Source organism: Bufo gargarizans, chromosome 3 (assembly GCF_014858855.1).
Source record: "Bufo gargarizans isolate SCDJY-AF-19 chromosome 3, ASM1485885v1, whole genome shotgun sequence".
NCBI classification, from domain to species: domain Eukaryota; kingdom Metazoa; phylum Chordata; class Amphibia; order Anura; family Bufonidae; genus Bufo; species Bufo gargarizans.
The window spans coordinates 414,059,720-414,131,808 of record NC_058082.1 but is presented as its reverse complement, the minus strand read 5'-3'; the positions used below and the strand labels follow the sequence as shown (position 1 = coordinate 414,131,808).

Below are 72,089 nucleotides of genomic sequence, written 5' to 3'. Positions count from 1 at the left end.
ACTATTTTCTAAGGTATGCTCCCTTGTTTACAAAGTATTTTCTGCTGGCCACACAGATCCTGTCCATAAAATGGCTGCTGATGGAGGGTCATGTGACCAGGCAAATCACTGTCGCTCCATTTAAATACACTGCCCCTGCCTTCTGCACTTACTGTTGGGAGTTTAGTGCAGGTGCAGTGTGTTTGAATGGAGCAAACATCACATGGAGGTGATTTGCTGGATCACATGACCCTCCCAACAGCCATTTTGTGGACAGCACAAAGACCTGGCAAACAAGGGGGCATCACTTATGAAATATAGAAAACGGTGCAGAATTGCAACAAAGACTATATTAGTAAGTGTCATATAATCATCTTACAAACACATTTGTCAACAGTAACCAGAAAGTGTCCAACCCCTTTAAGTCAGCTGTGTCACAAGGTTTGATTTCTGCATGAGAGGAGACATGCTACTTAGTACAGACACAGCCTGTTAGATCTAATAAACAAAAATGTGACCGCACTCCAAAGTCAGTGAAATGTATTCTCCCATGTGTCCAAGTGAACGGAGCTGAGCCGTGCTCAGGCCAGTGAAATAGTCGTGATGTCACTGACCTGCTGGAAACTGAAGGCCGGCTGCCTTCTCAAACAGCTCATTGGCCGGGGTCCCCGGGTGTTAGACCCCTGCTGATCAGATGATGATCTATCCTAGTGATGGCCAACCTGAGGCTCTCCAGCTGTTGCAAAACTACAACGCCCAGACCGCCAACATCCATCAGCTTACTCATGGTGGGAGTTGTAGTTTTACAACAGCTGGAGAGTTGCAGGTTGGCCTTGCCTGATCTATCCACTGTCTCAGCCCCAGTGGCCTTCAGCCTATGAGGCTAAACGGCAGGGCACGAGAGCCAATAGTTGCCGTCAACGCCGGTGCTCCCAGCAGACCAGTTCCAGATGACCAATAGCCCAGTGTTTGGGGACTTCTGCACTATGTGACTCAGATCCTGGTGACCCCACTCTAACTGTACGTAGTCTACACTTTATGGTTGAATTGCTGTGGTTCCCAAATGCTTCCACTTGACAATAATATGGGATAAATATAGCTATATTTAAATACTACATGCAATGATGCCCATAATGGTTTTTTTTCATGTATTTTTATTTTGGGGAAAGTGGGGCGATTTGAACTTTTACACTTTTTTTTTTTAACCACTTGGAGACCTCTGCCGTATAGTAGGTATATGTACAGCAGAAGTCACCACTTTAAAGTTAGCCAAGGCTGATCACATACATCAGATGCGGTACGGACGCAGGAGCTGCACGCTCCCACGCCTGTGATAACGTCCCTCGGCTGAGATTTGGGAACCTGTTATACGATAGTATTAGCTGAGAGCCTCAAGAAAGCTCCGATAGCTAATACCGGAATATACCAATACAGGCCAGCAGGTGGCAGCACTATGTGTATGTATGTGTATATATATATAGTAATAGAGAGATTTCCATTGCTCTATACAAATTGCAATCAGATTATTGCATGTTGGAGTCCACTTGACCAAAAAAAGTGAAAAAAAGAAGTTAAAAAAAATATAGAACTCAAAAAATTCAAATCACCCGTTTCCTCAAAATAAAAATGCATAATTAATTTTTATTTTTTTTAATCAACATTATGGGCATTGCCACATGCGAAAAACCCATACTATTAAAAGAAAAAGCATCCCATACAGTGAATAGTGTAATGGAAAAAAAAATATATTGCCAATTTGCTTTTTTTTTCATCACTTTACCTCCCAAAAAAATGAATAAACCACATTGTGAATGCTGTAAAAACAAAACCCATAAAGCTGTTTTTTTTTTTTTACCCCCAATTCGACCCCTTTTGGAATTTTTTCCAGCCTCCCACTACATTCTATGCAATATTAAATGGTGCCATTAGAAAGTACAATTTGTTCTGCAAAAAAACACGTCTTCATATAAGAATGGAAAAATAAAAAAGGGTATGGCTCAGGCTCCTTTCACACCTGCGTTCAGGTGTCCGCTCGTGAGCTCCGTTTGAAGGGGCTCACAAGCGGCCCTGAACGCAGCCGTCTGGCCCTAATGCATTCTGAGTGGAGGCGGATCCACTGAGAATGCATCCGCCTGCCAGAGCTCAGCCTCCGCTCCGCTCAGTGAGCGGACACCTGAACGCTGCACGCCTGGCCGTGCGGAGGCGAGCGGATCCGTTCCGACTTATAATGGAAGTCAATGGGGACGGATCCGTTTGAAGATGACACCATATGGCTCAATCTTCAAGCGGATCCGTCCCCCATTGACTTTCAATGTAAAGTCTGAACGGATCCGCTCAGGCTACTTTCACACTTAATATGAGCGGATCCGTTCAGAACGGATCCGATCGAACGCTAGTGTGAAAGTAGCCTCAGTGAAGGCAGGGAGCGAAAAATTAAAACGCAAGAATGGAAAAAAAGCTACGTCAGAAAGGTCTCAGGTCCCTAGTCATACAAGAGACAGACAGATTACATGTTTGTTAAAAGTCCATATCCTGCAGTGGGCACTGTAGAAACATAGGGGGTCATCTATTTAGACCGGCGGTTTAATAAAGCACTAACCATTGCGCTGCAACCTGTGCCTGAAATACGCCTAATTAATATAGGCATAGTTCAGGTTAATAAATTGCCCCCATATTTTGGGACAGTATTGCACCAACAGGCTGGAATAGTGTGACGCATAGCGGTATATAACGGATGCATCTGGATGTGGTACGCATGGTTAAAGGGGTTGGTCACCTTAATGGTACTTTAAGTTATCTTACGGCTTTCATCGTGTGAATTACCTTTCTTCCTGATTTGTAGCTTATTTGCTCCCACTGTCAGATGTAAACAATGGTGCTTTTCGCAGCCCGAACATATGACGTAATACATAGGATGCCTAGCTTCACCCACCCATCCATTTGACAGTGCGTGCTCCCGTCCTTCAAGTTACTGTTCAGCTCGCGAGAAGTGTCCTGCACGTACGCTGTGTCATAATCTCCTATTTCTACTTGCCTCATCACTTGGTCTGCACAGGAAGCATCCTGCTCATGGCCAATGTACTCCTGTCCTGCTTCTTTATATGCAGCTTTCGAGGCACACTCCCTAGAAAGCGTTAGGAGTCTACGGAAATAATAAATGCAGGACAAACGGGCATCTTTAGGTGCGTTTTTTTGTACACCAACGTATTTTTTCTTCACTCCGCATGTCAATATTTTGTGCGGATCTTACTTTTTCTATGCAAAGGTTGGATCTGCAGTGAATCCTCAAGTAATACATAAGGATTTTGTTGCATATTTGGTGCAGAAAGCAGGGAAACTACATGGAAATCTGTACGGAATTTCAGTTTGTAAATATGCACCCCCTGTGCAAGTGCCTATAGGGCAGTGATAGGCAAACTGCGGCCTACCAGCTGTTGCAAAACTACAACTCCCACCATGCCCTGCTGTAGGCTGCAAGCTGTAGGCAGTCTTTGCATGCTGGGAGTTGTAGTTCTGCAACAGCTGGAGAGCCGCAGTTTGCCTATCACTGCTATAGGGTGATCTGCAACAACAAGACTTCCCCCATGTTATCCTATGGGTCTGATAATTGTCCATCCCTGCATTGTCTTCTGCTGCAAAATTTACATTCCACAGCGTAAATAACGTGTTGTGGATTTTCTGTATGAGAATCTCTCCATTCAATTCAATGGCAAACTGATTCTGCATTGAAAAATGCTGCATAAAAATTCACACGCACGTGAAAAAAATGAAAAATAACACTCACCATCTCCTAGCAACCATCAATGAAAAATGAATTGCATCTGGATGCCTTCCGTGTTTTTTTTTTTTTTTTTTTTTGCAAAGGCACAATATAAACAGTGATGGCTAACCTCTGGCGCTCCAGCTGTGGTGAAACTACGACTCCCAGCATGCTCCATTCATTTTGATGGAGTTCTGAGAACAGCCAAGCAAGTGTGCATCTTGGGAGTCGTAGTTTTATCACAGCTGGAGTGCCGGAGGTTAGCCGTCACAGATGGAGAACATGCTGCAAATGTTCCTGAATGCAGAGCTGATCGGTGATAAACGTGGCTCATGTGCACAGACCCATTGAAATGAATGGGCCAGGATTCAGTGTGGATGCTGTCTGTTCACAACACACATCGCATCCGCACGGAAAACTCGCTTATGTGAAAGAGGTTGCCCATACCTAATGTGGTCTGTCAGCGGCATCGGCATCACCCTAATTATTAGGCCATATCTGTACGTTCCCAGCTTTACCCGTACATGCTTGTTTCACGGGCCTGGCAAATACAGGTGCAGCTCGGCAATCAGCAGTGATCTGCATGTGGATTAGGACCAAATCATGTATGGGCAACCTTCTGGCCAAAGTGGAGTGACAGGCTAGAGCTGGTTCAGAGCTTTTGCCTAGTTTCTAGCAGTTATGATATGCCATCAATGTCCAATAGAATGAGGCTCCCTTAGTGAACGAGGGTGCACCTCACAAGCATGGCCACCCTCCATTCACTTCCATGGGAGTGCCGAAAGTAGCTGACCTCCGGCTCGGCTATTTCTCAGGGATCTCTCTGCAATCTCACCATACTCTCCTCTCACAACTCTCCATAACAGTTCCTCGCGTCCCTACTTCTTGTCACCAGCAAAACTTCATCCCCTCCTTTCTAGCCCTTTCTGCAATGTGTGATACAGGCTGTCTGAGCATACTCGGCATACTCAGTCAAATATAGTAATAGATTCACTGCACAGATAGACGCATGACTGAAAACTAACCTCAGTTACATATCAAACATAGTAAACAGTGGAATACATGTTATACAAATAATAGGAGAGGCTGAAATATATATATATATATATATATATATATAACAATAATATGTAGTATACTACAGACATGTCTATCCTTTTTACACTTCCCCCCGTTTGTCCATTACAGTCCTCTACAATGTTACAATCATATTGGGAGTCCTAGTAGAGTGCATCTAACACGTTGCACAGGATTCTTGTTTGCCTTTAATGGGAAAGTAACAGGCCCAGTTACGTTTTCCGCTTTTGGACCTGTGGGGTTTCACTCTGGTAGATAGGGTAAGCGGACGCAGTACAGAGGCAAAAGACAAGTTCTTAACTCAAACTTCAGTGTTTATTGACGCTTGCCGCAGTTGCACAAAACAACACGTCACTTTGCAGTCTTTGGTGTTAATTCACACACAATGGAAAGTTCATATTGCACAAGTCACCTTGCTGGCAGTTCTGCCTCCAGTAGTCCACAGCAGGCTTTAGGGGGCCTGTTCCCCCTACACATGGGTTTCAGCCCTCCAGTCCGGCACAAAACCTCAGATCCCAACAAAGAGACTCAGCTGCTCAGCCCAGCTGCCTATTTAAGGACAGCCAGGTGCTTCCAAAACCCGGACCGGCACTTAAATGCCAGTCAGGTATTTGACCTCACCTGGCTGGAAACCAGCCCAGCCGCACATGTTGGGAGGAAAATACCTGCCTTCCCAGACAAAACCCCTCGCTGTGTCACATACCCCACTTCTTTGTTCAACCCTGAGGGGGTGAACACACGCCAGACAATGTACCCGGGACAGGGCATCCGCGTTTCCCTGTAACCGGCCTGCCCTGTGTTCCACCGAAAACAAAGTTTTGTAAGGACAGAAACCATCGGGTGACCCAGGCATTTCTGTAACGCTCCAACGGGTGTGGACCCGCTGTGCCACTTAGCGGTTTGGCTTTGGGCCAAACTTGGGAGTGGAATCTAAGTGTTCCCCTGGTCTTTATCCCGCTCCAGGATGCGGAAGCTGGTCTTAGCTACAGGGGAGACACCAGGTCGCTACCGCAAGAATGGTGCCGGCTAAGTGGCAGCTTGCCGAGCAGGCCAGAACGCCCCAGTGCAAGTACAGGGGATACAGACAGGTGAAGCAAGCTGTCGCTGGATGGGAGAAGCGCAGCAGCAGAGTCAGATGAAGCAGAGCTGAGTTGGTGATTAAGCAGAGCAGGAGCTGTTAGAACAGCAGAGCTGAATAGCTCAGGTGCAGCAGGTGTAACAAGCTGAACAGCAGACAGTGGCATGGTTGACAATCCGAATCAAACACTTTAGAGCAGCGAGGTACAGGAGGATCAGGCAGAGACGAGGTCAGGATACAGGCTAAGGTCAGAAGCAGGATAACAACACAGGAACAACGAGCTGGAACCTTCGCTGTAGAAAACTACAATATTGCTCAGGCATCACAGGAAGGGGGAAGCACCCTTATAAAGGTGGTGCCTGGCCGGGATTGGAGAGAAGGCGTAATCAGGGGCGTGCACAAACCCTTAAAGAAACAGGACACGTGTGGCTCCTACAAGGTGCAACTGAAGCTGTCGCCGCCTGCGACAGTGCAGGAAAGTGGGTCCGGAGCCTGCAGAGGAGAGGAGGAGCCTTGTGTGCAGTTCGACTGAGATACATAGCAGGATGCACTGCACGCTGGCATCTGCCAACTGCCATTGTTACAATTTCTGTCCTTGGCCTGCCTCATCCATTTGAGAAGGGAATGGTCAGTCACCAGGCGGAACTTTCTCCCCAACCAATAATAGTGGAGAGACTCGAGTGCCCATTTGATGAAGGAACCAGCATCTCCCTGAGGCCTAGAAAACAACATACACAAGTGAACAACAAAATGCAAAACAAAATGCACTTAGCTTAAAGAAGAATGGAGGAGCAGGAGATCCAAAGGAACAACACTCCAGCTCAACTGACTCCAGCAGGAAATATCAACCGCATGGTAAGCAGTGTGAGTCAGAACTAAATAGAGCCTCAGTAATGACCACAAGCTGCACATGACAAGAGAAAACAGAGAGACTGTCAGATACCCTCACGTGACGCCAGTCTCTCAGATCTTCAGGGACGTGACACATGCCTCCTTACAAGGCCATAACTTTTGTATATATTGAGCCACTACACAGTTCTTGAAATCTTTATTGTTGGCACATTCCTCTCAGACACTGGAGCTGCCCTTGGCTTGGCAGTAGTTGCTCTCACAGTATAAGTGCTCTGTGTTCTTGTACCCACCATGTTCTGGACAGTGGTAAATATAGCAGATCCACCTTTCATATTCTTTGAGCTGTCTTGCAAATTAGATCCCAGACATTTCCCAACAAATAATACTGGCCAAGTTTACACATGTTAAAAAGGGTGTGTGGCTAAACATGGGGTGTTATTTGATCAAATTAAAAGTTTTGCTTTTTTTTTCTGTAAAAATCAAATATTTCACTGTTGGGGACACCCTGTGTATTTAAGTTATTTAGCCTCTGTTTTTTAAGTGTTTCTGCTGGGATTTGACAACTATCTACATTAAAGGCAAGACCCTTGACCACTGAGCTATATAGCTCAATGTTGTAGCTCTGCAGCTATATTATGGCTAAACACCTCAGTGGTAGTTTCCCATGTATTGTGTATTCATATATAGCAGAAGTATCATTTTGTTCTTAGCCGCTTTCCTGTAGCCATGTTGTCTCTACCCCTGGTCTCAGTCTTCTCATCTCTCTAGAAGCTGCTCTCCTTGATTACTCTCATCTCAGGGAACTCTTCACATTCTTTCCAGACTCTCCCCTCATAACTCTCCATAATAGTCTCTCATATCACATTCCGAGGTTAGTGAAGCGACTTGGTCTGGTCTCTCCTGGTCTAAACTGGCAAGCAGCAACTCCCTGGGATTGGTGGACAGCATTTCGGGAGGAGTATATATTTAGATCCGTGCTTCAGGGCAGCATAAGTCCAGTTGATGAGAAGATCCGGAGCAACTCCCGCCCCTCCTTCCCTTATTGTCATGGTATAACTAGCGGCATGGTTGCCTACTTAAGGTGGGCTGACTAGGTCTGTTAAGATTATTCATTGTATGGTATTAGTAGGCTTGAGTTAGGTAAAACTAAGTCCATGGTTTTATTCTGGTAAAGTTTGTAATTACTTATTAAATTTTATTTAATGTTTATTTATTGGTAACCCATAATAAATTGCTTTAGTTATCCAATCTATCTTGTGTTGGTGTGTTTATTTCAGTTATGTTTGTGTTTGGTATCTGTGATATCAGGCCCCAAAGGTAGGCAAGTTCATACACCGGATACCTAGAATCCTATGTCACCCTATAAGACCCTGGAACTAATGTCAGGACTGGGTCTACCAGTTCCTCCAAAGGGAAGGATAAACAGGAATCTCCCTCAGGCCTAATGAAAAACAACAGGGAAAGGCAACACACACATATATATAAACAAAATACAAATGGGAAAGGAAACACTTACCTTCAATGAAGCTTTGGTAGCACCAGGAACTCAGCCGAGAACCAAACACAAGCTAACCAAAAGTCCAATAGAAGCTATAAATTGCATAGCATAGTGGGAGAAACAACAATAAATAGATAAGGTTAAATGACCATAATAGCCACACCTGGGGAAAGAAGGTGAGGAAAGCACCAGAAACAACACAGACATCATTTGATCCAAAAGAAAAACATGTCAGATCAAACCACATGGTGCCAGTCTCACAGATCTCCTGCCACCTGTCGCGGGAACGTCCGTATGTCTCCGTACGTCCGTGACACAACCTCAGTTACATATGAAACATAGTAAACAGTGGAATCCAGATTATGCAAATATTAGGATAGGCAGCAATATATACTACAGCAAATGAGAAAATCTCCAGACACTGGTAAAAATGACTTTGGATCTTTAACTCTTTCACTTGAAAAAAATAATCCACAGCACATGTAAGTATCTGACACGTTTCAGATGTTAGAACTCCCTTAGTCATAGTACTAACATTTGAAACGCGTCAGGTGATACATGTGCATGAAGGCTGGAGATTTTCTTATTTGCTGTGCTTCGGTGTCCTAGCGCCTGCCTTGCTCTGGGTCTCTGTGAGGAGCTTGCTGTAACATGTCTTGGTAATATATACCACAGACATGTTTAACCCTTATAAGCTAGGGGTGACTCTAAGTGTAGGTGTAGTTTACCCCGTCTCATCCATATACTGGGTACATTACAAGGCATGAACATATAAAATAGCATTAAATCTTTGCTGCAATTGGACGTAGCTGTACATCCAAATTGCATGTTACTTGCAGCTATGTCCGAACTCCTAATCGGGGCTGTGTGACACTATAAAGTGTCACAGCCCAGGAGTCTCCGCTAACCAATCGTAGCATAGACAGTGTTAAAATGCCGGTTACAGGCTCTGATCTCCAGAGCCTGAAATCAAGTATGGCCCTCAATGTCCACTGTGCCCTTGATGCCATGCCCCTGTAGCCTGCCCTACACGCCCCCTGCAGCCTGCCCCACATGCCCCACTGCAGCCTTCTAAAGTATTGTATGTGATGGTGGCGGCTCAGAAACTGAGCCGCCACCATCAGCAGCAAGTGTCTGAAATGACTGAGATCCTGGTTGTTTAAGCCTTTAGATGGCACTGTGAGTAGCCACCCACGGCATCCATGGGGTTAACAGAGGGAGGTGGCTCCCTCTCTCCCCCATCGGGCCACTGTGCTGTGATGGCAGTGACCCAATGGTTACATCTTTTACCGCAAAAAAAAGCTTCCTCATAGCTCAGTCAACAAAAAAATGTATGGCCCTTAAATAGATTACAGCAAATTCCATGTTAGCAAATCTAGGAATGGCTCCTTCCTTTCTGAATACAGCAGTTTGCGACCACATATGGGGTGTTGCCATACTCGGGAAAAAAAAAATCATAAAAAGTTGTGGGGTACATTTTCTCCTGTTACCCCTTGTGAAAATGAAACATTTGGTGCAAAATCAACATTTTATTGTAAAAAATTTTTTTTTTTTGTTTTCACGACCAAGTGTTTCTAAATTCTTTAAAATGCTTGCAGAGTCATATCGCTCACTGCACTCTTCAATAAATTCCTTGAGGGGTATATTTTCCAAAATGGAGTCACTTTTTGGGAGTTTCCAATATTGAGGTATCTCAGGGTCTCTTCAAATGCAACATTTTGCCCAAATGTCCAAAAATTATTCCAGCAAAACCTGGCCTCCAAATACAGTATTGTGCACCTTCCCTTCTGCACCCTGCCTTGTGCCCATACAGCAGTTTAGGACAACATATGGGGTGTTTCTGTAGACTGCAGAATCAGGGTAATCAATATTGAGGTTCGCTTTTCTGTTAACTCTTGCTGTGCTGCAGAAAAAAAGGATTAAAATAGAAAATCTGCACAACAAAATTACATTTTTAAACTTCACCTCCATTTTTCTTTAATTCCTGTGGAAGACCTAAAGGGTTAACAAAGTTTCAAAAATCTGTTTTAAATAATTTGAGGGGTGAAGTTTCAAAAATGACTTCATAACTGAATCGGTCCTTTTTTGTTTTTGAATTCTTTTTTCAATATGTAAAAAAATTGCTTAAAAAATTCTAAGCTTCTAACATCCTAAAAAAAATATATATTATATTTACAAAATGATGCCAACATAAAGTAGACATATGGTGAATGTAAAGTAATAACTATTTTATGAGGTATCACTCTCCATCTTGAAAGTAGAGAAAATTCAAATATCTAAAATGGCAATTTTTAATAAAATATTCTGTCAATTTTGATTTTTTTTTATAAATAAAGGTGAAATATATCAACTCAAATGTTTTGCTTACATCAAGTACAATGTGTCATGAAAAAAAACATTTCAGAATGGCTTAGATAAGTAAAAGCATTCCATAGTGACGCGTCAGATTTGAAAAATAGTCCCAAATTGTCGGCAAAGGGTTAAATAACATTGTATAATATATACCAAGAGAAGTTTGCAAGTACCCTGTTCTGGAGTGCTGCACACAAGCACACATATTTCTGAAACTTTCTGTCACACGACAATTTTGGAGCTGTAATTTAGCAGTAAAAACACTGCCAAGTAGCCAAGTCCCAGGCGACTTTCATTGTGGTCTATGATGACAAAGTAATTCTCCTCAATCAACCACAAATCTAACAAGTGGTCACGTCGCAATCCTATTGGAGATCATTAAATGTGAGGTCACGATACCATATCACAACACCTGTCACGGTGTAGCCCCATATTTTACTTTTAAAATATGCCTTGTTATGGCATAGTGGAGTTATGTCTACATTGTTGTGTACATTTGCATACCAGGATATGGAAAATATGTCCATATCTTATCAGCTTTTTCTGAACCTTCTAGGCTACCTTAACACTGGCGTTTCTGGGTCCGCCTGTGAGATCCGTTTCAAGGATCTCACAAGCGGCCCAAAACGGATCAGTTTAGCCCCAATGCATTCTGAATGGATAAGGATCCGTTCAGAATACATCAGTTTGGCTCCGTCCCGCCTCCATTCCGCTCTGGAGGCGGACACCAAAATGCTTCTTGCAGCGTTTTGGTGTCCGCCTGGCCGTGCGGAGGCAAACGGATCCGTCCTGACTTACAATGTAAGTCAATAGGAACGTATCCGTTTTCACTGGCACAATATGGTGCAATTGTAAACGGATCCGTCCCCCATTGACTTTCAATGTAAGTCAAGACGGATCCGTTTGACTTACACTTAGATTTATTTTTTACAGAGTTCTGAACGGATAACAGCGTTTGCCTTATAGGTGCGGATCCGTCTGTGCAGATACGCAGGTGTGAAAGTAGCCTAACAAGTACTGCTACAAACAGATAAGAATTCAGCAATTGTGGACTGAAGAGCTTGTAACCAGAAAGTCTTCCTGTCAGTCACCTTATGTAACATTCAGTCCAAACAGGGCATGCAAATGATCGGTTACTACAAACAGACTCTTTGTTGGCTATTAGCCTAATCCTGATTTGTGCAGAATGATTTCATGAAGAAACATTAAGGAGTTTATTTCCTGTCCACACAAGCAAACGAAAGTTCAGCTTTGTATATGCCATGGAACATGAGACATCCTCTGGAAGGAGCCCTCTGTCTCTCTCATTCTCTGGCAGCGGTTTTCTGGCTATGTATCAGATTGGAGCAGTCAAAGCCCTCCTTGACCGGGCCCCAGAAATATTGAAGTCCGCACCACAGGTGTATGGAGCGTCAGCGGGGTCTCTTGTTGCAGCTGCTGTGGTCTTCAATGTGGATCTAGGTAAGAACTGCATGCCATTTATTACTTTACACTATTGACACTTTGATAAATGTTACATAACACAAGGTTATTGGACTTCATTCTGAAAAATTAACCCTATTCTTCTAGCTGTTGATATACTTGTTCATGTGAAGGGCACAGAGAACATGCTGTATGTACATGGCTTTATATGTAAGGCTTGTTTTTTGAGGGACAAGATGTACTTTCTAATGGTATCATTTAATATAACATAAAATGTAATGGGAAGTTGGAAAAAAAATCCAAATGGGGTAGAATAAAAAAAAAAAAAACGATTCTGCCATAGTTTTACGGTTTTGTTTTTACAGGACTCCTTCTGCGGTAAAAATGACGTGTTACCTTCATTTTATGGGTCAATGTGATTCCAGGGATACTCTATATATATACCCTGACTTGAGAAAGGTTCTGTGAGAGAACCGAAACGTTGTCAATATTTGATATGTGTGAATAAAGAGCACATTTTATTCTTTAAGGAGTGCTGCGGATCTTCTTCATTTTATATATATATATATATATATATATATATATAGTTGTTCTTATTTTAATACTTAAAAAATAATAATAAAAAGATCTTTGCATCGCCAAATTGTAACCCCTATAACTTTTTTTTATAGTTAAGTCTATCAGGCTAATTGCAGGCCTCCTTAGGAACTACTGCTGTAGTAGCCTTGGATTCTTTAGATGAACTGAGACTACTACAAGAAATGAATGGCTCCACCAATCGTCATGCAGGGAACCCTTTCAGGTCCAGAAGTACAGCACTCCAGGGGAAAGCTGCCTCAGATCAGCCATCAGAGGGGTTAGATGTCAGGGATTTGCATTATAGTTGATCAGATATTAGCCCGGGGTCCCTGCTGTGTGAAAGCCTCTGGAGCAGACGTCATCTTTAACCTGTTACGGACACAGGGCGTACAGGTACGCCCTGATGTCCTGGTACTTAAGGACACATGACATACCTGTATGCCCTGTGTATTTCCGATCACCGCCGCTCAGTGGGCGGTGATTGGAACCCAGTGCCTGCTCAAATGATTGAGCAGGCACCTTGGCTAAATGCGAGGGGGGGTCCTGTCAATTTAGACCTGCGGTTTGCGGCTTTTCACTGTTGCGGCGGCGGCTGGCGGCGGTGCCATCGGGTCCCCATGCGGCTGTAGGGGGTATCCGATCGCATGGAAGGCAGCGCAATGCCTTCCATAGGCATCGGCGCTGCCTTCCGGTGACGAGCCTGTGAGATCCAGCCCCCAGGATCTCACATGTCGAAAGCTGTATGAGTGATACACACAGTATTACTCATACAGCCAATGCATTCCAATACAGAAGTATTTGAATGCATTATAAAAGGGATTAGACCCCCAAAAGTTGAAGTCCAAAAGTGGGACAAAAAATTAAGTTAAAAAAGTTGAAAAATAAAGTTTTCCCCCCCAAAAAATTAAAGTTTCAAGTAAAAATAAACAAAAACTTAATTTTCCCCAAATAAAATAAAATAAAAAATAGGGGAAAAATAGGGGAAAAAAAGGTTGACATATTAGGTATTGCCACGTCCGTATCGACCGGCACTATAAACATATCACATGACCTAACCCCTCAGATGAACACCGTAAAAAAAAAAAAAATACTGTGCTAAATAAACAATTTTTTTGTCAACTTACATCACAACAGTAAGAGATTAGAAAGGCGTATGCCCACCATAATAGTACCAATCTAACCGTCACCTCATCCCGCAAAAAATAAGACCCTAACTAAAACAATCGCCCAAAAAATAACAAAACTATGGCTCAGAATATGGAGACTCTAAAACATCATTTTTTGTGTTTTAAAAAAGCTTATTGTGTAAAACTTAAGTAAATTTAAAAAAAGTATACATATTAGGTATCGCCGCATCCGTATCGACTGGCTCTATAAAAATATCACATGATCTAACCCCTTAGGTGAACACCGTAAAAATAAAAAATAAACGCTGTAAAAAATGCCTTTTTTGTCACCTTACATCACAAAAAAGTGTAATAGCAAGCGATCAAATAGTCATACGCATCCCAAAATAGTGCCAATCAAACCGCCATCTCATCCCGCAAAAATCATACCCTACCAAAGATAATCGCCCAAAAACTGAAAAAACAATGGCTCTCAGACTATGGAGACACTAAAACATGATTTTTTTGGTTTCAAAAATGAAATTATTGTGTAAAACTTACATAAATAAAAAAAAGTATACATATTAGGTATCGCCGCGTCTGTATCGAATGGCTCTATAAAAATATCACATGACCTAACCCCTCAGGTGAACACTGTAAAAAAAGTTAAAAAAAATAAAAAAAAGGTGTATAAAAAGCCTTTTTTTGGCATCTTACACTAGAGACACTATGAAGACACTAAAAAAATCATGTTTTAGTGTCTCCATAGTCTAAGAGCCATAGTTTTTTCAGTTTTTGGGCGATTATCTTAGGTAGTGTCTCATTTTTTGCGGGATGAGATGACGGTTTGATTGGCACTATTTTGGGGTGCATATGACTTTTGATCGCTTGCTATTACACTTTTGTGATGTAAGATGCCAAAAAAAGGCTTTTTTTACACTTTTTTTTTTTTTTTTTACAGTGTTCACCTGAGGGGTTAGGTCATGTGATATTTTTATAGAGCCATTCGATACGGAAGCGGTGATACCTAATATGTATACTTTTTTTATTTATGTATCGTCGCATCCGTATCGAATGGCTCTATAAAAATATCACATGACCTAACCCCTCAGATGAACACTGTAAAAAAAAGTGTAAAAAAAGCCTTTTTTGGCATCTTACATCACAAAAAGTGTAATAGCAAGCGATCAAAAGTCATATGCACCCCAAAATAGTTCCAATCAAACCGTCATCTCTTCCCGCAAAAAATTAGACACTACCTAAGATAATCGCCCAAAAACTGAAAAAAACTATGGCTCTCAGACTATGGAAACACTAAAACATGATTTTTTTTGTTTAAAAAATGAAATCATTGTGTAAAACTTACATACATAAAAAAATTGTATACATATTAGGTATCGCCGCATCCGTGACAACCTGCTCTATAAAAATACCACATGATCTAACCTGTCAGATGAATGTTGTAAATAACAAAAAAAACTGTGCCAAAACAGCTATTTCTTGTTACCTTGCCTCACAAAAAGTGTAATATAGAGCAACCAAAAATCATATGTACCCTAAACTAGTACCAACAAAACTTCCACCCTATCCCGTAGTTTCTAAAATTGTATCACTTTTTGGGAGTTTCTACTCTACAGGTTCATCAGGGGGGCTTCAAATGGGACATGGTGTCAAAAAACCAGTCCAGCAAAATCTGCCTTCCAAAAACCGTATGGCATTCCTTTCCTTCTGCACCCTGCAGTTTACGACCACATATGGGGTGTTTCTGTAAACTACAGAATCAGGGCCATAAATATTGAGTTTTGTTTGGCTGTTACCCTTGCTTTGTAACTGGAAAAAAAATATTAAAATGGAAAATCTGCCAAAAAAGTGAAATTTTAAAATTGTATCTCTATTTTCCATGAATTCTTGTGGAACATCTAAAGGGTTAACGACGTTTGTAAAATCAGTTTTGAATACCTTGAGGGGTGTAGTTTTCTTAGAACATGGTCACTTTTATGGAGAAGGCTTATCAATAAATTGCAGTCTTTGTGCGTGCACTCCCATATTGTTGAATGGATTAGGCAGTGGCTGAGGGACAGACAACAGAGGGTTGTAGTCAATGGAGTATATTCAGACCAAGGTCTTGTTACCAGTGGGGTACCTCAGGGATCTATTCTGGGACCCATATTGTTTAATATCTTTATCAGCAAAATTGTAGAAGGCCTCGATGGTATGGTGTGTCTTTTTGCTGATGACACAAAGATTTGTAACAGGGTTGATGTTCCTGGAGGGATACACCAAATGCAAAAGGATTTAGGAAAACTAGAGGAATGGTCAAAAATCTGACAACTAAAATGTAATGTTGATAAGTACAAGATAATGCACGTGGGGTGTAAAAACCCAAGAGCAGAATATAAAATCAGTGATACAGTCCTAACCTCAGTATCTGAGGAAAGGGATTTAGGGGGTCATTATTTCAGAAGACTTAAAGGTAGGCAGACAATGTCATAGAGCAGCAGGAAATACTAGCAGAATGCTTGGGTGTATAGGGAGAGGCATTACCAGTAGAAAGAGGGAGGTGCTCATGCCGCTCTGCAGAGCACTAGTGAGACCTCATTTGGAGTATTGTGCGCAGTACTGGAGACCATATCTTCAGAAGGACATTGATACTTTGGAGAGAGTTCAGAGAAGAGCTACTAAACTGGTACATGGCTTGCAGGATAAAACTTACCAGGAAAGATTAAAAGACCTTAACATGTATAGCTTGGAAGAAAGACAAGACAGGGGATATGATAGAAACTTTTAAATACATAAAAGGAATCAACAAGGTAAAAGAGGAGAGAATATTTAAAAGAAGAAAAACTGCTACAAGAGGATATAGTTATAAATTAGAGGGGCAAAGGTTTAAAAGTAATATCAGGAAGTATTACTTTACTGAGAGAGTAGTGGATGCATGGAAGAGCCTTCCTGCAGAAGTGGTAGCTGCAAATACAGTGAAGGAGTTTAAGCATGCATGGGATAGGCATAAGGCTATCCTTCATATAAGATAGGGCCAAGGGCTATTCATAGTATTCAGTATATTGGGCAGACTAGATGGGCCAAATGGGTCTTATCTGCTGACACATTCTAGGTTTCTATGTTTCTATAATGCCCTCATGTTTTTCTGATGAGCGCAATTTTAGGCTCAGATGAGAAACTTAACTCATACACTTAAACAAAGATGATAGCTACACTTTATTGAAGGTCAAAAAAATTCCACATGAGTCAAAGTCACAGGACTATTACCAGACACAGCTGGCTATATGATGAGATAATATATACACATACAGAGTAGAGCTTTATAAGTTAGTCAAATATGAATACAAGAATGCTGGGAAAAATGCTTACATACAGAGAAATACAGACTAAATGCCTTATCCATCTCCAAGGTCTCCTTCACACACACTGACACAGGTTTACTAATGTGTATGCACCAAATATTGGTCTAAAAAGTGGAGCAATTTAGGGCATCTAGGGTTTTTGCATTTATTTCTGACATATTCAACAAGGGTGTGGGTCTTAAATAAAAGTGGTGGTGCTTCAAAAGAAAGGAGCTTGGTTTACTAGGCACCTTTTTTGCACCAAAATTGTGCCACAATTCTTATGTATTACTACAGAGAACAGTCAAGAATCGTGGCGACAGATTCTTTTTAGGTCCTGGGCAAGACTTCTGTCTTCTCTACCCCAGTGGTCTCTGACAGCCTAAACACTTAAAAACGCTATAAAATTCATGTGCTTTATAGTGATGAGCGGCAGGGGCTATATTCGAATTTGCGATATTTCACAAATATTTGGGCGAATATTCGTCATATATTCGCGAATTCTAGATTATTTTCTTGATCGCGAGAAATCAGCAATGTAATATTTGCGTAATGCGTGTGAAATACAGGCGTGGGTTACTTTTGCTACATTTTCCAAGATGCTAGAAGTTTCCTTAAACTGGAGAAAATGGTTGGCACGGCAGAACATTAAAAATGGCTTTATATGCAAAAAGAGTGCTCAAATATATCCGCGATTGCAAAAATCAGCACTAACGATGCAAATATTTTGGCGCAATACGTGAAACTTCACATTTTAGCAGGTCTGCATGTATTTATGGACAGCAGAACCTATCACACTATCTAAAACCCTGCACTGCAACAGCTACACTATATCAGGATATAACCTACACTGACTATCTCCCACTAACTACAGTACAGACCAAAAGTTTGGACACACCTTCTCATTCAAAGAGTTTTCTTTATTTTAATGACTATGAAAATTGTAGATTCACACTGAAGGCATCAAAACTATGAATTAACACATGTGGAATTATATACATAACAAAAAAGTGTGAAACAACTGAAAATATGTCATATTCTAGGTTCTTCAAAGTAGCCACCTTTTTGCTTTGATTACTGCTTTGCACACTCTTGGCATTCTCTTGATGAGCTTCAAGAGGTAGTCACCTGAAATGGTCTTCCAACAGTCTTAAAGGAGTTCCCAGAGATGCTTAGCACTTGTTGGCCCTTTTGCCTTCACTCTGCGGTCCATCTCGATTGGGTTCAGGTCCGGTGACTGTGGAGGCCAGGTCATCTGGCGCAGCACCTCATCACTCTCTTTCATGGTCAAATAGCCCTTACACAGCCTGGAGGTGTGTTTGGGGTCATTGTCCTGTTGAAAAATAAATGATGGTCCAACTAAACGCAAACTGGATGGAATAGCATGCCGCTGCAAGATGCTGTGGTAGCCATGCTGGTTCAGTATGACTTCAATTTTGAATAAATCCCCAACAGTGTCACCAGATAAGCACCCCCACACCATCGCACCTCCTCCTCCATGCTTCACGGTGGGAACCAGGCATGTAGAGTCCATCCGTTCACCTTTTCTGCGTCGCACAAAGACACGGTGGTTGGAACCAAAGATTTAAAATTTGGACTCAGACCAAAGGACAGATTTCCACTGGTCTAATGTCCATTCCTTGTGTTCTTTAGCCCAAACAAGTCTCTTCTGCTTGTTGTCTGTCCTTAGCAGTGGTTTCCTAGCAGATATTCTACCATGAAGGCCTGATTTACACAGTCTCCTCTTAACAGTTGTTCTAGAGATGTGTCTGCTGCTAGAACTCTGTGTGGCATTGACCTGGTCTCTAATCTGAGCTGCTGTTAACCTGCGATTTCTGAGGCTGGTGACTTGGATGAACTTATCCTCCGCAGCAGAGGTGACTCTTGGTCTTCCTTTCCTGGGGCGGTCCGCATGTGAGCCAGTTTCTTTGTAGCGCTTGATGGTTTTTGTGACTGCACTTGAGGACACTTTCAACGTTTTCCCAATTTTTCGGACTGACTGACCTTCATTTCTTAAAGTAATGATGGCCACTTGTTTTTCTTTACTTAGCTGCTTTTTTCTTGCCATAATACAGTCTATTCAGTAGGACTATCAGCTGTGTATCCACCTGACTTCTCCACAATGCAACTAATGGTCCCAACCCCATTTATAAGGCAAGAAATCCCACTTATTAAACCTGACAGGGCACACCTGTGAAGTGAAAACCATTTCAGGTGACTACCTCTTGAAGCTCATCAAGAGAATGCCAAGAGTGTGCAAAGCAGTAATCAAAGCAAAAGGTGGCTACTTTGAAGAACCTAGAATATGACATATTTTCAGTTGTTTCACACTTTTTTGTTATGTATATAATTCCACATGTGTTAATTCATAGTTTTGATGCCTTCAGTGTGAATCTACAATTTTCATAGTCATGAAAATAAAGAAAACTATTTGAATGAGAAGGTGTGTCCAAACTTTTGGTCTGTACTGTATATGTATTATATATATATATATATATATATATATATATATATATATTTATATAAAACTATCTAATGTAATATGTGGAAAGCACAGCAATGTCACTACTTCTCTCTCAGAACTTTAGAAAATGGCTGCCAGGGAGGTTCTTATATAGTAAGGGGTAGCAGCTTTCCTATTGGTTGCTAGGGATGTTGCTAAGCTCAGACAAAGAAATTGCAGCCTTCTCATTGGCTCATAAGCAAGAAGGGAGGTAACTGATGAAAAAAAAATCTAGAAAATTCTATATTATGAATATATAGCACTATATTCTAGTGTAGCGAGTTTGTTGAATTTCGCAATAGTAATGACATGGGAATGACCTTCACCCTCAATTTTGGAGGCACTAGATTATAATTCCTGGATGTGGCTGTCCTTGTGGAGGGCGACGAGTTGGTCACGGAGGGCTTTCGTAAGCCCACGGCGACCAACTCCTTGCTCCACCATCACAGCTTCCATCCACGGAGCGTCAAAAAAGCCGTACCTTACAGACAGTTCATCAGATTGAGACGCATTAACAGTAGGGATAGTGGATACCACAGACAGGCAGGTGATTTAAAACAGCGATTATTGAAGAGAGGTTACCCAGAGGAGTTACTCAATAAAGATATGAAAAAAGTAGAAGAGGGTTTCTCCCAGAAGGACCTATTGAAGAGTGGTACTTGTAAAGGTGATCAGATGAAGACAAACACTGGGGGCACCAGGCTTGCATTCTCCTTTAAATACAGTCCCATGGCAGAACGGATTCGCTCGGTAATTTTCAAGAATTGGGACATTTTAAGAAGAGTTGCAACCCTGAATGAATTTACAGAACAGAAGCCACTTATTTCTTTTAGAAGGAGCCACACTATCAAAGATAGACTCGTAAGAAGTAGGTCTCTACCTACTAAAAGTAATAACTGGCTTAGGAGCAACCTACCTAAAGGTAATTTTAGATGTGGCAGCTGTTCACTATGCCCCATACAACTCCCAAAATAAGTATATCCAGTTTGCAGGGACCCAACACAGAATCAACAGCTTCATCAACTGCCGGAGCACCTATGTGGTATATTTACTGCTGTGCACCTGCGGGCGATTCTACATTGGGAAAACCATTAGGTGCTTGTTTGAAAGAGTGAGGGAGCACTTCAACTCTATTAAAACAGGAATGGGTTGCCCGAGATTTATAGATCATGTGAGAGATGCCCATGGGGGTAACATTGATTGTATCTCCTTCTCTGGATTGGAGACTGTGTCCACCCCCCTGCAGAGGGAAGCAAGGTGGATTCTGCGGACACAATCCCTCGGGGAGCTGGGATTGAATGACAGAAACGATCTTAGCCCCTTTGTTTAGGCACATGTTTACTGTCATGCATAAATATCCTGCTTAGTACTTATAACCTTGTTGTTACATGTATACAATTTTGTATGTTGATTTTCCCTTTTATGCGGACGCAACCTTGTTGTCTATTTCCATGACAACGGTCTGCGCCGGCATTTAAAAGGGGCGATGCGCAAGCACACAGTGACGCACAGCCCGAGGAAGCGCATGTAGCGTGAAACGGCCGCCGCTGTTTGATGCGTGCTTCAGAATTTTCCCCCTTCTGCCACACTTTGATTATGGAATAAACCGCTATTATTTCAACACACTGGTGAGTTCCACTGTCTATTTACTCTTCTACACTGGTACCATATGCCCTCTACCTGCTACGTCCAGCTGTGCACCACCGTCAGTGTGTGTCCTCGCCAGCCGTGGGAGTTACGTTGACTGTCAGCGCAAAGTGTCTGTGTGGCGGTGCCACCCCCTACCTTATTCGTTGACTATATTCTAAATATTCGCAAATTCTCGAAGTGGCGATATTCGCGATTAATATTCGCGATTCGAATATTCATGATCAACACTAGTGCTTTATATATTATTTTCAAGAATTTTGGCAGCATTTTTAATTTGGTTACATTTATAACATGTTTTTAGGGCACTTTTCAAGTTCAATAGAGAAGCCTATAGGAAAAATACCAAACAGCATGTTGTGTTTAAATTTTTTTTTTTTTAAAACACCCAAAAGACTACCAAAAACACAGTAAGGCCTCATGCACATGACAGTATTTTTTCAAGGTCCGCAAAACGGGATTCCGTGTCCGTTTTGTTTCCGTGTGTCTTCCTTGATTTTTGGAGGATCACCAGACATGAAGGAAATAGAAAAAAAACTCTAAGTCAAGTTTGCCTTGCAAATGATTGGAAAAAAAACAGACACGGATCACGGACGCGGATGACAATCTTATGTGCCTCTGTGTTTTTTCACATACCCATTGACTTGAATGGGTCCGCGAACCGTTGTCCGTGAAAAAAAATAGGACAGGTCCTATTTTTTTCACGGACTGGAAACACGGATCACGGACGCGGATGACAAATGGTGCATTTTCCGAATTTTCCACGGACCTATTGAAAGTCAATGGGTCCACAGAAAATCACGGAAAACGGAACAACGGACACGGGAAACAACAACGGTCGTGTGCATGAGGCCCAATTTTGTAACTGTAATTTTCTCTAAAAGTTTTGGACCCCCCCCTAAAAAAAAATCCATTAAAAATGGCAATAATTATCACAGGGAAAAACACAGTGTGCATGAATCCAGCATTATGATTAGTAATGCAGTTAGGGCCTGTTCATACTGCTGTTTATGTGGCCAGAATTTTGGTGCAGACTTCAAATTCCAGCAGTGGCCACATGGTGTCTGCCTCCCATTGTTTTCAATAAGAGTCAGTGCTGCAGTTTGCAAAGTAAGTCGCAACTGCACCAAGAATGGACATGCCCCTTCCTGGTGCAGTACCCAGTCAGATGCTCCTTGAAGCTGCGGTGGGTGTCCGTTAGTGGGTCAACTTCATCCATGAACAACTGCAGCAGAAAAGTGAACAACAGGGTTAATGTCTGACACGTAACCGTATCCTTAGTGTGGCAGCAAATAGCATATCGTAATATCTTAAAGGGGATGGCCAGTCCTCAGGATAGGCCATCAGTATCTGATTGCAGATTGCAGTACCTGTTGAGAACGAAGTAGTTCTGGCACTGGACCAACACAGCTCTCGGTCCATTGTGTAAAGGACAGAGCTGGTTACTACAATGCTGTTCCCATTCAAGTGAATGGAAGCAGTTCTGCAGTAACCAGTTCCACACATTATGCAATGGACAGAGCTGTGTAGTTCCAGCATTGGAGATATTTCTGACCAGGTTATCTTCAGGATGTCAGATAAGATATTGTTTGCCTTTGTTGAGGATATCAATATATTAAAGGACTAGACAACCCCTTTAACTACTGGAGTATACAAAGAATAAAATATACCTTATGTAATATACAGCATAATACAAATGTCCCTGCTAGAGTTAACAAAAAATATTTACTTCCTGTTATGCTCATCCCGCCAATTGTCAAACAAATGATCTTGTGCCATTGACCTGTATGTGTAAATGATGTATGAACTTTAAGTTGAGAAACGAAGAGTTTCACAAAATAGTATGTTACATAAAAATCATTGAAGCAAAATAGAAGCTTTTTTAAATAAATAGAATAGCATAGTCTTCTATGCTATTCCATACCACAGAAAAGGTATATTGGTGTATACTGACACGCTTGAAGACAAAAAGACACTCCTTTGACCTTCTTCAGGTAAATGGGACCCTACAGACATATTTGGAATGTACACTGGCAGCTTTTCCTGGAGTATATGCCAGATGTAGACTGTGAAGAGTGCTAGTTCTTGTAGTTGATGTGTTGTCTTGACCACAGTGCCTGGGTATGGTTTTGGTTATTGACGTTGTTCTTCCTCTTTTGACTGTATTATCTGCAATATTTATTATTTAAAAAATATCATGGTAAAATATTTAGAAAATTCAAAAACAGTCTTGAATATTCTGTGTCTTGGAAGCCTCTAAAACTAGGTACTGTAAGTTTTCAGCATACCGTACATATACTCCTCAACATTGCAAATGCACCACCAAAAAGGAATTATGGAAATTATGGAAATCAAAGGATCAATAGATATGTTAATGATATCCAAATGATTAAAAATGCCAGCAAAATGTTCAAAACATCTCAATTTATTCAGTATTGAGCATAAGCGCCATGTTCAGAAACACACATACTTATAAGCCTTAGCATGCTATCAATGAGGTTGTCTGAGTAATGTTCTGCCATACTGAATGCACTTGGGCATGCAAATCTTTAAGATCTGCTGCTGGCAACTCCCTTTTGCAAATACTGTCCTAAATGTGCCAAATGTGCTAGATTTGAGACAAGACCAGAGATTCTGCAGGCCATGGTAGCATGTTTATGCCACTCATGCTGCTTACAGTAGCACAAGCAACATGTGGCTTGGCATTGTCCTGTTGAAAAACAGCTCCTTGGACAATTAAGAGAAGTTGCCTTACCACTTGTCCATTACCAAATCAATGTAATTCCTAGCTGTTAGTCCACCTGAAATGAAGACTAGAGGGCTCCTGCTACAGTACATTATGCCACCCCACAACCTAATACCAGGTTTAGGACCTGTGACATTCCATTGTGAAGACCTCTTTAGGATGTTCTCCATGTGGTCTCCAGACCTTCACTGGCTATCATTACATCTGAGACAAATGCGGAGCTCATAGCTGAAGAGGATAGACCTCTATTTCAGCCTCCATTGCCATCTTGCTGTGCACCATGATAGCCTTTGAGAGCAGTAGCGTGAGGTTAGTGAAATACCTGTAGCTCGATGTCTGACTTGTAGCCCAATGTAGTGCAAACTCCTGATACTTTGTGTATCTGCCACCCTAGGCTTGGTATGTAACATCCAATTTCACTATACAGAAGAGATCACTTCATACGCAACATTCTTCAAGTCAGATGATCCATCTATGCAGAAATTTTCTTCTCTGCCATTCCAGTTTGTTGTCGTTCTCCCAACTACGGGGACACAAGACAAGTTGAACAGTCCTGGTATCTTGGCCTGGGCACATAGCCATCTACCAAAGTGATAAACCTAGGTCTCTCTCAGTTTAATGATTCTGTCTCTCTGTTTGTGACAGATGGTGTTAACTGGCACGTTGATGAACAGGCATTGCACAATCATCCCACATGTCTTGATCCGATTTTTGAGGTGTTGTGTGGCTAGGAACTTTTGCTTTCATTATTGCTTTTATGCACTTCCAGCATGCCATAGATTGGAGCTAGGTTCTAGAAAATTTGATCACTTGTTGATTTTAGCAACACCTACTACCTTGATTTGCACATCCTGACGGCTTGTCCTTGGTGTTTTTCAATATTGAGGAATATAGTTACAGAAGTTAAGAGCAAAGGTCATTGGTGCAATATTTATGACACTTTACCCCAGCATTTTGGCTATTTTTGTAGTCAGAGACCAGAATTATTATCTTTTTCAATGGAAATTTTAATGAATTGTACAGAATGGTTTTGCGTGTTCTATAAGGCTTTCCAATACGTTGGAGAGGTTATGTAGTCTTCACATGACATTAAGGATTTCAGAATCTGCTTAACTTATTTACGGTTGGTCATGGAATGTTGTTGTCATTTGAGCAAATGACCAATCCATCTCTGTGGTGATCTGTGGCTTAGACAGGGCTATCCTTGATGATGTGCATATCTATCAGATCTGACTGAAATAATCCAACACAGCAGATCAAATCTTCAACATACATCTGCCATTGGTTTGCCTCTGTCATGCTTGTTCATAATGGTGCTGAAGGTCAGGCAAAATGGTTTAAATCAGCCTTTTCGGCCATTCAATACAGTTTGGTTTCCAAATGTTAGCTGAATAACCTTTCCATAACATTTACTTAAAGGGGTTTTCCAGGTGTTTAATACTGATGACCTATCCTGAGGATAGGTCATTAATATATGGTCGGTGGGGTCTGCCGCTATTCAATGGACGGAGCGTCGCAACTCGTAACCTCTTCACTTGAATGGCGGGGGTATCAGTTGTTGGAACCACACCGATCAGATATTGATGACCTATTATGAGGATAGGTCATATTAAACACCTGTAAACACCTTTGCTGTGTTTACTATAATCTTAGACAAATAGTATTGTAGTTTTTCTGATTATCTTTTGTGATTACAATTCTAACTTTTGCCCTTTTTATCCTTAAAGATGAGCTACAGAAAATTATCTTACATGCAGCCAATGAAGCTAGGAAAACCATATTTGGCCCATTTTTTCCAACCTTTAATTTGCTAGCAATTTTACGGAAAGCTCTCCTTAATTTTTTGCCTGAAAATGCACATCAACTTGCAACTGGAAGACTCCATGTTGCTCTCACACGTCTGTCAGATGGAAAAACCATACTGGTTTCTGATTACACCTCCAAAGAAGAAGTCGTTCAGGTACAGTATCACTATAATTCATGTAAAACATTTTCTTTCTAGAAATCTAGCTTCCATATGAGAGAACGCCAGCAATGCAGAGTATTCTCTTATACTTGGTTTTCTTGTGTTTTACATTCTAGTAAAGTAATACATGTTATAGATAAAATTTTATTGTTTGTTAAAAGGGGTATTCCAGTAAGAACACATTATCCTCCATAATATTCAATTCGCCTCAAAGCCGAATTTCCTCGCGCTTCGTGGTAAATAATACATTTTTTCTGAAATGGTGGGAAATAAAAAGAAAACATACTCACGAAAAGGCCGTTATGGCTATCTTGATTGAAGAAACTGCGCAAAATCTTGCAAGTAGTGGCATGTGACATCACCATATCAGCACACTGGTCGGGCACAGTGACTTCTTCAATCAAGATGGTCATGACAGCATGTATTTATTTTATTTTTTTACCACTGGATAACCCCTGAAAGGCTTCAATGTTAATGTCAGATTACTCAATCAGCAGTGAACATGGCATCAGAGGTTCAATGATGGGGGGCGGCGAGATTGTCGTTCCCCATCATTGCACCCGCTACATACAATGGAATGCGATTTGTGACAAAATATTTGTAACAAATAGATTTTCTTTGTGAAATTCGATGAAGCAGCTGAATCAATTTTTTTGATAACTTCGCTCATCTCTAATGGTCAGTATCAGTTGATACCAGCCAAAATCATATACCTGACTTTTGGCTCAGACAGGATAATATAATAGACATAAAAGAAAAGATGCTCCAGGAATGCAGGTAATTTCTAAAACTGTGATGCTTGTATACTATAACTAGCCATGCTGTCTTTACTGTATTCCTGCTCCCCTCGTTCTTCAGTTATTTCCCCCTAAATCTCCAGCATCACGCATGTTAATCTGAAGTGACTAGCCACAGAGGTGAGGCTAATCACTTTGCTTCTTTGCAAGGCAAGGTTTTTCCCCGCTGTGATAATCTGTCACAGCATGCATCATGATCTCCTGAAACCTAGTAATTCTCGTGAGACTAGGCTGCATACTATTTTTGTGCCTGCACAGCGTCTCAGTCTGAAAGGAGTCTCCTCTTGGCGGCAACATCTAACTGTAGTGAAAGTGAGATGCTGTTCTAGTGGGAGAGAGTACAAAGCATGATCTCACAAAAATTAGTAGGTTTTATGAGAACACAGAGGGGAGAAACCTTTGTTTGCAAAGAAGCAAAGTGGTTAGCCATACCTCTGTAGCCAGTCGCTTCAGATTGACATGTGTGGTGCTGAGGGCATAACTGACGAATGAGGGTGTTGTGGGATAGTGGTGCAGGACCATAAAATAAAGTATGCCATGCTCAGGGAAGCATGGCTAAGTTAGACAAGCAGCACATTTTCTTGTTTTGTTTGGTGGCAAGTCCTAAAAAGGACTTGCCGCCAAACAAAACAAAAAAATGCAAATTAAATTCACTCTGCATCTGGTTAGCTAAGAGGCATCAGGTGGTGACAGCTCCATATGGCCATAAGGTGTCAGGAACACAACCACATGATGCTTCTTTTGTATTGAGGACCTGTTCGTTTTTATTTTGACAAGATTTTTTCTTGACAAGATCTTGCAATTTTTTCCCTGAGTTTGACATGTCACAGATAGTTTATGAGCTCTGGTATAGACCTTTTGCCATTCCAACTCCAACAAACTCAGTCCCAATTCTCTCTCCCAAGCAGTGTTGAAAGAGGGAACCGGAGACTCTGGCTTATTGAGGCAAAGACTATAAAGAGAGTTATAGATGAGTGAAGTTATAAAAATTTGATTCGGCTGCTTCACCGAATTTCAAACAGAAATTTGATTTGTGACGATCGCACCTCGCCCAGTCATTGAACACCTCTGATGCCATGTTCAGTGCTGATCGCAGCATCTTCTGCTACAATTTAGGCATTTCAGGGGTTAATCAGGGTAAAAAAATACTCACCCTATTCATTTGCTCGCGTAGAGACCGTCACAGGCATCTTGATTGAAGACACCACGCAAAAATCACACTGGCTGGGTGCGATGGTGTAATTACTGACAACACCACCACACACAGGCAGCATGGCAATGTCATAAATCACCCCGCACGAGATTTTGTGTGGTGTCTGCAATCAAGATGGCCACAACTGGCTCATCACGCGCAAATAGATGGTGAGTATGTATTTTTTTTTACCAGCATTTCAGGTAAATTTGATTCGTTACCACAAAGCGCAAGAAAATTCTGCTTCACAGTGAATTGAATTATTCATGAAATTCGGATCGAAGTCAATTCATTTGACTTTGATTCGCTCAACACTAAAGAATGGCTATAACAGAAAACATGGCAAGATGTCCATTTTGAAAACATTAATCTAACCAAACCAAGAGAGTTGAGGCCTATCATAAGATTTAATGTCTCGTGCTGTACTGTGTAATAAGGGCAAATAATTTGATGTATACAAATCAGATAGATAGGAAGGAATCTGTTGCCACAGAAAAGAAAAATTAAATTTCAGCTGCGTAAACAAATCTGATGGTAGAGTTAGATTAAGGGCTTCAGTTTTGGAATAATTTACTTTGAAATTACTAAGGGCCCCAAACCTCTCAAACTCTTGCAAAAAGAGGGGGAGTAAAATAAGAGGGTTAGTGACTAGGGATGAGCGAACTCGAACTGTATAGTTCGGGTTCGTACCGAATTTTGGGGTGTCCGTGACACGGACCCGAACCCGGACATTTTCGTAAAAGTCCGGGTTCGGGTTCGGTGTTCGTCGCTTTCTTCGCGCTTTTGTGACGCTTTCTTGGCGCTTTTTGAAAGGCTGCAAAGCAGCCAATCAACAAGCGTCATACTACTTGCCCCAAGAGGCCATCACAGCCATGCCTACTATTGGCATGGCTGTGATTGGCCAGAGCACCATGTGACCCAGCCTCTATTTAAGCTGGAGTCACATAGCGCCGCCCGTCACTCTGCTCTGATTAGCGTAGGGAGAGGTTGCGGCTGCGACAGTAGGGCGAGATTAGGCAGATTAACTCCTCCAAAGGACTTGATTAACTGATCGATCTGCAGCTGTGGATCATTGAGCTGCTGATCCTCAATTGCTCACTGTTTTTAGGCTGCACAGACCGTTTGTCAGTCACATTTTTCTGGGGTGATCGGCGGCCATTTTGTGTCTTGTGGTGCGCCAGCACAAGCTGCGACCAAGTGCATTTAACCCTCAATGGTGTGGTTGTTTTTTGGCTAAAGCCTACATCAGGGTGAAGCTGTCACACCAAGTGCATTTAACCAGCAATAGTCTGTTCATTTTTTGGCCATATACAAAATCAGGGGCAAGCTGCGCCTGTCACCAAGTGCATTTAACCCTCAATGGTGTGGTTGTTTTTTGGCTAAAGCCTACATCAGGGTGAAGCTGTCACACCAAGTGCATTTAACCAGCAATAGTCTGTTCATTTTTTGGCCATATACTAAATCAGGGGCAAGCTGCGCCTGTCACCAAGTGCATTTAACCCTCAATGGTGTGGTTGTTTTTTGGCTAAAGCCTACATCAGGGTGAAGCTGTCACACCAAGTGCATTTAACCAGCAATAGTCTGTTTATTTTTTGGCCATATCCCAGTCTAATTCTGTCACTAAATCCATACCGGTCACCCAGCGCCTAAATACTAGGCCTCAAATTTATATCCAGCTAAATCTGTCCCTAGTGCTGTAGCTGGGCGAGTTATTTAGTGTCCGTTCAAGCACATTTCTTGTTCTGGGTTGAAATACAATTCCCAATTTAGCAATTTCATAATTTAGTGGTTTCTGCTATATCAGAGCTATTTGAAATCTATCCCTAAAAGGGTATATAATATTCAAGGTGCACATTGGGTCATTCAGAATAACTTCACACACACCCGCTACTGTGTATTTCCAAGTCTAATTCTGTCACTAAACCCATACCTGTCACGCAGCGCCTAAATACTAGGCCTCAAATTTATATCCAGCTAAATCTGTCCCTAGTGCTGTAGCTGGGCGAGTTATTTAGTGTCCGTTCAAGCACATTTCTTGTTCTGGGTTGAAATACAATTCCCAATTTAGCAATTTCATAATTTAGTGGTTTCTGCTATATCAGAGCTATTTGAAATCTATCCCTAAAAGGGTATATAATATTCAAGGTGCACATTGGGTCATTCAGAATAACTTCACACACACCCGCTACTGTGTATTTCCAAGTCTAATTCTGGCACTAAACCCATACCTGTCACCCAGCGCCTAAATACTAGGCCTCAAATTTATATCCCGCTAAATCTGTCCTTAGTGCTGTAGCTGGGCGAGTTATTTAGTGTCCGTTCAAGCACATTTCTTGTTCTGGGTTGAAATACAATTCCCAATTTAGCAATTTCATAATTTAGTGGTTTCTGCTATATCAGAGCTATTTGAAATCTATCCCTAAAAGGGTATATAATATTCAAGGTGCACATTGGGTCATTCAGAATAACTTCACACACACCCGCTACTGTGTATTTCCAAGTCTAATTCTGGCACTAAACCCATACCTGTCACCCAGCGCCTAAATACTAGGCCTCAAATTTATATCCCGCTAAATCTGTCCTTAGTGCTGTAGCTGGGCGAGTTATTTAGTGTCCGTTCAAGCACATTTCTTGTTCTGGGTTGAAATACAATTCCCAATTTAGCAATTTCATAATTTAGTGGTTTCTGCTATATCAGAGCTATTTGAAATCTATCCCTAAAAGGGTATATAATATTCAAGGTGCACATTGGGTCATTCAGAATAACTTCACACACACCCGCTACTGTGTATTTCCAAGTCTAATTCTGGCACTAAACCCATACCTGTCACCCAGCGCCTAAATACTAGGCCTCAAATTTATATCCCGCTAAATCTGTCCTTAGTGCTGTAGCTGGGCGAGTTATTTAGTGTCCGTTCAAGCACATTTCTTGTTCTGGGTTGAAATACAATTCCCAATTTAGCAATTTCATAATTTAGTGGTTTCTGCTATATCAGAGCTATTTGAAATCTATCCCTAAAAGGGTATATAATATTCAAGGTGCACATAGGGTCATTCAGAATAACTTCACACACACGCTTCTGTGCATTTCCAAGTCTAATTCTGTCACTAAATCCATACCGGTCACCCAGCGCCTAAATACTAGGCCTCAAATTTATATCCAGCTAAATCTGTCCCTAGTGCTGTAGCTGGGCGAGTTATTTAGTGTCCGTTCAAGCACATTTCTTGTTCTGGGTTGAAATACAATTCCCAATTTAGCAATTTCATAATTTAGTCGTTTCTGCTATATCAGAGCTATTTGAAATCTATCCCTAAAAGGGTAGATCATATTGAAGGTGCACATAGGGTCATTCAGAATAACTTCACACACACGCTTCTGTGCATTTCCAAGTCTAATTCTGTCACTAAATCCATACCGGTCACCCAGCGCCTAAATACTAGGCCTCAAATTTATATCCCGCTGAATTTGAATACAATACATTGGGCCAAATAATATATTTGTTGTTGTGGTGAACCATAACAATGAGAAAAACATCTAGTAAGGGACGCGGACGTGGACATGGTCGTGGTGGTGTTAGTGGACCCTCTGGTGCTGGGAGAGGACGTGGCCGTTCTGCCACATCCACACGTCCTAGTGTACCAACTACCTCAGGTCCCAGTAGCCGCCAGAATTTACAGCGATATATGGTGGGGCCCAATGCCGTTCTAAGGATGGTAAGGCCTGAGCAGGTACAGGCATTAGTCAATTGGGTGGCCGACAGTGGATCCAGCACGTTCACATTATCTCCCACCCAGTCTTCTGCAGAAAGCGCACAGATGGCGCCTGAAAACCAACCCCATCAGTCTGTCACATCACCCCCATGCATACCAGGGAAACTGTCTCAGCCTCAAGTTATGCAGCAGTCTCTTATGCTGTTTGAAGACTCCGCTGGCAGGGTTTCCCAAGGGCATCCACCTAGCCCTTCCCCAGCGGTGAAAGACATAGAATGCACTGACGCACAACCACTTATGTTTCCTGATGATGAGGACATGGGAATACCACCTCAGCATGTCTCTGATGATGACGAAACACAGGTGCCAACTGCTGCGTCTTTCTGCAGTGTGCAGACTGAACAGGAGGTCAGGGATCAAGACTGGGTGGAAGACGATGCAGGGGACGATGAGGTCCTAGACCCCACATGGAATGAAGGTCGTGCCACTGACTTTCACAGTTCGGAGGAAGAGGCAGTGGTGAGACCGAGCCAACAGCGTAGCAAAAGAGGGAGCAGTGGGCAAAAGCAGAACACCCGCCGCCAAGAGACTCCGCCTGCTACTGACCGCCGCCATCTGGGACCGAGCACCCCAAAGGCAGCTTCAAGGAGTTCCCTGGCATGGCACTTCTTCAAACAATGTGCTGACGACAAGACCCGAGTGGTTTGCACGCTGTGCCATCAGAGCCTGAAGCGAGGCATTAACGTTCTGAACCTGAGCACAACCTGCATGACCAGGCACCTGCATGCAAAGCATGAACTGCAGTGGAGTAAACACCTTAAAACCAAGGAAGTCACTCAGGCTCCCCCTGCTACCTCTTCTGCTGCTGCCGCCTCGGCCTATTCTGCTGCTGCCGCCTCGGCCTCTTCCTCCGCCTCTGGAGGAACGTTGGCACCTGCCGCCCAGCAAACAGGGGATGTACCACCAACACCACCACCACCACCTCCGTCACCAAGCGTCTCAACCATGTCACACGCCAGCGTTCAGCTCTCCATCTCACAAACATTTGATAGAAAGCGTAAATTCCCACCTAGCCACCCTCGATCCCTGGCCCTGAATGCCAGCATTTCTAAACTACTGGCCTATGAAATGCTGTCATTTAGGCTGGTGGACACAGACAGCTTCAAACAGCTCATGTCGCTTGCTGTCCCACAGTATGTTGTTCCCAGCCGGCACTACTTCTCCAAGAGAGCCGTGCCTTCCCTGCACAACCAAGTATCCGATAAAATCAAGTGTGCACTGCGCAACGCCATCTGTGGCAAGGTCCACCTAACCACAGATACGTGGACCAGTAAGCACGGCCAGGGACGCTATATCTCCCTAACTGCACACTGGGTAAATGTAGTGGCAGCTGGGCCCCAGGCGGAGAGCTGTTTGGCGCACGTCCTTCCGCCGCCAAGGATCGCAGGGCAACATTCTTTGCCTCCTGTTGCCACCTCCTCCTTCTCGGCTTCCTCCTCCTCTTCTTCCACCTGCTCATCCAGTCAGCCACACACCTTCACCACCAACTTCAGCACAGCCCGGGGTAAACGTCAGCAGGCCATTCTGAAACTCATATGTTTGGGGGACAGGCCCCACACCGCACAGGAGTTGTGGCGGGGTATAGAACAACAGACCGACGAGTGGTTGCTGCCGGTGAGCCTCAAGCCCGGCCTGGTGGTGTGTGATAATGGGCGAAATCTCGTTGCAGCTCTGGGACTAGCCAATTTGACGCACATCCCTTGCTTGGCGCATGTGCTGAATTTGGTGGTGCAGAAGTTCATTCACAACTACCCCGACATGTCAGAGCTGCTGCATAAAGTGCGGGCCGTCTGTTCGCGCTTCCGGCGTTCACATCCTGCTGCTGCTCGCCTGTCTGCGCTACAGCGTAACTTCGGCCTTCCCGCTCACCGCCTCATATGCGACGTGCCCACCAGGTGGAACTCCACCTTGCACATGCTGGACAGACTGTGCGAGCAGCAGCAGGCCATAGTGGAGTTTCAGCTGCAGCACGCACGGGTCAGTCGCACTACAGAACAGCACCACTTCACCACCAATGACTGGGCCTCCATGCGAGACCTGTGTGCCCTGTTGCGCTGTTTCGAGTACTCCACCAACATGGCCAGTGGCGATGACACCGTTATCAGCGTTACAATACCACTTCTATGTCTCCTTGAGAAAACACTTAGGGCGATGATGGAAGAGGAGGTGGCCCAGGAGGAGGAGGAGGAGGAGGAGGAAGAGGGGTCATTTTTAGCACTTTCAGGCCAGTCTCTTCGAAGTGACTCAGAGGGAGGTTTTTGGCAACAGCAGAGGCCAGGTACAAATGTGGCCAGCCAGGGCCCACTACTGGAGGACGAGGAGGACGAGGATGAGGAGGAGGTGGAGGAGGATGAGGATGAAGCATGGTCACAGCGGGGTGGCACCCAACGCAGCTCGGGTCCATCACTGGTGCGTGGCTGGGGGGAAAGGCAGGACGATGACGATACGCCTCCCACAGAGGACAGCTTGTCCTTATCCCTGGGCAGCCTGGCACACATGAGCGACTACATGCTGCAGTGCCTGCGCAACGACAGCAGAGTTGCCCACATTTTAACCTGTGCGGACTACTGGGTTGCCACCCTGCTGGATCCACGCTACAAAGACAATGTGCCCACCTTACTTCCTGCACTGGAGCGTGATAGGAAGATGCGCGAGTACAAGCGCACGTTGGTAGACGCGCTACTGAGAGCATTCCCAAATGTCACAGGGGAACAAGTGGAAGCCCAAGGCCAAGGCAGAGGAGGAGCAAGAGGTCGCCAAGGCAGCTGTGTCACGGCCAGCTCCTCTGAGGGCAGGGTTAGCATGGCAGAGATGTGGAAAACTTTTGTCAACACGCCACAGCTAACTGCACCACCACCTGATACGCAACGTGTTAGCAGGAGGCAACATTTCACTAACATGGTGGAACAGTACGTGTGCACACCCCTCCACGTACTGACTGATGGTTCGGCCCCATTCAACTTCTGGGTCTCTAAATTGTCCACGTGGCCAGAGCTAGCCTTTTATGCCTTGGAGGTGCTGGCCTGCCCGGCAGCCAGCGTTTTGTCTGAACGTGTATTCAGCACGGCAGGGGGCGTCATTACAGACAAACGCAGCCGCCTGTCTACAGCCAATGTGGACAAGCTGACGTTCATAAAAATGAACCAGGCATGGATCCCACAGGACCTGTCCGTCCCTTGTCCAGATTAGACATTAACTACCTCCCCATAACCATATATTATTGGACTCCAGGGCACTTCCTCATTCAATCCTATTTTTATTTTCATTTTACCATTATATTGCGATGCTACCCAAAGTTGAATGAACCTCTCCTCTGCCTGTGTGCTAGGCCTAAATATATGCCAATGGACTGTTGCAGTGGTGGCTGACATGAAGCCTGATTCTCTGCTATGACATGCAGACTAATTCTCTGCTGACATGAAGCCAGATTGTCTGTTACGGGACCTCTCTCCTCTGCCTGGGTGCTGGGCCTAAATTTATGACAATGGACTGTTGCAGTGGTGGCTGACGTGAAGCCTCATTCTCTGCTATGACATGCAGACTGATACTCTGCTGACATGAAGCCAGATTGTCTGTTACGGGACCTCTCTCCTCTGCCTGTGTGCTAGGCCTAAATATATGCCAATGGACTGTTGCAGTGGTGTCTGACGTGAAGCCTGATTCTCTGCTATGACATGCAGACTGATTCTCTGCTGACATGAAGCCAGATCCTCTGTTACGGGACCTCTCTCCTCTGCCTGTGTGTGTGCTGGGCCTAAATATATGCCAATGGACTGTTGCAGTGGTGGCTGACGTGAAGCCTCATTCTCTGCTATGACATGCAGACTAATTCTCTGCTGACATGAAGACAGATTCTCTGTTACGGGACCTCCCTCCTCTGCCTGGGTGCTGGGCCTAAATATATGCCAATGGACTGTTGCAGTGGTGGGTGACGTGAAGCCTCATTCTCTGCTATGACATGCAGACTAATTCTCTGCTGACATGAAGCCAGATTGTCTGTTACGGGACCTCTCTCCTCTGCCTGTGTGTGTGCTGGGCCTAAATATATGCCAATGGACTGTTGCAGTGGTGGCTGACGTGAAGCCTCATTCTCTGCTATGACATGCAGACTAATTCTCTGCTGACATGAAGCCAGATTGTCTGTTACGGGACCTCTCTCCTCTGCCTGGGTGCTGGGCCTAAATTTATGACAATGGACTGTTGCAGTGGTGGCTGACGTGAAGCCTGATTCTCTGCTATGACATGCAGACTGATTCTCTGCTGACATGAAGCCAGATCCTCTGTTACGGGACCTCTCTCCTCTGCCTGTGTGTGTGCTGGGCCTAAATATATGCCAATGGACTGTTGCAGTGGTGGCTGACGTGAAGCCTCATTCTCTGCTATGACATGCAGACTGATTCTCTGCTGACATGAAGCCAGATTCTCTGTTACGGGACCTCTCTCCTCTGCCTGTGTGTGTGCTGGGCCTAAATATATGCCAATGGACTGTTGCAGTGGTGGCTGACGTGAAGCCTCATTCTCTGCTATGACATGCAGACTAATTCTCTGCTGACATGAAGACAGATTCTCTGTTACGGGACCTCTCTCCTCTGCCTGGGTGCCGGGGCCTAAATATCTGAGAATGGACTGTTCCAGTGGTGGGTGACGGGAAGCCAGATTCTCTGCTATGGAACCTCTCTCCAATTGATTTTGGTTAATTTTTATTTATTTAATTTTTAATTTAATTCATTTCCCTATCCACATTTGTTTGCAGGGGATTTACCTACATGTTGCTGCCTTTTGCAGCCCTCTAGCTCTTTCCTGGGCTGTTTTACAGCCTTTTTAGTGCCGAAAAGTTCGGGTCCCCATTGACTTCAATGGGGTTCGGGTTCGGGACGAAGTTCGGATCGGGTTCGGATCCCGAACCCGAACATTTCCGGGATGTTCGGCCGAACTTCTCGAACCCGAACATCCAGGTGTTCGCTCAACTCTATTAGTGACATAAAGCAATAAGTCATGCATAGAGGGCCAACTTGTGGTGACACTAGCTAATTTTGATACCTTGGATATCTGTGGAGTTTCGAACCGCAAAGGCTAATTGTCCCATGGCAATGACATACAGTAAAATAGGGGGAACAAGGGACATACGTATCCCTGTCTAGTGCAATTAGTAATGGGCAGGGAAAGAGAAGCATTTACCCTAATCTGTGCAGAAGGGGAAGTATAGAGGGTGAATATTTTATGCAGAAAGGTCAGACAAATACCTATTCGCTTAAAGGCTGAGTGTAGAAAAGTCCACTTGTCCCAGTTGAAGGCTTTTTCAGCATCGACCAAGATGAAGCAAGAAGGGATAGCTTTTTTAAGGGCATGGAAAATCAATAAGACAGTTTTGTTGGTGTTATCATGAGCCTCTCTCTTGGGTACAAATCCAACTTGGTCAGTATGAATAATTTTGGGAATTAGATGAGTCAATTTATTAGCTAGGACCTTGACGAAAAACTTTATATCAGTATTAATGAGAAAAATAAGGTCATAATTACAGCATCGGGTGGTGTCTTTGTCAGGTTTTGGAAGCACCGTGATGGTGGCTATTAGGAACTGAGGCGTGAAAGGAGAAGAAGGGGAGACTGTGTTGAATACCTTAGTCATAAAAGGGAGCAAGCCAAATGCGTATGGGGGAGTCAGGAGAGATAGCCGTCGGCCGAACGTTCAGCCATCAGCTATTAAGTCTGTATGGGCTTATTTAGTATATATCTCTGGCAGGGATGGGTTGAGGGGTAGGCAGAATAAGCAATGGTCGTCTGGGGTGCAATTGAGGGCAACTTATGAATTAAAAAAGAAACAATGATCTATATTTATTTTATTTTTTGCTAATTTATATTACTGTGACTAAACACTAGAAACTGGTGGGAAAAGGAGCAACAGGGAACAAGTAAATGAATGACAGTTTATTCAACACCAGTCATGTTGAATTTTAGGTGCCAAAGGCAGGAGCTTCAGAACCACCACCTTGGACATGTTGCCCTGCCTCAGAGGTTTATGGTCACCTTCTAGTAACATTTTTCAATAAGTAGAATTACTGCGTGTCCAAGCTGACAATATTAATTATAAAATATGCTGCTAATCCAATGTAATAATTATTTTCACAGGTTCTTATCTGTGGTTGTTTTGTTCCTTTTTATTGTGGGTTTGTGCCACCTACATTCCGAGGAGTGGTAAGTGAAGATAATTCTACCTAAGTATCTACCTATAGTACTGTATATACCTGTGTTTATATCATTTTATTTAATATGCCAAATGTTGCATACCATATTTTATACAATATTGATGACCTATCCTACTGAAAAGTCCTCAATATGTGATCGGTAGAGGTGTGACTTCTGTCACCATTGCTGATCATCTGTGGAAGGGATTGTGGCACTTGGGCGCACACTGTGTCCTCTGCCTGTAATATCATATCTAAGGATGTGCTAACTAATTTCAGGTTAGTTTTTGGACGAATCCGCTAAAATGGCTCCATTTTACTGTACATGCCGGCAGAAAAAAAAAAACACAAGAGAGGAAGAACAACTGTCTGCCCAAAAAAATATCTTAGGGAGTCAGGGAGAGTGAAAAAAATTATCAGGGACAGTCATAAATCAATCAAGCTTGTATTCTAAAGCCAGGGAGAGTGAAGGGAAAGGCTAGAATGGCAAGAAAAAGAAGATGAAGAATTGTGTGTGTAGAATAGGAAGGCAGGGGAGCTGGGAAGTGAGAAGCAGTGGCTGCTGTGCCTCCTATTAGAATTACAACTTTTTTGGGGTTATTGAATTTAATAAAACCAGCATAAGGCCTCTTTCACACTACAGTATGCCCATTTCAGTGTTTTGCGGTCCGTTTTTCACGGATCCGTTGTTCCGTTTTTTTGCTTCCGTTGTGGTTCCGTTGTTCCGTTCCGTTTTTCCGTATGGCGTATACAGTAATTACATTGAAAAAATTGGGCTGGGCATAACATTTTCAATAGATGGTTCCGCAAAAAACGGAACGGATACGGAAGACATACGGATGCATTTCCGTATGTGTTCCGTTTTTTTTGGGGACCCATTGAGTTGAATGGAGCCACGGACCGTGATTTGCGACCAAATATAGGACATGTTCTATCTTTCAACAGAACGGAAAAACGGAAATACGGAAACGGAATGCATACGGAACACATTTTTTTTGCGGAACCATTGAAATGAATGGTTCCGTATACGGACCGTATACGGAACGCAAAAAACGGACCGCAAAACGGAAAAAAAAAACGGTAGTGTGAAAGAGGCCTAAAGGTGATCAGTACACCAAAACACTATAGGGTAATAAGTTATCTGTGAGTGTTAACGTGATATTAAGGGTCATCCGTTTACGTATATTCAGTTTCCACATGGTTGGAATTTGCTTTTTTTGGATTGGTCAGTTTAATTAAAGTAGCATATATAAATGATTACTACAGCAAAACACAGGGTAGGGCAGGAATGTACCTGTAAGTGATAACGAGAAATTGAACATCAGGCCTCAACCATCTGTTTTATGTTTATTTTTTCTCCACACGGTTGGATTTAATTTTTTGGGGACTTGTTCAATTTAATTAAACCAGCATATAGGTGATCAGTGCACCAATACACAGTCCAGCACACAAAAGTATCTGTGTAACAAATTTAGGCCCAAATCCATTTATCGTTATTTCTCTGTTCACATGTTTCCAATATATATATTTTTGGGGTTGTTGATTATATTCAAAGCAGTATGTATATATATATATATATATATTTGTGGTCATGGCTACGGCCAAGAGATATCCGAAGAACCCTAGGGAGAGAAACCACGGGAACAACCTAACCCAGCTAGGCGTGTCTTAGCTAACTTGACTAAATGGCTTGTTGTGTGCCCTAAGCCATGATCGTGGGTAGGCCTATAAGTGGGCATACCCTGTGGAAATGAGAAGATAAGGGAGGGAGGGTGGGGCACCTGAGAACACGCCCCTGTGAATGAAGCTGTGGCTCGTATAAGAAGAGCCTCCGCCCCTCCCACAAATGCAGGCTGACTAATCAGCCTTACCAACTTGTGGTCATGGCTACGGCCAAGAGATATCCGAAGAACCCTAGGGAGAGAAACCACGGGAACAACCTAACCCAGCTAGGCGTGTCTTAGCTAACTTGACTAAATGGCTTGTTGTGTGCCCTAAGCCATGATCGTGGGTAGGCCTATAAGTGGGCAAAAACCAAGCCAAGTAGGGTAGAAAAGGAACTCGAATGGCATGTGCAAACTAATCCCCAAGCCAACTGCAAGGAGTCAGGGATCTAGAGCGGAAATTCAGGGTGTATGAGGCAAGACCAGAAGGAGACCTACAACCCATCTTGTGGATGACAAGGCCAGAGACATAATGCTCAATATTGCGTATACTGCCCCGAAGCAGAATGGAGGACTGGGAATACGTTGTGAAATGGATCATGAAAACCAACTAAACCTTGTAAAGTTTTGGTTCTAGTGCGAGTACTGGCAATGCCCCAGCCTCAGGAGATCGTGGGACCGAAACCTAACTGCCTAGACTAGGCAGGAATGAGGGCCAAAAAGAACTATGTAGATAGAAAGAGAATTCTTGAATAGTTCCCCAGAAAACAGCTATCTGCTAGCCGTGGTCCGTGCGTCCGGGAATTGTTTTAACACCTGAGGCGTGAAGACCGACCTACTATACGAATCTTCTAGCGTGAGAAAATGCTGGACCTTGTCCAAAACCCGATTCAACTTGGTTGTAGGGGGTCTGAGGTTAGTGCGGCAAGAAGCTACGAAGCCATAATATACAAGATTCCGTTTTGCCCTCCCATGAGTGAGGGAATGCAATTGCAATGAAGCTACCTGCGAAAATGAATTCCTGGTCGTGGTAAAAAGGCAATGACTTTGCGCGGGGACCTGGTTGACAAGATATGATCGACTACGGTCAGAGACTGAAATGCTAGAGGGAATTGACCTGCTTGTTCCTCCTCTGGCAGGACCTGAGCGAAACATGAACAATTAAAGCAAGACAAAGTATCTGCGTAAGACATGACAATGATGCTGTAGGGCGAACCGGACCAGTTTGCGGTCAAAACATAAAGTGAGCGATCAACATCGATTACTAGGAATTTAGGGAAGCCGGTAGGCATGTATGTGATACATACGGGCCAAATCAACCCAGATGCACAGATGGACAACCAAACCAGGCAATCAGCCCAGCAGGACTGAAAACAGTCATCGGGCCCCCGAAGCCATGGGGCCGAAGCCGTCATCGGGCCCCCGAAGCCATGGGGCCGAAGCCGTCATCGGGCCCCCGAAGCCATGGGGCCGAAGCCGTCATCGGGCCCCGAAGCCATGGGCCGAAGCCGTCATCGGGCCCCCCGAAGCCATGGGGCCGAAGCCGTCATCGGGCCCCCGAAGCCATGGGGCCGAAGCCGTCATCGGGCCCCCGAAGCCATGGGGCCGAAGCCGTCATCGGGCCCCCGAAGCCATGGGGCCGAAGCCGTCATCGGGCCCCCGAAGCCATGGGGCCGAAGCCGTCATCGGGCCCCCGAAGCCATGGGGCCGAAGCCGGTCATCGGGCCCCCGAAGCCATGGGGCCGAAGCCGTCATCGGGCCCCCGAAGCCATGGGGCCGAAGCCGTCATCGGGCCCCCGAAGCCATGGGGCCGAAGCTGTCATCGGGCCCCGAAGCCATGGGGCCGAAGCTGTCATCGGGCCCCCGAAGCCATGGGGCCGAAGCTGTCATCGGGCCCCCGAAGCCATGGGGCCGAAGCTGTCATCGGGCCCCCGAAGCCATGGGGCCGATGCTGTCATCGGGCCCCCGAAGCCATGGGGCCATTTTTTATTTTTTTTTGTTTGTTTTAAAAAAAAGAAATTATGACTATAATGAGTGACCTGGATACCCAAGATAAACTATGTGGCCTGAATAACATGCAAGGCGAAATATCGTTAGAAACGAGACCTGACCGACGTGGAAGGTGACCCCCAACATGAATTCAACTGCATGACCTGAAAAGACGAAGGGAAACGTGATAGAAAATGGAGATAATAACGGACATTAAAATGAAACCTAAATAACATAAGCTGGCGAGCAGGTAAAGATGTGAGCCATTCAAACCAAAAGCAAAGCTGCACAGGTGGACAGACAACCATTGGTCGGACCCCTGAAGCCATGGGGCCGAAGCAACCACCAGGGGCCCATGGGGCCGGGCAGCGAACCTTAAGAATTAAGGACAGCTGGGAAAAGATTGGGGCTTAACCCGACGGGTTTAGTAATCAACCGGGACTCAACCTAGAAAGACAAAGACATGTGGTAAAGCTTGTTAATGAAATGAGGCTGAAATGAACCGCAAGTACTAATCTGTAAAATATAAATGACCAAAAGAAAACTTCTGAAAGGTGTGCCATGGAAAATAGCATCAGATGGCCGTATGACCTACCAATGTCGATGACAATTGTGAAATCCTCTGAGCGGGAGCCATGCGTGCGAGTCTCTTATGGCGGGAGCCATGCGTGCGAGTCTCTTATGGCGGGAGCCATGCGTGCGAGTCTCTTATGGCGGGAGCCATGCGTGCGAGTCTCTTATGGCGGGAGCCATGCGTGCGAGTCTCTTATGGCGGGAGCCATGCGTGCGAGTCTCTTATGGCGGGAGCCATGCGTGCGAGTCTCTTATGGCGGGAGCCATGCGTGCGAGTCTCTTATGGCGGGAGCCATGCGTGCGAGTCTCTTATGGCGGGAGCCATGCGTGCGAGTCTCTTATGGCGGAAAAAAGTATCAGATGGCCGGGCGAACTACAAGTGTCAGTGCCAATCGTGAGGTCCTATAAGCGAAGAGCCACTCGTGCGAGCCTCTTATGATTCATTTTATATATTATTTTTTTTAATAAACCACTTATGCAGCACCAGAATGCCTTGGGGACTCGCATAACCATGACCCCCTCCAACAGCAAACCTGGGACACTAACCAGCCTACAACCATGTCGTACCCTTAACAAACAAAACGTGAAAAATGGGCATTGGGCCCCCGGAGCCATGAGGCCGGATCAGTCATAGGGGCCCCCGAAGCCAGAGGGATGACGTTGTGGCGACGATAAGCAATTAAAACGTAAGCCGGACCTGATAGGATATGCAGAGACTTGAATGATTGGATTGGCCAGAAGGTGGTCTAAGGAACATAACTGCCAACAGGCGTTGAAAATATAGACATTAGAAATCCGAAGCATGTGCGTACATAACACTAACCACTGCGAACCATAAAACGTAAACATGAAATTAAAACAGAGATGGGAGAAAAACAAGAGCCTGAGGCGATGCAAGTTCGCTAAGAGAAGTCTCTTATTGTGACAAACAAACGAACAGCTTGTGAAAACATAGCAGGAAACTTACTCCTATCGGCCACTGACCTCCGCTGAGGAGCTGTTTGGTATCCTGCCCCAGTTCACCAATCTGAGTGAATACGAACTAGAAGTAAAAGGAGACCAGTCTGAGTGATCATGAACCAGGATTAAACAGAAAAGTAGGCCTATGGAATGTAACAGACCACCGAGGAAAGGAACGTAAGCCTGAAAAGAACGCAGTTATGTTTGTCAGGAGATAGGTACCAGAGCGGTGGGTGCAGACTGCCCCGGTGAGATTATTGAGCAAAACCATGACGTAGCAATGAACAGGAGAATGCAGCTTTGAGTGGGAGCAGAGTACAACACATGATGTAACAACAAATGGGTGAATGCAGCTTTGGATGTGAGTGGTACCTAAAAAACATGGTATGGGCGCAGCTCTGAGTATGGGTAGCGCATGAAAAGCATGGTATAAAGCAGACGTATAAATGCAATCAGAGTATTGACATGATGCGAAGGCAGACACGTCAACGCAGCTCTAGTAGTGAATGGAGTATAGGACGGGATGTAAAAGCAGACATGCGGACGCAGCTTTGGATGTGAACGGAATATTAACTTGATGTGACAGCAGACATGGAAAGCGGCTTTGGCGAGTGGGGTATACGACCTGGTGTAGCAGTAGAAATGTGAACACAACTCTGGGTATAAGCAGAGCATGAAATTTGGTATAACAGCAGCTCTGGTTGTGAACGGAGCATAACAGATGTAATAGCGACGTGAATGCAGTTCTTGAAATGAGCCTGGAAAGAACCTGTAGTAGCATAGGACGTGTGAACGCAGCTCTGGGTGCGAGTAGAGCAAACATGATATACCGATAGACGTATGAATGCAACTCTGGTCGTGGGTGGAGTGCAAAAAATTTTTTTACAGCATAGTGTGAATGCACCTCTGGGTGTGGCCGAGAATGAAATTGGTAGAATAGCAGCTCTAAATGTTAGTGGAGCATAAACATGATGTAACAATGAACGTGAATGCAGCTCTGAAACAAGCCTAATAAGAACATGTTGTGACAGCGGACGTGAAAACACAGCTCTCACAGAGAAAGAGAGCAGAGAAAAAATGGTATACCAGTCAATGCATAAACGCAGCTCTGGTTGTGAGTGGAGCAAGGTGTGAACACCAGGGTGGTGCGTTCAGAGAATAAAAACGAAGTAACAGTAGCAGCTATGGCTGCAAGCCGAGTATAGAACATGTAATAACAGGCGTGTAATACGGATCCGGCTGTCGGCTGGGTAGGGAATGAGATGTAACAGCCAACACGTGACCGCAGCCTGAATGTGGGACCAATCTGAGTGAATACGAACCAAGAGTAGGAAAGTGCAGGACAGTAAGGACGTGCGGATGCAGCATAAAACATGAAATAAAAGCAGAAAGTGTAAATGCCGCGCAGGGTAACAGCAGAGCGTAAAGTGCGGCAGGGTTTTAAGCACATGGAGCAGTGAAATACATGAAGTCTAAAGATGGTGGTAGCGGGGGAGGGGGAGACACGTGGCAAGGAACAGCTACAGCAAGAGGCCTAAACAATAAACTCTGCGTCCGATCTCCAAACATGGTAACGCTTCCTTTACAGCAAACTTTTCATACGAGATGAACAAAGCGAAGTGAAACTTGTAAGATTTATAGGAACCAACTCCTATTACCAACAAACAAAGGTGAAAAGAAATAAAAGGATTTAGCCCCAACAAGCAAACCTGAGGGAGCGGAGTCTGAGGCGAAGCCTCCCGTTCGATAGCAAAGTTGGTTCCGACCGGCCAGGAGAGACGGCCCTGGACCAACCTACTTACGTAGTATGGCGCGTGCATGCTACGGTAGCAGAGAGCAAAATAACAAGCTCCATGCTGCAAAGAAAGACTCCTACCACCAGAGAAGCTAATGACACCCAGCGGCAGCTGTGCACCTGAGAACACGCCCCTGTGAATGAAGCTGTGGCTCGTATAAGAAGAGCCTCCGCCCCTCCCACAAATGCAGGCTGACTAATCAGCCTTACCAACATATATATTTACTACACCAATACACAGGGTAGTGCACAACAAGCCTGAGAGTCAGAATGTGAGTAGCAGCAGCACTAAGTATCCGGCCAGAAGTAGTAGTTGTAGTAATGGGGTCACTATTCACACAGGGACATGAGAAGACACAGAGGGGACCAGCATAAAATGCTATATATGTGTAATCCAAAGATCCCCCCATAACAGTGTCATCCACAGATCCCCCCATAGCGGTGTCATCCACAAATATCCCCATAGAAGTGTATCATCCACAGATCCCCCATAACAGTGTATCATCCACAGATCCCCCATAACAGTGTGCCATCCACAGATCCCCCATAACAGTGTCATCCACAGATCCCCCCATATAAGTGTGATGTCCACAGATCCCCCATAAAAGTGTGTCATCCACAGATCCCCCATACAAAAATACAAAACATCAAAAATATGTGAAAAACATAACAAAAATGTTAATGGTAAATAATAAAAAGTGATGAAGGAATCATAATAATGATAATAGTAATAATAAATATAATAGTAATAAACATTATTAATTTTTCAAATGGATGATAGTAAAAAATGTAAAATTTACAGGAAAATAAATAAATGAATAATTAGAATAATAGGTGCATAACAATACATATGGATGGAGCCAGAAAAGCAGATATACGATTGAAGAAAAAATAATGTGTGAATTTATATAGTGATCAACCTAAAACAATAAAAAAAAATATAGAAAATTCATATATCTAATTAAAACATAACAAAAAACACTTGGTGTATGCTGACCCGGAAAATGTCAACTGAAAAAGAGAAATGTCTATAGAAAAGACCAAAAAAACCTGTGCACTCATTGAGTCTATTGCGTAAGGTATTTAGCTTCCAGATCCACTTGCACTCTAATTGTGCAAGTTTCTTTGAAGTATCTCCACCACAAATGTTTTTCAAAACACAATCTATCCCCCAAACTTTCAAGACTTTAGGATCACAAGCATGATGAAGTTTAAAATGTGTGGCAATAGGCTTCAAATTTGCTATATCTCTTTCATCATCAGCGGTTAAGATATCCAGAACATGTTCCCACACTCTGACCTTCAGCTCCCTTGTGATGAAACCCACATAAATCTTTGGACAGGGACATGTAGCATAGTAGACGACTGCTGTGCTGGAGCATGTCAAAAGATGTGCTATTCGAAAGTTTTTTTTACCAGTGGAGTTGTGGAACTCCGTGGCCCTTTCCATATTGGAACAAGCCATACATCTTCCACATGGTGAAAAGCCTCATTTAGGTTTACCAATTCCAGGGAAGATGGTAGGGGGTCTGTTTCATATAACACCTCCTGACCAGACAATCTTTCAAATTCCAGGATCTCCTTGCCACCCCAGACGGTCCTAAAGCAACCTATTTTGCAATAACCAGATCTGCCAACAGGATCAGGCAAAACTTCTTCAAACAGATTTTTAATAATGAAGCTTACTTTATTATCACTCGACTTTTGTTTAACAGATGAGAAAAATATCTTGGTCAAATGCCAACTTTGTATAAAAAAATGGGAAAAGTTGTCTTTTGCCAAGATATTTCTCTCATCCAGCATGGGTATATGTAAAATGACACCCCAAAACACATTCCCCAACTTCTCCTGAGTACGGCGATACCAGATGTGTCACACTTTTTTGCTGCCAAGGTGGGCAAAGGGGCACATATTCCAAAGTGCACCTTTCAGATTTTGCAGGCCATTTTTTACACATTTTGATTGCAAGGTACTTCTCACACATTTGGGCCCCTAAATTGCCAGGGCAGTATAACTACGCCACAAGTGACCCCATTTTGGAAAGAAGACACCCCAAGGTATTCCGTGAGGGGCCTGGCGAGTTCCTATTTTTTTTATTTTTTGTCACAAGTTAGCGGAAAATGATGATTTTTTTTTTTTCTCTTTTTTCCTTACAAAGTCTCATATTCCACTAACTTGCGACAAAAAATGAAAAAATTCTAGGAACTCGCCATGCCCCTCACGGAATACCTTGGGGTGTCTTCTTTCCAAAATGGGGTCACTTGTGGCGTAGTTATACTGCCCTGGCAATTTAGGGGCCCAAATGTGTGAGAAGTACTTTGCAATCAAAATCTGTAAAAAATGACCGGTGAAATCCGAAAGGTGCACTTTGGAATATGTGCCCCTTTGCCCACCTTGGCATCAAAAAAGTGTCACACATCTGGTATCGCCGTACTAAGGAGAAGTTGGGGAATGTGTTTTGGGGTGTCATTTTACATATACCCATGCTGGGTGAGAGAAATATCTTGGCAAAAGACAACTTTTCCCATTTTTTTATACAAAGTTGGCATTTGACCAAGATATTTTTCTCACCCAGCATGGGTATATGTAAAATGACACCCAAAAACACATTGCCCAACTTCTCCTGAGTACGGCGATACCAGATGTGTCACACTTTTTTGCTGCCAAGGTGGGCAAAGGGGCACATATTCCAAAGTGCACCTTTCGGATTTTGCAGGGCATTTTTTACACATTTTGATTGCAAAGTTCTTCTCACACATTTGGGCCCCTAAATTGCCAGGGCAGTATAACTACGCCACAAGTGACCCCATTTTGGAAAGAAGACACCCCAAGGTATTCCGTGAGGGGCATGGCGAGTTCCTAGAATTTTTTATTTTTTGTCGCAAGTTAGTGGAATATGAGACTTTGTAAGGAAAAAAGAAAAAAAAAGAAAAATCATCATTTTCCGCTAACTTGTGACAAAAAATATAAAAATTCTAGGAACTCGCCGTGCCCCTCACGGAATACCTTGGGGTGTCTTCTTTCCAAAATGGGGTCACTTGTGGCGTAGTTATACTGCCCTGGCAATTTAGGGGCCCAAATGTGTAAGAAGTACCTTGCAATCAAAATGTGTAAAAAATGGCCTGCGAAATCCGAAAGGTGCACTTTGGAATATGTGCCCCTTTGCCCACCTTGGCTGCAAAAAAGTGTCACACATGTGGTATCGCCGTACTCAGGAGAAGTTGGGCAATGTGTTTTGGGGGGTCATTTTACATTTACCCATGCTGGGTGAGAGAAATATCTTGGCAAAAGACAACTTTTCCCATTTTTTTATACAAAGTTGGCATTTGACCAAGATATTTTTCTCACCCAGCATGGGTATATGTAAAATGACACCCCAAAACACATTCCCCAACTTCTCCTGAGTACGGCGATACCACATGTGTGACACTTTTTTGCAGCCTAGATGCGCAAAGGGGCCCAAATTCTTTTTAGGAGGGCATTTTTAGACATTTGGATCCCAGACTTCTTCTCACACTTTCGGGCCCCTAAAAAGCCAGGGCAGTATAAATACCCCACATGTGACCCCACTTTGGAAAGAAGACACCCCAAGGTATTCAATGAGGGGCATGGCGAGTTCCTAGAATTTTTTTTTTTTTTGCATAAGTTAGCGGATATTGATTTTTTTTGTTTTTTTCTCACAAAGTCTCACTTTCCGCTAACTTAGGACAAAAATTTCAATCTTTCATGGACTCAATATGCCCCTCACGGAATACCTTGGGGTGTCTTCTTTCCGAAATGGGGTCACATGTGGGGTATTTATACTGCCCTGGCTTTTTAGGGGCCCTAAAGCGTGAGAAGAAGTCTGGAATATAAATGTCTAAAAATGTTTACGCATTTGGATTCCGTGAGGGGTATGGTGCGTCCATGTGAGGGGGGGGGGGGGGGGGTGATCAATGACAGGGGGGTGATCAATGACAGGGGGATGATCACCCATATAGACTCCCTGATCACCCCCCTGTCATTGATCACCCCCCTGTAAGGCTCCATTCAGACATCCGCATGATTTTTTACGGATCCATGGATACATGGATCGGATCCACAAAACACATGCGGACGTCTGAATGGAGCCTTACAGGGGGGTTATAAATGACAGGGGGTGATCAGGGTGATCACCCCCCTGTCACTGATCACCCCCCCTGTAAGGCTCCATTCAGACATCCGCATGATTTTTTACGGATCCATGGATACATGGATCGGATCCACAAAACGCATGCGGACGTCTGAATGGAGCCTTACAGGGGGGTTATCAATGACAGGGGGTGATCAGGGTGATCACCCCCCTGTCACTGATCACCCCCCCTGTAAGGCTCCATTCAGACATCCGCATGATTTTTTACGGATCCATGGATACATGGATCGGATCCACAAAACGCATGCGGACGTCTGAATGGAGCCTTACAGGGGGGTTATCAATGACAGGGGGTGATCAGGGTGATCACCCCTCTGTCACTGATCACCCCTCCTGTAAGGCTCCATTCAGACATCCGCATGATTTTTTACGGATCCATGGATACATTGATCGGATCCACAAAACGCATGCGGACATCTGAATGGAGCCTTACAGGGGGGTTATCAATGACAGGGGATGATCAGGGTGATCACCCCCCTGTCAATGATCACCCCTCCTGTAAGGCTCCATTCAGACATCCGCATGATTTTTTACGGATCCATGGATACATGGATCGGATCCACAAAACACATGCGGACGTCTGAATGGAGCCTTACAGGGGGGTTATCAATGACAGGGGGTGATCAGGGTGATCACCCCCCTGTCACTGATCACCCCCCCTGTAAGGCTCCATTCAGACGTCCGCATGTGTTTTGTGGATCCGATCCATGTATCCATGTATCCGTAAAAATCATGCGGACGTCTGAATGGAGCCTTACAGGGGGGTGATCAATGACAGGGGGGTGATCAATGACAGGGGGTGATCAGGGAGTGTATATGGGTGATCACCCGCCTGTCATTGATCACCCCCCTGTAAGGCTCCATTCAGACGTCCGCATGATTTTTACGGATCCATGGATACATGGATCGGATCCACAAAACACATGCGGACGTCTGAATGGAGCCTTACAGGGGGGTTATCAATGACAGGGGGTGATCAGGGTGATCACCCCCCTGTCACTGATCACCCCCCCTGTAAGGCTCCATTCAGACATCCGCATGATTTTTTACGGATCCATGGATACATGGATCGGATCCACAAAACGCATGCGGACGTCTGAATGGAGCCTTACAGGGGGGTTATCAATGACAGGGGGTGATCAGGGTGATCACCCCCCTGTCACTGATCACCCCTCCTGTAAGGCTCCATTCAGACATCCGCATGATTTTTTACGGATCCATGGATACATGGATCGGATCCACAAAACGCATGCGGACGTCTGAATGGAGCCTTACAGGGGGGTTATCAATGACAGGGGATGATCAGGGTGATCAGGGTGATCACCCCCCTGTCAATGATCACCCCTCCTGTAAGGCTCCATTCAGACGTCCGCATGATTTTTACGGATCCATGGATACATGGATCGGATCCACAAAACACATGCGGACGTCTGAATGGAGCCTTACAGGGGGGTTATCAATGACAGGGGGTGATCAGGGTGATCACCCCCCTGTCACTGATCACCCCTCCTGTAAGGCTCCATTCAGACATCCGCATGATTTTTTACGGATCCATGGATACATGGATCGGATCCACAAAACGCATGCGGACGTCTGAATGGAGCCTTACAGGGGGGTTATCAATGACAGGGGATAATCAGGGTGATCACCCCCCTGTCATTGATCACCCCCTGTAAGGCTCCATTCATACGTCCGCATGTGATTTGCGGATCCGATCCATGTATCCATGGATCCGTAAAAATCATGCGGACGTCTGAATGGAGCCTTACAGGGGGGTGATCAATGACAGGGGGGTGATCAATGACAGGGGGTGATCAGGGAGTGTATATGGGTGATCACCCGCCTGTCATTGATCACCCCCCTGTAAGGCTCCATTCAGACGTCCGTATGCTTTTTGCGGATCCGATCCATGTATCCGTGGATCCGTAAAAATCATACAGACGTCTGAACGGAGCCTGACAGGGGGGTGATCAATGACAGGGCGGTGATCAATGACAGGGGGGTGATCAGGGAGTTTATATGGGGTGATCATGGGTGATCAGGGGTTTATAAGGGGTTAATAAGTGACGGGGGGGGGGGGGTGTAGTGTAGTGTGGTGTTTGGTGCGACTGTACTGACCTACCTGAGTCCTCTGGTGGTCGATCCTAACAAAAGGGACCACCAGAGGACCAGGTAGGAGGTATATTAGACGCTGTTACGAAAACAGCGTCTAATATACCTGTTAGGGGGTAAAAAATTCGGATCTCCAGCCTGCCAGCGAGTGATCGCCGCTGGCAGGCTGGAGATCCACTCGCTTACCTTCCGTTCCTGTGAGCGCGCGCGTCTCGCGAGAAGACGCGTATATGCGTCCAGGAGGAATAAAGCAACCACCTCCCGGACGCATATATGCATACAGCGGTCGGGAGGTGGTTAAGGAGCTAATGGAGTGTGCTTTGCCTTGCTGGAATATTTTTATCCACAATTATTTTTCCAAAAAAGCCATCCCTGCCTTGTACTCTCATGTGGAAGACAACTTTGGATGCTCCCTGCGATTCTCGCTGTGTGGCAAGGTTAATGCCACGGTGGACCCCTGGAACAGCTCTTATGGCTGGGACAGTACATGTCTTTCACGGCCCACTGGGTCAATGTTTTTTCTAGCAGCGGCAAGGCAGCAACCTGGCAACAGGGCCAGATCCTTTTAACCCCCTCCCCCACAATTGTGTCGGCCTGGCTCCCACACCAGGCACTTATCCGCTTCCTTCTCCCCAATTGACACGTTCCCGTCCCCAACAGCCGCAGGGCACAGGATCGCTTGCAGTACCTCTCCTTCCTATCAAGTGTCAGGTCAAGCGTTTCCATGCCCTGATCGACCTCAGAGAGACACACCAATGAGCATTTGTTGTACTATATCAAGCACCAAACATCTTGCTGGCTATCAACCCACAGACTCCAAATGGGCAAGCTGGTCAGTGACAATGGGCGCAACATCCTGGCCGCCCTGAACCTGAGGCGAAATAACATGCTACCTGCATGGCGCACGTCACCAACCTAGTGGTGCAGCGCTTTCTTAATAAGTACAGTGGCTTTTGCAAGGTGCTGGCAAGGTCCAGGAGAGACTGTTCAACCACTTCAGCCACTCTTACGTGGTGAGGAACGCTCTCTTGGATCTGCATCGACAGAACAGCCTGCTGCTACACTGCTTAATCTGCGACGTACAAACTTGCTGGAATTTGACATTGCACATGCTCGAGCAGCAGAAAGCCGTGAAGGATTTTGTTATGCATCAGACAGCCTCAGCAGAAGGAAGCATGTGTTGCTTTGTCTGCAGCTGCAGCTGATTTGAAGCCCTTCGAAGAGGCCACAAAGTTTTCTCAGAGGGACAACTGCAGCATCCCTCTCATATTTATCTTAGAACAGACGCTGACGCTCATGCAGCAGAGGACCACAGTGAATGAAGAGCAGCTGGAAAGAACTGGCTCCTTGGGCACACTGGCACAGAATTTTTTTCCAGCTTCCCACTTCACCCTATGCAATATTTAATGGTGCTATTAGAAACTTGTCCCCGCAAAACAACTTGTACAACTTGTCCTGCACAAAACAGTCCTCATATGGCTCCAAGAAGGAGCCATAAAAAACTAAAATGCAAAAACAGAAAATTGCCCCGTCAGCAAGGGGTTAAAGGGGTATTCCCATCTCACACATTGATGGCATATCACTCCTATCTCCATAACAGGCCCCCCAAAGTGACAGAGAGTGCACCCAAGCACAGCCACACCACCACATTAACACTTTCACACTACCACATTAACACTTTCACACTACCCCATTCACTGTTATGGGAGTTCTGAAAATACCTAAGCTTTTGCTTGGCTTTTTCCAACAGTCCTATAGCCGTGAATGGATACGTGGAAGAGCAGGTGTAGAGGTGGCACTGCACCTATCTGACATTGGTGACACTGGTGTAAATCATTGGGGACAAGAGAGCAGCAGCATAAGCCACTGACGAGAGAGGAAGTGGATTTCGGGCAACGGCTAAGATGGAGTCATGGATCACAACTCTGCTCTGATGAAGTTAAAAAGCAGCCAACAGCATAGTCACTTATGGTATAATATTTGTAATATGTTAAACGTAAAACAGGTGTAGCTATAGGTGCTTCAGTTATATCCATGCCCTGGTGTCTAAGGCTGAGTTCACACGGGCGAGATTTCCGCGCGGGTGCAATGCGGTAGGTGAACGTATTGCACCCGCACTGAATCCGGCACCATTCATTTCTATGGGGCTGTGCACATGAGCGATTTTTTTCACGCATCACTTCTGCAATGCTTTAAAATCGCAGCATGCTCTATATTCTGCGTTTGTAACGCAGGACAGGCCCCATAGAAATGAATGGGGCTGAGTGAAAATCGCAAGCATCCGCAAGCAAGTGCGGATGCGGTGCGATTTTCACTCATGGTTGCTAGGTGACAGTCTATTCACTGTATTATTTTCCCTTCTAACATGGTTATAAGGGAAAATAATAGCATTCTGAATACAGAATGCTTAGTACAAGGTCAATTGAGGGTTAAAAAAAATAAAAGAAATTAACTCACCTTGTCCTCTTCATCGCGCAGTTCCCGGTCTCTTCTGATGAGCTGTCGGCTAAAGGACCTTTGGTGACGTCAGATCACATGCTCCAATCACATGGTACATCACCGTGGTGATGTACCATGTGATCACCCCCCTGTCACTGATCACCCCCCCTGTAAGGCTCCATTCAGACATCCGCATGATTTTTTACGGATCCATGGATACATGGATCGGATCCACAAAACGCATGCGGACGTCTGAATGGAGCCTTACAGGGGGGTTATCAATGACAGGGGGTGATCAGGGTGATCACCCCCCTGTCACTGATCACCCCTCCTGTAAGGCTCCATTCAGACATCCGCATGATTTTTTACGGATCCATGGATACATGGATCGGATCCACAAAACGCATGCGGACGTCTGAATGGAGCCTTACAGGGGGGTTATCAATGACAGGGGATGATCAGGGTGATCAGGGTGATCACCCCCCTGTCAATGATCACCCCTCCTGTAAGGCTCCATTCAGACGTCCGCATGATTTTTACGGATCCATGGATACATGGATCGGATCCACAAAACACATGCGGACGTCTGAATGGAGCCTTACAGGGGGGTTATCAATGACAGGGGGTGATCAGGGTGATCACCCCCCTGTCACTGATCACCCCTCCTGTAAGGCTCCATTCAGACATCCGCATGATTTTTTACGGATCCATGGATACATGGATCGGATCCACAAAACGCATGCGGACGTCTGAATGGAGCCTTACAGGGGGGTTATCAATGACAGGGGATAATCAGGGTGATCACCCCCCTGTCATTGATCACCCCCTGTAAGGCTCCATTCATACGTCCGCATGTGATTTGCGGATCCGATCCATGTATCCATGGATCCGTAAAAATCATGCGGACGTCTGAATGGAGCCTTACAGGGGGGTGATCAATGACAGGGGGGTGATCAATGACAGGGGGTGATCAGGGAGTGTATATGGGTGATCACCCGCCTGTCATTGATCACCCCCCTGTAAGGCTCCATTCAGACGTCCGTATGCTTTTTGCGGATCCGATCCATGTATCCGTGGATCCGTAAAAATCATACAGACGTCTGAACGGAGCCTGACAGGGGGGTGATCAATGACAGGGCGGTGATCAATGACAGGGGGGTGATCAGGGAGTTTATATGGGGTGATCATGGGTGATCAGGGGTTTATAAGGGGTTAATAAGTGACGGGGGGGGGGGGTGTAGTGTAGTGTGGTGTTTGGTGCGACTGTACTGACCTACCTGAGTCCTCTGGTGGTCGATCCTAACAAAAGGGACCACCAGAGGACCAGGTAGGAGGTATATTAGACGCTGTTACGAAAACAGCGTCTAATATACCTGTTAGGGGGTAAAAAATTCGGATCTCCAGCCTGCCAGCGAGTGATCGCCGCTGGCAGGCTGGAGATCCACTCGCTTACCTTCCGTTCCTGTGAGCGCGCGCGTCTCGCGAGAAGACGCGTATATGCGTCCAGGAGGAATAAAGCAACCACCTCCCGGACGCATATATGCGTACAGCGGTCGGGAGGTGGTTAAGGAGCTAATGGAGTGTGCTTTGCCTTGCTGGAATATTTTTATCCACAATTATTTTTCCAAAAAAGCCATCCCTGCCTTGTACTCTCATGTGGAAGACAACTTTGGATGCTCCCTGCGATTCTCGCTGTGTGGCAAGGTTAATGCCACGGTGGACCCCTGGAACAGCTCTTATGGCTGGGACAGTACATGTCTTTCACGGCCCACTGGGTCAATGTTTTTTCTAGCAGCGGCAAGGCAGCAACCTGGCAACAGGGCCAGATCCTTTTAACCCCCTCCCCCACAATTGTGTCGGCCTGGCTCCCACACCAGGCACTTATCCGCTTCCTTCTCCCCAATTGACACGTTCCCGTCCCCAACAGCCGCAGGGCACAGGATCGCTTGCAGTACCTCTCCTTCCTATCAAGTGTCAGGTCAAGCGTTTCCATGCCCTGATCGACCTCAGAGAGACACACCAATGAGCATTTGTTGTACTATATCAAGCACCAAACATCTTGCTGGCTATCAACCCACAGACTCCAAATGGGCAAGCTGGTCAGTGACAATGGGCGCAACATCCTGGCCGCCCTGAACCTGAGGCGAAATAACATGCTACCTGCATGGCGCACGTCACCAACCTAGTGGTGCAGCGCTTTCTTAATAAGTACAGTGGCTTTTGCAAGGTGCTGGCAAGGTCCAGGAGAGACTGTTCAACCACTTCAGCCACTCTTACGTGGTGAGGAACGCTCTCTTGGATCTGCATCGACAGAACAGCCTGCTGCTACACTGCTTAATCTGCGACGTACAAACTTGCTGGAATTTGACATTGCACATGCTCGAGCAGCAGAAAGCCGTGAAGGATTTTGTTATGCATCAGACAGCCTCAGCAGAAGGAAGCATGTGTTGCTTTGTCTGCAGCTGCAGCTGATTTGAAGCCCTTCGAAGAGGCCACAAAGTTTTCTCAGAGGGACAACTGCAGCATCCCTCTCATATTTATCTTAGAACAGACGCTGACGCTCATGCAGCAGAGGACCACAGTGAATGAAGAGCAGCTGGAAAGAACTGGCTCCTTGGGCACACTGGCACAGAATTTTTTTCCAGCTTCCCACTTCACCCTATGCAATATTTAATGGTGCTATTAGAAACTTGTCCCCGCAAAACAACTTGTACAACTTGTCCTGCACAAAACAGTCCTCATATGGCTCCAAGAAGGAGCCATAAAAAACTAAAATGCAAAAACAGAAAATTGCCCCGTCAGCAAGGGGTTAAAGGGGTATTCCCATCTCACACATTGATGGCATATCACTCCTATCTCCATAACAGGCCCCCCAAAGTGACAGAGAGTGCACCCAAGCACAGCCACACCACCACATTAACACTTTCACACTACCACATTAACACTTTCACACTACCCCATTCACTGTTATGGGAGTTCTGAAAATACCTAAGCTTTTGCTTGGCTTTTTCCAACAGTCCTATAGCCGTGAATGGATACGTGGAAGAGCAGGTGTAGAGGTGGCACTGCACCTATCTGACATTGGTGACACTGGTGTAAATCATTGGGGACAAGAGAGCAGCAGCATAAGCCACTGACGAGAGAGGAAGTGGATTTCGGGCAACGGCTAAGATGGAGTCATGGATCACAACTCTGCTCTGATGAAGTTAAAAAGCAGCCAACAGCATAGTCACTTATGGTATAATATTTGTAATATGTTAAACGTAAAACAGGTGTAGCTATAGGTGCTTCAGTTATATCCATGCCCTGGTGTCTAAGGCTGAGTTCACACGGGCGAGATTTCCGCGCGGGTGCAATGCGGTAGGTGAACGTATTGCACCCGCACTGAATCCGGCACCATTCATTTCTATGGGGCTGTGCACATGAGCGATTTTTTTCACGCATCACTTCTGCAATGCTTTAAAATCGCAGCATGCTCTATATTCTGCGTTTGTAACGCAGGACAGGCCCCATAGAAATGAATGGGGCTGAGTGAAAATCGCAAGCATCCGCAAGCAAGTGCGGATGCGGTGCGATTTTCACTCATGGTTGCTAGGTGACAGTCTATTCACTGTATTATTTTCCCTTCTAACATGGTTATAAGGGAAAATAATAGCATTCTGAATACAGAATGCTTAGTACAAGGTCAATTGAGGGTTAAAAAAAATAAAAGAAATTAACTCACCTTGTCCTCTTCATCGCGCAGTTCCCGGTCTCTTCTGATGAGCTGTCGGCTAAAGGACCTTTGGTGACGTCAGATCACATGCTCCAATCACATGGTACATCACCGTGGTGATGTACCATGTGATTGGAGCATGTGATCTGACGTCACCAAAGGTCCTTTAGCCGACAGCTCATCAGAAGAGACCGGGAACTGCGCGATGAAGAGGACAAGGTGAGTTAATTTCTTTTATTTTTTTTAACCCTCAATTGACCTTGTACTAAGCATTCTGTATTCAGAATGCTATTATTTTCCCTTATAACCATGTTAGAAGGGAAAATAATACAATCTACACTACAACTAACCCAAACCTGAACTTCTGTGAAGAAGTTCGGGTCTGGGTACCACAGTCGGTTTTTTATCACGCGAGTGCAAAACACATTGCACCCGCGTGATAAAAACTGAACATCGGAACGCAATCGCAGTCAAAACTGACTGCAATTGCGTACCTAATCGCGCGGGTTTGCCGCAATACACCGGGACGCATCCGGACCTAATCCGGACACGCCCGTGTGAACCCAGCCTAAGGGGTCCAATAGCCACTCTTGAACCCCTTTTTGCATTGGGGCCCAGAAACCTTTCTCAAGTTATGCCCTCTGATAGTAATACCTTACATACAGTACATAAAGAATAATTTGTATTTATCCCTTTTTTTTTTTCCCCTCACTGTAGAGATACTTTGATGGAGCGCTTAAAAACTTCCAGCCTTTGTTTGGTTTTAAATCTATGATAACGATATCCCCGTTCACAGGGGAGATTGACATTTGTCCCAGAGATTGCCCGGTCAGCCATCTTTGCTTTCAGATTTGTAATACCAGCTTCCAGTTCTCAGTCCAGAACATGTGTAGAGTGGTGTATGCTTTATTTCCACCACCGGCCAATGTAAGTAATCATTCTTTAATTACATAATCATATATATAGGGACATAACCTGTGACTCTGCAGATTTGGGAGAACTAAAGATCCTAATTTGATTGTTTATAGCCCTGACTCCATGATTCACATGGCTAACACACCATATGGGTTTGAAACTACCTGCAATATTACTGTGAAGACACCAGACATCCCAAAAGGGCTCTAACGTATTCAAATCTAGTGACTATGCTAGTCATTCCATTGCACTGAACTTTATTTTCTCACTTGTGGAATCAGAGTGAGATCATGGATGTAGAAGATGGATAGAGTGTGACCTAAAACGTATCCCCATTGGACCAAGCAAGGGTAGCCTGCAACATATGAAGGCAACCTGTCCTGCTGAATATATCTGTAGGTGTCACATTCTAAAACAGAAAAGGTTGAGCAGATTTATATATACAGTACTGTACTAATGTTTTAGGCAGTTGTGCTGCAAAACAAGAATGCTTTAAAAATAGAAGTGTTAGTTTCTTTTTATCACACAACAAAATGCAAAGTGAGTGACTAAAAGAGAAATCTAAATACGATCAATATTTGGTGTCACCACCCTTTGACTTCAAAACCACATCAATTCTACTAGGTACCTTTGCAAACAGCTTTTGTAGGAACTTGGTAGGGAAGTAGTTCCAAACATCTTGGAGAACTAACCACAGATCTTTTGTGTCTTCATGTAATCTCAAACACATTTGATGATGTTGAATACTGTTGAGCGATGCAAGCGTCAAATCATAGATCTGAAATCGCTTCGGTCATAACTTTGTTTGAATGCTGTACGGAGATCTATCTACTTACAGCATTCAGATGTATAGGCTCCGCCAAGGAGAAATTCTTTATCAGAAGTCGCGCAAGACGTTGTTGAAAAAACTTCGGACATCGATTATTCAACTTGAAAACAATTTTAAACCTGGGATCCGAAGTCGGCATTGGTACCCAGGTTCCGGTAGGAGTTGAATGTCACGAGGGTGTCAAGAGCCACGTCTGACTCCGTTATACCCGGGGTCAGGAAGTCGCAGCGGGTGGCTGCGCGCTCTATGTCTAAAGATCACGTTGTTTCTTAGTGATTGTTTTCTGTGTTTGCCTTGCAATCCTTTTTGTCTCACTCAGGGATCCGTAGCTTCTCCTCCTCAGCTGTTTCTTGTCTGCCACTCCCAACCTCCTTATATTCTCCTCTCACACTTCTCTAGTTGCCAGTTATAGAGCTTCCTGCCTGGACATCTATACTGACCCACTGGAGCTGTGAATCCTGGTTGTTGTTCCAGAGTGCTACCCTCCGGATCCCTGTTGGGCTTTTTGTTGTCTCCTGTTGTCGCCCACCTGGGATTATATGTTTAGTCTGTATTGTCTGTCCTCCCCTTGGTGTTTTCCTTTAGAGCTAGTGGTGCGGACTAGTGTTCCCACCGCCCTGTTCACTATCTAGGACTCATCTTAGGGAAAGCCAGGGTTTTAGGCACGTGATCGGCGTACGGGTGAGGAACCCGTCTAGGGACGTCAGGGCAGCCAGGTGCCAGCCGCAAGGTGAGTCAGGGGTCACCACCTTCCCTCTCACTTGGGCAGGGCCTTCCTCTTTCCCTCCCTCTGTGTCACGTATGTGATAGTCACGCCGATCGTGATATTATAACTGGCCCTTATTTTTTGAGAAAAAAAAAAATATAAAAAAACATTTTTTTTTTCTCTCTACTTAGAATCCAATATGGATCCTATTGCTGCTTTGGCAAAACAGCTTCAAGGCCTGTCTTTGGAGGTGGCAGGATTGAAGGCGTCTGTCCTCCAACAACAGCAGCAAATGCAGCAGACCGCAAGCCCAGCGGTTGCTATGGGTAACCAGGTTGTTACAGAACCCAAGGTTGTTCTTCCTGACAGATTTTCTGGGGGAAGGGACAAATTTGTGACGTTCCGTGAGGCCTGCAAGTTATATTTTAAGCTGCGCCCTTACTCCTCAGGTAATGAAGAACAGCGGGTGGGGATTGTTATTTCCCTGCTTCAGGGGGACCCGCAATCCTGGGCGTTCTCGTTACCCCCTGGTTCCCAGGCTCTCCAGTCAGTGGAGGGATTTTTTGGGGCTTTGGGTCTCATATATGATGACCCTGATCGAGTCGCCCTGGCTGAGTCGAAGTTACGGAGACTCCTACAGGGAGATCGGCCAGCAGAGGAATATTGCTCAGAGTTCCGTAGGTGGGCTACGGATACTCAGTGGAACGACCCGGCTCTCAGGAGTCAGTTCTGCTCTGGGTTATCTGAAAGGGTTAAGGATGCGCTGGCGCTGTATGAGACCCCCCTTTCCCTTGATGCTGTTATGTCCCTCTCTATCAGAATAGATAGACGTCTTAGGGAGAGATCGAAAATTCCTGAGCAATCGGTAACCTCTCCCAAGCAGCAGTTAGTCTGTACTGACTTAGATGAGCCTATGCAGCTAGGAGGAACTTCTCGTCAGGTCTGTCCTCCTGAGGTTCGCCGTAGGTGGGGGGCTTGTTTTTTTCTGTGGGGGGAGGGGTCATTTCATTAATGTCTGTCCCTCCTTTCTCAAAAACAAAAGACCGTCGGAAAACTACTAACCCCAGGCTGTGCGGAGGATGTCAGCCGGGGGGTATACGTTTCCTCCATACGAACATCTCAATTTGTGTTGCCAGCGGTTATTGTTTTTGGTGTTAAGACGGAGTCTATTTCTTTTTTTCTAGACAGTGGAGCAGGGGTAAATTTGATAGATGCCCATTTTGCCCGCACTATGGGTTTGTCTCTCTGTACGCTGCAGAGACCTATTCCCATATTCGCTATTGATTCTGCTCCTGTGTCTCAGAGAAACCTCACTCACATTGTCCATAACTTACACCATCGGGTAGGGGACCACCATAATGAGTGTCTTTCATGTTACGTTCTGGAGGGCCTTCCCTCTCCTGTGGTATTGGGTCTTCCCTGGTTGGTAGCGCACAATCCAGTGGTGGATTGGCAGGCCAGGGAGATATTGGAGTGGAGTGAGCATTGCAGAGAGAATTGCTTAAATAACAATTGCTTAATCGCCTCCATAGCTTCCCTACCTACATTTATTTCGACTTTGAGGACTTTTTTCTGAAAAGGGTTGTCAGAAGCTACCACCTCATCGTCCTTATGATTGCCCGGTTAACCTGATTCCCGGTGCAAAATTAACCAAGTCCAGGTTGTATAATCTTTCGGGTCCCGAGAGACAAGCCATGAAAGATTATATCTCCGAGAGTCTGGCTAAGGGACACATCAGACCCTCTTCTTCACCCGTGGCTGCAGGGTTTTTCTTTGTTAAAAAGAAAGATGGGGGCCTGCGTCCTTGCCTAGATTTCCGTGAGCTAAACCGGATAACCATCCGAGACCCATACCCTCTTCCTCTCATTCCTGACCTTTTTAATCAGATTGCGGGTGCTAGGTGGTTCTCCAAACTTGATCTTAGGGGGGCCTACAATCTGATTCGTATCAAGGAAGGGGATGAGTGGAAGACAGCTTTTAACACCCCTGAGGGGCATTATGAAAATTTAGTCATGCCTTTCGGTCTGACCAATGCCCCTGCTGTCTTCCAACATTTCGTTAATGATATTTTTAGTCATCTCATCGGCAGGTTTGTAGTCATATACCCAGGGCCGGCCTTAGGTGTTCAGGCGCCCTGTGCGAGATAACCTTGTGGCGCCCCCCCCCCCCCCCCAAAAAAAAAAAAAACACTGCTTGTTGCTGGCATCATGGCATAGGCTGGCTGACTATCCAACCAAGTAGTTACCAGCCCTCACACCCCAAAGGCCGGTGTAATGTTATACTTCCCTAGTTCGTGAGATTTCCCTACCCTCGTCACTTCCGGTCGCACCGGACATGACGTGAGGAGGTGTGCCGCGCAGGCGCACAACGACAGGTTAGGGAAATTTCACAGCAGAGTGCGCATGCGCCAGGAGCCTCGCCGGCGGTTAGGGTAGGGAAAAACTATGGGCCAATGCGCAGGCGCAGTGATCGGATGGATGTTCTCAGCTGAACACCGGCCGACACTGCGCATGCATCGGGAGCCTCACCAGCGGTTAGGGAAGGGAAAAATTACGTACGGGCCAGTGCTTTTTCCCTACCCTAACCGCTGGTGAGGCTCCCAGCGCATGCGCAGTGTCGGCCGGTGTCCAGCTGAGAAAATTCGTTTCCAATGTAGTATTAATAACTAAACAATTAAATAATAAACATATTGCATTGTCTACTTACCGCCAGGACAATAAGATGATCTGGACTCTGGCTGCAGTCTGGCTCTGGGGACTCCATTGTCACTCTCTTTCCCCCCCCCCCCTTCCCTTGTCACTCTCATTATCCCCGCCCTCCCTTGTCACTCTCATTATTTCCCCCCCCATCACTCTCATTATTTCCCCCCCCATCACTCTCATTATTCCCCCCCCCCATCACTCTCATTATTCCCCCCCCCCCATCACTCTCATTATTCCCCCCATCACTCTCATTATTTCCCCCCCCCATCACTCTCATTATTTCCCCCCCCCCATCACTCTCATTATTTCCCCCCCCCATCACTCTCATTATTTCCCCCCCCCATCACTCTCATTATTTCCCCCCCATCACTCTCATTATTTCCCCCCCCATCACGCTCATTATTGCCCCCCCCATCACTCTCATTATTCCCCCCCCATCACTCTCATTATTCCCCCCCCCATCACTCTCATTATTCCCCCCCCCCATCACTCTCATTATTCCCCCCCCCCATCACTCTCATTATTCCCCCCCCCCATCACTCTCATTATTTCCCCCCCCCCATCACTCTCATTATTCCCCCCCCCATCACTCTCATTATTCCCCCCCATCACTCTCATTATTCCCCCCCCCATCACTCTCATTATTCCCCCCCCCCATCACTCTCATTATTCCCCCCCCCCTCACTCTCATTATTCCCCCCCCCCCATCACTCTCATTATTCCCCCCCCCCCCATCACTCTCATTATTCCCCCCCCCATCACTCTCATTATTCCCCCCCCCCACTCTCATTATTCCCCCCCCCCATCACTCTCATTATTTCCCCCCCCCCATCACTCTCATTATTCCCCCCCCCATCACTCTCATTATTTCCCCCCCCCCCATCACTCTCATTATTTCCCCCCCCCCATGTCACTCTCTTTCTTTCCTCCCCCCTCCCCACTCTCTTTCTTTCCTCCCCCCTTGTCACTCTCTTTCTTTCCTCCCCCCTTGTCACTCTCTTTCTTTCCTCCCCCCTTGTCACTCTCTTTCTTTCCTCCCCCCTCCCCCCTTGTCACTTTCTTTCTACTCCCACCTCCACCTCTAGTGTAGCGTGGCCGAGCTCTGTTAGGTCCGCGGTACAGGAGCATTGTTTCCTGTACCCGGCCGGACTGACAGGAAGTGCACACTAAGTGAGCACTTCCTGTCAGTCCGGCCGGGTACAGGAAACAAAAGCTCCTGTACCGCGGACCTAACAGAGCTCGGCCACGCTACATTAACAGGCGCAGGATTCTTTAGACTAGAGCGGCAAGCGCTCAGCCTCAGCCACTCAGGCGGCGCAGAATGAGGGGCGCCGCCAGCCGCCCCCAACTTATATAAGCAACTTTTTTTTTTTTAAACCGCAACGGGCGCCGGGCGCCCCCTGCTGAATATAGGAGGAGGGGGGGGGGGAGAAAACATAAGTGCCGCCTCGCCTGCCCATATTACATTGCGGGCTGTCGGCCGCCCGGCGCCCCTGTTGCTATGGCGCCCTGTGCGGCCGCACAGCCCGCACACCCCAAAGGCCGGCCCTGCATATACCTAGATGATATCTTAATTTATTCGGCTGATCTGAAAACACATGAAGTACATGTCAGGCAAGTACTGCAGGTCCTACGGACGAATAAATTATATGCGAAAATTGAAAAATGTGTCTTCGCTGTTCAGGAAATACAGTTCCTGGGTTATCTATTATCTGCTTCAGGTTTCCGTATGGATCCTAGGAAGGTCCAGGCAATTTTAGATTGGGATCTTCCTGAGAACCTTAAAGCTCTACAACGGTTTTTGGGTTTCGCAAATTTCTATAGAAAGTTCATAAAAAATTATTCAGTGATCGTTAAACCCCTTACTGACATGACTAGGAAGGGGACTGATTTTTCTAAATGGTCTGACGCCGCTAAAATTGCATTTTCCTCTCTAAAAGAGAGATTTACCTCGGCACCTGTTCTAATTCAACCTGATGTCTCCCAGCCTTTTATTGTTGAAGTAGATGCGTCAGAGGTGGGAGTGGGGGCTGTATTGTCTCAGGGTCCGTCTCCTGGCAAATGGCGTCCTTGCGCTTTCTTTTCCAAAAAGTTATCTACAGCAGAAAAGAACTATGATATTGGAAATAGGGAACTGTTGGCGATTAAACTGGCGTTTGAAGAGTGGCGTCACTTCTTAGAGGGAGCAATCCACCCCGTCACGGTGATTACGGATCACAAAAACCTTCTGTACCTAGAATCGACTAAGCGTCTCACCCCTAGACAAGCTAGGTGGTCGCTATTCTTTACCAGATTTAACTTTGTAATCACCTATCGTCCTGGGGCAAAAAATACCAAGGCAGACGCATTATCTCGTAGTTTCCCTGGAGGGGGTAATGTTAGTGATCCGGTACCTATTTTACAAAGAGGAGTGGTTGTCTCTGCTGTACACTCTGTTCTAGAGGGAAAGGTGTTAGAGGCCCAGGGGGACGCCCCGGCCTCTTGCCCCTCAGAGAAATTGTTTGTACCGTTAAACCTGCGTCTTGAACTATTAAAGGAACATCATAATTCGGCACTTGCTGGGCACCCGGGTAGTAAAGCAACCTTGGAGCTATTGTCTCGTCGTTTTTGGTGGCCAAGGTTGCGTCAGGATGTAATGGATTTCGTGTCTACTTGTTCTACTTGTGCACGCGCGAAAGTCTCTCATACACGTCCAGCAGGGTCTTTATTGCCACTTTTCATCCCCAATAGGCCATGGACACATCTATCAATGGATTTCATCACTGACTTACCTTTGTCTGCGGGTAAAACAGTTATCTTGGTAGTAGTAGACAGGTTTAGCAAAATGGTACACTTTATTGCGCTACCCGCACTTCCTAATGCTAAGACTCTTGCTCAGGTGTTTATCAGTGAAATCGTGAAGCTTCACGGGGTCCCTTCCGATGTGGTTTCGGATCGGGGAACCCAGTTTATTTCTAAGTTTTGGAAAGCTTTTTGTTCCCGTTTGGGGGTACACTTGTCCTTTTCCTCAGCTTTCCATCCTCAGTCGAATGAACAGACTGAGCGTACCAACCAAAACCTAGAAACATATTTAAGGTGTTTTGTGTCTGAAAACCAAGAGGTGTGGTCATCATATTTACCGTTAGCCGAGTTTGCCATAAATAATCGCTGTCAGGAATCCACTGGCAAGTCACCATTTCTTGGTGCATACGGTTTTCATCCCCAATTTTGTACTTTCAAAGAGGGGGGGTCTTCTGGGGTTCCCGAAGAGGAACGGTTTTCTTCATCTCTTTCATCGGTATGGCAGAAGGTGCAAGCTAACTTGAAAAATATGAGTGGTAAATATAAATGCATGGCCGATAAGAAACGGTCGCCAGGTCCGGACCTAGGAGTGAATGACTATGTGTGGTTGTCTACTAGGAATATTAAGTTGAAGGTTCCCTCTTGGAAACTGGGTCCTAGGTTCATTGGTCCTTATAAAATAGTAGCCGTCATTAACCCTGTGGCTTTTCGCCTGGAGCTACCTCAGACTTTTAAGATCCATAACGTCTTCCATAAGTCGTTACTCAAGAAGTATGTTCCACCTCTAGAACCATCACCGCTGCCACCTCCTCCTGTTATTGTGGATGGTAATCTGGAGTTTCAAATATCCAGAATTGTTGATTCTCGTCGGGTCCGCCGCTCTCTTCAGTATCTGGTGCATTGGAGGGGTTACGGTCCCGAGGAAAGAATGTGGGTTCCAGCGTCAGAGGTAAACGCCAACAGGTTAATTCAGGCTTTCCATGCCTCTCATCCTGAGAGACCTGGTCCTGAGTGTCCGGAGGCCCCTCGTGAAAGGGGGGGTACTGTCACGAGGGTGTCAAGAGCCACGTCTGACTCCGTTATACCCGGGGTCAGGAAGTCGCAGCGGGTGGCTGCGCGCTCTATGTCTAAAGATCACGGTGTTTCTTAGTGATTGTTTTCTGTGTTTGCCTTGCTAATCCTTTTTGTCTCACTCAGGGATCCGTAGCTTCTCCTCCTCAGCTGTTTCTTGTCTGCCACTCCCAAACTCCTTATATTCTCCTCTCACACTTCTCGTGTTGCCAGTTATAGAGCTTCCTGCCTGGACATCTATGCTGACCCACTGGAGCTGAGTTTAATTAGTGATAAATGTTATTTTTTTTATTTTTACCTTTTTTTCACTTTTTTTGACCCAGACGCACTTTGACCCCAGTGGGTCTGATGTCTGTATAATACAGTACAGTACACAATATAGTGTGCTGCACTGTATTTTACTTACACTGTGTCTGAACAGATCTATGCCTTTAGCACAGATCTGTTCAGAACCATGGACAGCAGGATGCCTGAGAAGGCATCCTGTTGCCATGGGAACCTTCCCCGTCTGCTCAGTTGTGGCCACAACTGCGCAGATGGGGAAGAGTAAGGAGGGGGGCTCCCTCCCTCTGTCACCGCATCCTGTCCAGGGGCTGCAAAGGCATAGCAGCCACCCGATGGGAGAGGGAGGGAGCCCCCTCTTACTGTTAACCTTTTCTATACCGCGGTCCGTACAGACTGCGGTATGGAAAGGGTCAAATAGCTGACATCGCATCACAGATGTCAGCCATTTATAACAGGGTGTCAGCAATGTGCTGACACCCTGGTATACCCACTTGCCACCAACAATTATTCAAAGGGAGGCCTCCCGCACCGCCCGCAACCCACCCCCCCTGCACCCCGCCGACATGAAATCATTCAGGGGTGCGGGGGTGGGGGGGAAACATATATAGTTTAGGCATAAAAAAGTTTCTGATCCTCGCGGGGACCGCGAGGATCAGAAACTGCAAAAAGCACAGCAAAGCGCAGGTCTGAATTGACCTGCGATTTGTTGCGATCGCCGACATGGGGGGTCACGGGACCCCCTGCGCATTTAGCCAAGGTGCCTGCTTAATGATTTGAGCAGGCACCTTGTTCCGATCACCACCGGGCGGCAGTGATCGGAACAACACATGACGTCATGTGTCCTAAAGAGGTTAAAGCATATATGTTGTTTTTGTACATATTGCATGCAGCACAATGATTGTTCGGTAGAACACGAATTCTGAAATATTAGTAGATGTGATTATTATCTATATTGATCCGATTTTTATTTATTTTTTGTCTGAAATTCAATTCGACACATTTTAACTGGTTGCAGTATATAATACGAATTGGTGAAATTAGCATGCTTGTTTCGTTGGCGCACAATATTAGTAGCATGTATGTATGGTCCATGGAAAAACTCTATCACATGCAGATAGCACATAAATTTTCCTGCCACTAAATATATACCACACACACAATATATATAGAGATTCTATTTTATGACCAAGAGCTTTCTGAAAATGTAAATTTGGCTTTCAAAATTATTATTATTTTTTGGGGATATATGTTTAATATGAGGTTTACTAAAAATGTTTTGAATATATGCTTTCATCTTTATCCATCAGCAATTTCTTCTTCGGGGATATAACCGGACCAGGAAAAGAAAGGACAAAATGGAAATAGTACTGTCTCTTCAATCAGAGTTATATGTAAAATATGGAGTGTGACATGATATACCAGCCATCCCAAAAAAATGGTGTGACATCAAGCGTCAACACTATGATCAAGTACTAAAGCATAGTAAGCGATTATGCCCAGGTACAATGCTTACATGAATTTGGTCCCTCTCTCTACAACACTCTGTAATGTATATATACAGTAATGCTGCTAATCCATACAGATATAGTATGGTTAACACACTACCTCTTAACTCAAATTTATTAACTCATTACGTTTTTACATCACAAAACAAAATCCATTTAAAAAAAAATCTTGACGCGTAACATTTTATTTAGTTTACATAACATGCCTCATTTGTGTGTTAACTTTACCACATCCGTATTTTATCCTTTTACAAATGATTACTTAATATTATTTTTGACATGTACAAAATCATCCGGTTACGTCATACATCTCTCCCTTGCTGTGATTGTATACATATATAGTGTTATACACACACAGCGCGGTACAGATGTATGATGTCACCGGATGATTTAATACGTTTCACACACACATAAACATATATATACTGTACATCAACAGCAAACATCTTTCAGTATTCCAGTGAAAGTCCCTGTCCATTACATACATCCCCCTCGAGTATATATACACTCACCTAAAGAATTATTAGGAACACCATATTAATACGGTGTTGGACCCCCTTTTGCCTTCAAAACTGCCTTAATTCTACGTGGCATTGATTCAACAAGGTGCTGATAGCATTCTTTAGAAATGTTGGCCCACATTGATAGGATAGCATCTTGCAGTTGATGGAGATTTGAGAGATGCACATCCAGGGCACGAAACTCCCGTTCCACCACATCCCAAAGATGCTCTATTGGGTTGAGATCTGGTGACTGTGGGGGCCATTTTAGTACAGTGAACTCATTGTCATGTTCAAGAAACCAATTTGAAATGATTCGAGCTTTGTGACATTGTGCATTATTCTGCTGGAAGCAGCCATCAGAGGATGGGTACATGGTGGTCATGAAGGGATGGACATGGTCAGAAACAATGCTTAGGTAGCCCGTGGCATTTAAACAATGGCCAATTGGCACTAAGGGACCTAAAGTGTGCCCAGAAAACATCCCCCACACCATTACACCACCACCACCAGCCTGCACAGTGGTAACAAGGCATGATGGATACATGCTCTCATTCTGTTTACGCCAAATTCGAACTCTGCCATTTTAATGTCTCAACAGAAATTGAGACTCATCAGACCAGGCAACATTTTTCCAGTGTACAACAGTCCAATGTTGGTGAGGTTGTGCAAATTGTAGCCTCTTTTTCCTATTTGTAGTGGCGATGAGTGGTACCCGGTGGGGTCTTCTGCTGTTGTAGCCACCTTTCTTTCCCATTCTGACATTCAGTTTGTCTTGACCAGGAGATTGTCTTGACCAGGACCACAACCCTACATGTATTAAAGCAACTGCCATGTGATTGGTTGACTAGATAATCTCATTAATGAGAAATAGAACAGGTGTTCCTAATAATTCTTTAGGTGAGTCTGTGTATATATATACACACACACACCAGTAAATTCACCTCATAAACCAATAATTCAATGCTATATGAGAGGTTAAGATTGTAATAGGTGAAAGGTATGGGAGATCAGACATTAGTGATGTAAACTGTTGATTTGACATGGAGGCCTAACATTAACCGCTGAATAGACCTGCGATAAACTGTGGATAAATAGAATTTAACAATCAGGCTGCAGATCATGAATATGTGGCTTGGGAGACAGTATAACGCTGACAGCCACCAAAAGTAACTTACCCAACATAGCACCATCCAATAACCCCACATCTAATTGCAGAACTGTTGTTTAGTTCCCTAAACTGTCAATAACCCAGCCACAATACCCTATAGCACATCCTCCTAACAAATTCCCTGTTACCTCATCGTACCTTGTAACTTCGACTAGTTCTACCTATCTATAACACTTGTTTTGGCATATTATAAAACCACAAATTGAGGAAAATACACCATGTGGATAATCATAATCCCAAACAGATCAATCAATCTCAGAATTTCTTGATCTATTACTTTGTTATGCATTCTGAGTTTTTGGTCTAAATTCTAAACATTGTGTGATTATTTACAGGGATTCCCGTTCCATCGACAAAACGACGAAGACCCAAAAGACCTGTTGTGAACGTGGTGCAAGTGTCAATGGATGAAGAGTCAGAGGAGCAGTCGGAGGGAGAGCAGGCCAGACCCTCTGCAAATGTCTTGGCCACTACCCCCCCTGATGTCTGCACTTCCCCCCTCTGATGAGTCGGAGGAGCAGTCGGAGAGAGAGCAGACGGGACCCTCTGCAAATGTCACTCCCCCCTGATGTATGCACAATGGTGGAATTCAAGGTGGAGGAGGCCAGACCTTCTCATTCACCAGAATCTAACCACCCATGTCAAGAAGAAGAGGAAGAGGGAGCGGTGGTCTACACCCCCTACTAGGAGGGTAAATATGGGCATGCATCAAAATAATTCTGTATACATGCATCACACGATCCCCCTCACCCCCCTTCAACTCTGGAGCTAAAATGCACATGTGTAAGAAATCTAAACTATAGCCGACCTTATTAACATGGCTGTATGTTTACCTGAGCAGCCTTTGCACCCCGATTAGCAAGCGACTACGCCTGGGGCCCAGGGCTTTGTTGTTACATAATAGTACGTCCCTGTGCGTCAAGTCACTTCCCACTGTGGCTTAATAGTAAATTGGTCGGTTGGTAATTGTTTATAATTGCCTACAATGAGGGGGTCAACATAAACGGCGCATGACCGTTGTTTAGGTCTGCATTCGAGCTGCAGTTTTTACAGCTTGGATATGGACCCATTCAATTCCATGGTGCCAAAAAAGATACGGTCTGCAATCCGTGTGCTGTCCCCATCCGTAGCTCTGTTATGTGTTGCCTAGAAAAAATATTACCTGTCCCATTGTTGTCCTTTTTGCGGACAAGAATATGCAGTTATTGAAATGGCTAATTGCATAATGCACAGGGAAGCCTTATGGGTTTTTCAGATACACCATTTACGCGCCATGTAAAACACACAACGGTCGTGTCCATGTAGCCTAAGGCCCCTTGCACACAATCGTATGCCCTCCGAGACATACGGTTCATGAGCATGCCATATGTCCCGGAGCGGCATACAACGTGCTCATGGGAGCGCGCAGCATTATAGGTTACTATGCCAATAATGTATATTAACCATAGGTTACTATTGATGCTGTGTGCATCGGCCACCCACAGGACGATTGTCCTGCACTCATATGAACAGAGGACTATAGTTCCACGGGCAGCAGAGTATCATAGTATCATAGTATCTCAGATGCTGTCTGATGGTTATGAGCCTGTAGTCAGCACCAGTAAGGGCCTTCATTTGGGTCGAGGATCGTCCAGTGTCTTGACAGACAGCCAATTGGATCCTCCGGCTCAGTGCTAATGACATTTTTTTGGGTCTTCCACTTGACTTTTTTGTTCCATAACCCTCAGGATCATTTAAGAAATTCCAAATGATTGTCTTACTGCGTCTCACCTCAGCAGCGATGGCACGCTGTGAGAGACCCTGCTTATGCAGTTGAACAACCCAACCACGTTCAAAAAGGAAGAGTTTTTTTTTGCCTTTGCCATCACAACGTGTGACTACCTGACAGAAAATGACAAGGAATCCACATCTTTGCACAGATTTGGCCTTTTAAAGGCATGTGGTCCTAAAATTTGGATCAGCTGAAAAACAGCCTGTTTCAGTTTAATCGTTATTTTCAATTAATTGAATGCTCAAAAAATGTTTTGTCTCACTCTCATTTCTTCTTGTTGCATGTTGAAGCTCCACTTGGAACCTTGTTTAGATCCAACAATGTAAAAAATGATATTTTGCCATTTTTCAAGTGGTCTTAAACTTTTGATCAGGACTGTACTTTCTTTAGGCCTCATGCACACGACAGTTTATTTTCATAAACAAATGATTACTGAATATGCAAGAATATGCAGTTATTGAAATGGCTAATTGCATAATGCACAGGGAAGCCTTATGGGTTTTTCAGATACACCATTTACGCGCCATGTAAAACACACAACGGTCGTGTGCATGTAGCCTAAGGCCCCTTGCACACAATCGTATA

The 72,089-nt window shown here is 44.8% G+C and overlaps 1 protein-coding gene and 1 long non-coding RNA gene across 2 annotated transcripts; one reads left to right on the top strand and one right to left on the bottom strand.

Annotated features, from left to right (window-relative positions):
• Positions 1 to 11,732: 11,732 nt before the first annotated feature.
• On the top strand, positions 11,733 to 70,119 carry LOC122931630 (omega-hydroxyceramide transacylase-like). Its single transcript, XM_044285707.1, has 5 exons — positions 11,733 to 12,057; positions 25,668 to 25,900; positions 37,795 to 37,860; positions 57,986 to 58,195; positions 70,069 to 70,119. The coding sequence occupies exons 1-5, from the start codon at positions 11,859 to 11,861 to the stop codon at positions 70,117 to 70,119; spliced, it is 759 nt and encodes a 252-aa protein (XP_044141642.1). The 5' UTR covers positions 11,733 to 11,858.
• LOC122932855 lies at positions 22,309 to 24,279 on the bottom strand. The gene is made up of 3 exons (XR_006388350.1): positions 24,263 to 24,279; positions 23,149 to 23,363; positions 22,309 to 22,419 (listed from the first exon to the last, which is right to left on the bottom strand). It is a non-coding gene; the product is annotated as an uncharacterized LOC122932855 (long non-coding RNA).
• Positions 70,120 to 72,089: the final 1,970 nt, after the last annotated feature.

Bases quoted from the DNA above. Each gene is read 5' to 3' on its own strand.
- LOC122931630 (XM_044285707.1), top strand. From the start codon at position 11,859: ATGGAACATGAGACATCCTCTGGAAGGAGCCCTCTGTCTCTCTCATTC. The intron at 25,901-37,794 runs GTACAGTATCAC...TTATTTTCACAG, and splicing joins CCAAAGAAGAAGTCGTTCAG to GTTCTTATCTGTGGTTGTTT. The intron at 37,861-57,985 runs GTAAGTGAAGAT...CCCTCACTGTAG, and splicing joins CACCTACATTCCGAGGAGTG to AGATACTTTGATGGAGCGCT.